Below are 52,843 nucleotides of genomic sequence, written 5' to 3'. Positions count from 1 at the left end.
ATGATCTAGATGTCAAAATTTATGTATTTTTATGATATTCCAAAAAATTTATAAAAAAATATTTATATTTGAATTGATATTTTAACCGTCAATTAGTGATTTTCCAAAAGTTTGGTCGAATTTGATATAATTGGTCGAAAATGAAATGATGTGGTTGTGGCCCTTTTTATACGTGACGTTTGTCGGTTTTAATATAGTAAATCGGTTATAAGTTGGTCGGAAATCAAATGGCGTAGATGTAGCCTCCTATGTACTAACGTTTGGCCGGTTTTTTGGTAGTTGGTTGGGAATGAAATGACGTGGCTGTACCCCTTTTGAACATGACGTTTGGATGGTTTTGATGTAGTTGGTCAGTTATGAATTGGTCGGAAATGATAATGACGTGGATGCCGGCCCCCAATTGCTTCATTACCGATCATTGTTGGTTGGTTATAATATTAATTACGATTGATTAAGGTGGTCGATTGTATCGATCGGTTATAAATTATCTTTTCCGGCCATTATTTGTTAATCAGAAATGAGTTAATTAGAGATATCCGGTGTTACCACAACCTTTAAAATCGGTGGTCGAAATATTAAAGCTTAGTAAATGTGATCAAAACAATGACATGCCTTTTTCATCAGCACAATGAGAGAATCGTTAATTATTTTTTTTTTCTCAAATATTGATATAATAATGAAGCATAACACATCATTTTTAAGCTGCCGAACTTTATTCATGATTTATGGATCAATTTTCTTCAAAACTGATATTATTATGCTTCAAAATATAAGATTATGTAAACCGGCTTGTTATTTAAAGTTTAGGAAGTGGACTAGATTAAGTCCCCCAATCCCATTTTGTTTGACTTAAATATTTGTATTAGTATTGTGTTGAACATTGGTTATGTATATTGTCTTAATAACAAGGGAATGTCTTGAAAAGTATTTCAAATGGGACAAGTCCTTGGAAAAAAATCCTACATGCAAATACTATACATAATTTTTATAATTTGGGACACTCCGGCCATGGAATTTTTTTTAGTTAAAATTATGGTCAATCTTTTTGGATAGATCTATCCAAAAACCAAGAACCTTAAAATAAGAGCACATCACTTCACATGTTCAATATAATAAATATTTTATGTTATTTTAACGGATTATTTTAGGTAGTACAGTTGGAAGCAGGGGTGAGTATAAAAATTCGAAAATTGAATTATCCGAATTTTCTATCCGATATATGATTTAAAAAATTCGATAATTAGGATATCCGATTCGAAAATTCGATAATTAGGATATTTGATAATTAGGATATTCGATAATTAGATTTCCAAAATTTTAGGTTAATATCTAATTGATTCACCATTTCTTTATTACTATCATTAAAACTTTGATAAAAGTGTGTAGTATCAATATTAACAATTTTACATTGACCATACTTGCAGATTTGACATAAGGAACAATAAGAAATAATAATTTATGTTTGACGAGTATTCTAAAAACTGGATAATAACAAATTTAATATAAGTTGTGTGATATAAGTTGGATTAAAAAATATATTTATATTGATTATGTTTACAAATTTAGAATCGATGTTTATAATAAATTAATTTACGTGTCACCATTTTTTCCAACTAATAATATAATGACAAAAGTATAGTTTCATGTATCATTAGTTTAACAACTCGGATATGTATTACTTGTCCCGTAATCGTAGTTTTAAAAAAAATAAAAGTTTAAAATGGATCCAGATAATCCGATTTCCGATCCAGTTTAATCGTATATTTGAATATCTGGATATCCGATTAAATCGGATCCGGATACAGAATGTAATTTTAGCGATCTGAAAACCAAATATCCAGTTTGAATTTTAAAACCGGACCGGATATCCAGTTTTGCTCGGCCCTAGTTGGAAATGTTTTAAGTACTACTCCCTCCGTCCAGTTAAGTTTCAGACGTTTATTATTTACACGTATATCAAGACTTATATAAAGTATAGTTTTATAATGTTTTTTTAATTTTTTTTTGAATAAAAGTTTAAACATAGAACTTTTATTCAGAATTTTTTTTAAAAAAATTATTATGAATTTATGCTTCAAAAGAATATTAAAAAGTCTGTAAAAAAATAATATATAGAATTGAATGAGACAGACGAGACCAGAGTAATTAGCCCGCATACACCCGTTTTTACCTAAACGGTGGCGAACCTAGTCAAATTTGGCTACAGCCTTCAAACTTGCATAATGCATCACTCATACTCCCACACCTTGATTATAATGATGAAGTATTTTTATGCTATATGCTAATGAATCGCGTGTTGGAAATTTTAAGCCAGATTAGTAATCATGTGAACTCATAATGGTATGAAGATCTCGTAAACTCATAATGGTATGAAGATATTTTTACGAGGACGTGCATTAATCTGTTAAGAGTTCAAGGAGAAATATAATCTTTGATGTATATGTGTATCGGATGTGATCCGAGAATCTGAGATATTTTCGTACCTCTTGTATAGCCACCACAATAATTTTCATATTATCATAACGATAATGACATTACATAAATTGCTTGACAACGATACCGAAAGCTGGATTCAATGCAACGTACTCCTCGTTTCGTCCCAATTATTATCGTTCCCGATTACTATCGTTTTTAAAAAAGTATTTGGCACGTATGTTAAGATAAATAAAAAGTATGGTTTTATATTTTTTAAAAAAAAATTTTTTTTTTCAATAAAAATAGAATGTTTAAATTTTTATTTAGAAAAAAGAAATTTTATAAAAAAAATTATAGAACTCTAATTTTTATATATCTTAAAATGCGTGACGAACACTTTTTCAGAAAACATAATAATTGGGAGGGACCGAGGAGCCCCGTCTACTTCTTCTCGGTCTTTCCTCAGCTTAGGGGTTCTCATTTTCTAGATAAAGATAGGTCAGGTCGGCTGACTGGACTAGATATATACGGAAGATTCATCATTAATGTATATTTATGAATTGCATGTGTCAAAATAATACTCCATCCACGCCTAAAAACGTTTCATATTTATGTTGTACACGCTTGTCAATACACACTTTTAATTATTAATATTTTTAATTTCGTATTAGTATTAAATATAAAAATTTCATTGTATTAAAGTATTCATAAATACGAATTCAACAAAATCACTCGTGACTATATTTGATTTTATTGATTAGATGTAAATTAATAATCAATCATTTACCATAAACAGTATTATAAGTTAAAATAGGAAATGTAAAAAGGGACGGAGGGGAGGGAGTACCGGTAGTATCTTATGGTATGGGTTGATTAATAAACTTCTTTATGACATTTTAATTCTCCCTCACCGGCCACCCCACACAAAGCATATCCATTAGACTCGTGCAACTCATTAACTAATGATGGCGAAATAATACTCCAGCTATGTCCCGATTTACCGGTCTCGGAACAAGTTCAATGGTGTTAATAAAGGGGATGCTATTCCACACAAAAAATCAATTTTAATAGGATGTTATATTTGGTATTAAAATAGTAAAATAATATATTTGTTTTTAAATATAAATTAAATATAAACGGTGTTATAATTATTACAAAAACATGAAGAACAAAATACATTAATAAAATAATAGTGAAAAATATAGTTACCTATTTTATGATTATGTAATTTGAAATAAAATTTTATTTGAATATATTTGGTGCTATTTTGCGTTGAAATATAAGATCTATTTTAGAATAAAAATCATTGTTTGATTTCAAATTATAGCAATAGCTAGATATATTTTAACATCACCACTTGACTTGCTCTTATAGTCATATTTATCAAAAAAAGTAGTAATTATAAAAATTATATGATTAAAAAATATATATAATCTAGTTTAATATATATTTTTTAGTTTTTTAATTTATGGAAAAGTGATGCTTAATTTACGATCAACATTCAGTTAATATGACCACAAAAAGTCAAACGGATGGAGTATATATTTATTCAAAAAATTGAGTATTTTCAGAAAACCATAAACATCTATGTATTTTAAAATAATTTTTGTCACATCAAGTTGAGTAAAATTGATTCTATTTCTGTAATTTGAAATTAATTAACTTTTAAAAACTCAGTTTTAAAGAGATTGTATATTTACATACAAATATACATAAATGACTAAATTTGTATTTATTTCTAAATTTGAAAACATTGATACATATCTCATCTACCCCACTATCAAGATTTATAATTGAAATGCATGTTGGCGTGTTTGAAATAAAAGTTACGAGAGAAAGATGAAACGCGAGTCAAATTTGAAAAATATTAGTTAACCGCATGTGATTGAAATTTTATTTTAGAAAAAAAACGTATAGCAATAATTATCGACATTATAAAGCCGCAAAGAGTCAAAATAACTTAACCTTTTTTTTATCAAATGTTTATCTAAGTAACCCATAAGTTCACTATTAAATTGTTTAAATGATAGTCTTTACGTCCCTCCCAAATATTTATATTTGGGTTGGACTAAAGTAGTAGAACCGATTAATATTCTATGTATAAAGTTTATATAGTGGAGAGAAGTAATAGATGTAGTTATTTTAAAAATTATAAAAAATTTATTATTTTTGAAAAAAGTTGATATGTAAACAATTAGAAGGAATATCGCAAAAAGGAAAGTGTAAATAAATGAGAGGTCCATATACGGTATGTCAAAATGGGAGGTTACAAACAATTTATAAACTGAATTTAGTACAAATGTGTATTGCGATTTCTTTTCTCTGTGAATGGATAATTAAGATGAGGTCATGTGGACTTGTGAAGGCTATAGTTTTAACGGGATTGTGAAGGCTATAGTTTTAACGGGACAAGCCAAGTATATAGTAAAGAGAAGAGAGGAGCAGCTTATGTAAAGTTATAATGGAGTTGTGGTTGACTAATGCTCAGGACAGGTACTAGGCCCAGGAGGGTTCTAAATGAATCGAGCGGAGCTGAGATTTATCTTTAACGGGTCGAGCATAATTTTTTTTAACAAATCGATCAAGCCGAATTTTCTTATTCAATAAAAAGTATGTTCGAGTTTGAGCACGAACTCGTTAACAAACCGGGCCTCTATTGAGTTTTATTGAACAAAAATGAGCTGAATCGAACTCGAGCCCTTAACGAACAATTCGCGAACGGTAACGTTTCAATTTTTTTAAAAAAATTGAAACACACTTGGACTAAATTATTATCGGTTTCGACACTACCGAAACTCAAATTTTCATCTATTATTCTTAAATAATCCAAATAAATTATAAATTAAATATTTGGGTGTAATTTTAAACATAAAATGTTATGAATATTATTAAAAATTAGAATATACTTATATTTTTTATCAAATTTTGACGAGTTGAACTAGAGCCAGACCAATTCGAGTCGATCTCGAGCCGCACATGCTCCATCTCGACTCGAGCTCGTTAATTTAACGAACACATTTTCGAGCTCGAACTTGAGCTCGAGTTACAAACGATTCGGTCATTTACAGGTCTAATGGCAAGCAATATAAGTTATTGCATAGAGTATTCATGTATTAACAATAATACAAGTATCCATCATTTGGCAATATTACTGCAGAATAAACTTCTGGACTGCACTCGTCTCTTCCTGGTGATTCTAGCGTACTCATAATTTTTGATAAGCCGTGCAGCTTTAAATCATGGTCCCAAGAGTTGACAAGCTAACAATTGATCATCACTTCTTTATTGAAAGTCAGTTTCAGGTTGATCTTATGTGGTATATCTCCCTCGTACCATTATCATTACACAGAATTCTTTGTCCCGGGGGCCGATAACTGTTTCCACGTGATTCTGAAAATATCATGGGATTGTCCAGGCACGGACATTGGGGAGATTGACAGTTTGTTCTGCATAGGATTCTGTCGGATAAGGTCCATTCGGAGTATCTTTCTTCTGTGTCATGTAATATGTTTATTTTAACTTAACTTGGAATTTCTTCTCATAATTTGCATTCACAACCTTAACTTGGATGAAAGAGGCTTGAAACCTGATAAATGTTGTTTATTATTCGGAAAAAAAATGTTCTTAAGTACATATTTAGGAGTTTACGTAATACATTTTAATGGCATAGTTGTTAATATAAGATTAAAAACTGCAACTACAAATATGTCTTTCATGTATTTTAATCCGAATAAATGAGTACGTACCTGGAATATTTCTAGTGTGCAAGCATGTAGGGGGAATTGGCTCCTTCGAATTGCTAGAATTTTAACGGAGTTCATCATTACTTATTAGTAGAAATTCAATATATTTGACCACCAACTTTATCTAGTATGTGCGTTCAAGAATACTACACGCTAGAAAAACTATTCTATGACTTGAGTTTTACGTATTAACTTAAACTAGCATAACTAGCATAATGACCCATTCGAGGCACAAGTATTTTCTAGAGTTTTTTATGCATCATACAATTATAATGACAATATCCTTATATAGGCTCTTGAGTCAAATTTTGAAGAAATGGAGATAAAATTTCTCTCCAACAAGCTCCATGTCCCATTCTATAACATTAGGAGTTTTGAATGTTTCCTCACTTTTAAGAGTGAATATCTCCTCAACTATTATTATATTATATTTTTCTTACCCGTTATTTTAATTTAATGAATGAATATAAACAGGGTAGTAAATGTACGTTTAAAACGAAACGATTATATTTAATTTGTAGAATGTCGTTAGTATGTTTACAAATAAAAAGCTACAAATTAACATATATGTTGAATACAGAGCTAACCAAAATCTTGAATTTTATTTAAATAAACTATATGTACTGCTCTATATTACTACTGAGTTAACTACTAACTTACAATTAACTTACCTAATTTAAAAAGATAAAAAATGTATAACTGAAGTCAGAATGACTTGTAATCATAATATACAATAATGTAAAATTTACATTATTGTTAATATTAAAGTTGATTTTAATGAAAAATATTAGTTTTTGAAATTCAACGTATGTATGTATGGAAAAATGTTAGTTTTTTATTTACACTATTGTTAACAAAGTAAGATTAAGTTATATGTACGTGTGTGTGTTTGCATGTAAATTATTGTATGTTACATCTCTTAGTAAATTATGATGGTTTCAATTATTTATATGCTAAATATCTTATTTATGTACATGTATAATCATTATTAACATCTAGTGAGATAATTGATTACTTAAATAACATGTATTTATAATTATTCAAAAATTAAAATTATGTAATAAATAAATTGCTATAATTTATATATGATATTCACATTATCACTGACAAACAATCCATATCTATTTTTTACGCAACCGGGTATCAATCATGGTTGTAACATAAAAATGAATTATATATTTTTAAGACTTATTATTGATATTCAAGATTTTTTTCAAGAATTCGAAAGAAAAATTATATTTATATCGTTATTTAAACCGTTTTTCAGTTTCTTTCATTATGACTCTAATATTTCTTCATATAATAATTTGATAACATTTTATACTATTCATCTAAAATTAAAAAATTTCAGTTCGATGAAGTTTTATAAATATCAGTTGAACTGGTTAATTCCTTCAAATTATTGAACAATATATTTTTTTCCTTAAATAATATAAAATACATTGAATCAAATGCTACAATATAGTATAGATATAACTTTTATTTGAATAATACAAAATATTAAAATAATTCAAAATACTTGTAACATCTCTGGATACTATGTCCTGGAACTTTGCAATGATCACAAAAATAAGTATTGGATCTGTTCATGTTATCAATGGATCCATAATTCCTCCTCTCATATGATTGAGACTTAAATCTTTCAGGAAATAGTTTCCAATTTGCAATACATGTCATTCCATCATCCATAATTGTTCCAGGTTGAAACACTTTCCCGTGATTCTCTTCCTGCACTAACATCCTGTAAGCATGAAAAATTGAGGGCAAAGGACTCATAACCAGTATATTACCCCTTATCATCTCAAAGTTGTCATTTAATTTCATCAAGAACTCAATCAATCTCCTATCTTCTTGTGACTTTATCAACTTCTGAGTAATCTGACAAGTGCATTGAGTACAATTGCAACTCTGAATAGGATCCACAACATCAAGTTGATCCCATGACATCTTAATCTTGGTGTACTATGCAGAAATGTTATCATGTCCTTGTCTAATCTCATATAGTGATTGTTGCAAACCATACAACAAAGTTCCTGAAGCCTGACCATACCTCTCAGCCAAATTCTTCCAAATTTCCCTTGTAGACTTGAAATAAAGCACACTACTATTGTGAAAAAGAATCTACAACTATTATAAGTGGCCTCTCTAAATGGTCCCCAAGTATCAAAATACTATAGTTGAAATGCTTTTCCAGTTGTAGTACTACTGTCAGGAAAAGAGACTTTTACTTGTTTTGCTGCAGGACATATCTAGCATATGCTTTCCAATTTACAAGGCTTGTCAAAGAAATCAGCAAGATGATGCAGCATAACAGGTGGCAAATGTCCCATCCTCAGATGCCAAAGCTTTACTTTATTTTCTTCAGTATTTTTATTTTTCATAGTTGTAGCTGCATTCAATGAAAACATTCTTGATCATTAAAAATGACTGAACAACTCAGGTCTTTACAAATATTTGGGATAGAAATCAGGTTGAACTTGAATTCAGGAACAAACAATACATCTTTTAGAATTAGATTATTGTGAAGATGTATTGTTCCTACTTGTTTGATAAGAACCTTATTACCATCAGGTATAGTAATATATGTTTCTTCACCTTGAACATCATTGTATGTTGAAAACAAAGAAATATAACTACACATATGATCAGTGGCACCACTGTCAATTATCCAATTAGAATCAGGTGATGATATGAGACAATACTTACCTGCTGTGCAGGCAGCTTTTGACTGATCAACTTTATCCTCATTTACAGGTTCTTTTGATATTAGCTTTAAGAGTTGTTGATATTGATTTATTGTGAGTGAAACATTGTCATTTCCTTCTTCTGCATTCTGTCCCATAGCTGCAACCCTTTTGTCCCTATCATTTCTGAAATTCTGTGGATATCCATGGAGTTTGTAACATCTCTGGATACCATGTCCTGAAACTTTGCAATGATCACAAAAATAAGTATTAGATCTGTTTCTGTTATCAGTGGATCCATAATTCCTCCTCTCATATAATTGAGACTTAAATCTTTCAGGAAATAGTTTCCAATTTGCAATACAAGTCATTCCATCATCCATAATTGTTCCAGGTTGAAACACTTTCCTGTGATTCTCTTCCTGCACTAACATCCTGTAAGCATGAGAAATTGAGGGCAAAGGACTCATAACCAGTATATTACCCCTTATCATCTCAAAGTTGTCATTTAATTTCATCAAGAACTCAATCAATCTCCTATCTTCTTGTGACTTTATCAACTTCTGAGTAATCTGACAAGTGCATTGAGTACAATTGCAACCCTGAATAGGATCCACAACATCAAGTTGATCCCATAACATCTTAATCTTGGTGTAATATGCAGAAATGCTATCCTGTCCTTGTCTAATCTCATATAGTGATTGTTGCAAACCATATAACAGATTTTCTTGAAGCCTGACCATACCTCTCATCCAAATTCTCCCAAATTTCCCTTGTAGACTTGAAATAAAGCACACTTCTAGCCAAGTTCTGATCTAAAACTCCCAGAATCCATGAAATCATCATATTATTGCATCGTTCCCATGCCTTGTAACATGGATCAGTTTCAACAGGTTTTGGTATACTTCCATCAACAAATCCACATTTGTTTTTCGCAACTGATAAGAAACGATCTCTTCCAATCATTGTATCAAGTTCCATCAAACTTAATCGAAACTAATTTCATTCCGGGATTATTAGATGGATGTAAGTAGTAATGATATGATGGATCTTGAGAAGGTTCATGATGATGTGTAACAGGTGTGTGTGTTTGTGATGTTGATTGAGACATGATTAGTAATCATAGACAATATCGAAGAAAGAAGAGATAGTGTTTTGTGATCTTAATCAGAAAATTGTGCGATTTCACATGAACAATATCAAGAATTAATTGAATCTCTAAAACTTGTAATCTCGAAGAATGATATACAGTATCACAAACTTATCAAGAAAATGATAAACTTATCAAGAAAATGAACGAAGAAACCGATAATCTCGAAGAATGAAATACAATATCACAAAATTATCAAGAAGAACAATTGAAGAAAACGAGATATGATATTACAAAAATGAAGCTTCGAAGAACACAGTCAACTGTGATAATCATCAATCAATTCAGTGAAGAATCGTAACATGGCGCTCTGATACCATCTTATAAATCTTGATCCAGCGGAAACAAAACATCAAATATGTACAGCACAATCAACAAAACAAAGATAAATGTTCTTCATCCAAAGCTTGAACAATCAGCTTGAACAATCATTCTTTATACATCATCACAGTTCACAATCTAACTAACAATTACTGAATTTAATCTACTGTATCTCTCACAAATCACATCTTGAATAATCAGTTTCAAGTAAGTAAGAAATGAGAGGAAGAAGAAGCTATTTATCTAACTAAATGAAGCAGTATGAATTCTGTTATTTTCTAACAAACATTCTAGACTGAAAAGACTATTATGCCTTTGAAATCTGTTGACTGATGTAAGTCAGCTTTGACTTGACTTGAGCTGTTGACTTGAGTGAGTGGATTGAGAATGAGTATATTCAACATCCCCCCTCAAACTTGGCTGGCTAGGAGTCATGCCCAGTTTGTCAAGCAAGCTGTTGAATTGAGTAGAATGAAAGATTTTGGTGAAGACATCAGCAAGCTGCAAGTCAGTTGGAACATAAGCAAGATGTAGTAAACCTTCAAGAACTTTATCCCTTGTGAAGTGAACATCGATCTCAATATGCTTAGTCATTTCATGATGTACAGGATTCTTAGCAATGTGGATAGAACTCTGATTGTCACAATATAGAGTAATAGGCTTTAAACCAGTAATGCCTAATTCTTCAAGTAATCTCACAAGCCAGGTAATTTCTGAAGCATCAGAAGACATAGCTCTATATTCAGCCTCAGAAGAGCTTTTAGAAACAGTGGTTTGTTTCTTAGATTTCCAGCAAATTGGAGAATTCCCAAGAAGCATGATGTAACCAGAGACTGATCTCCTAGAATCTACACAAGAACCCAATCTGAATCAGAATAGCTTGCAAAGTAAGCTGATCAGATGTTTTTAAGATGATGCTTTGTCCTGCTGTAGAACCAACATATTTTAATGTATGCATCAAGGCTTGATAATGAGGAATTCTAGGTTGTTGAAGAAATTGACTTATATGTTGGATAGTGTAGGATAAATCAGGTCTGGTATGTGTAAGGAAATTTAATTTTCCCACCATACATCTATAGAATGAAGGATCTGAAGAGTTTTTAGCACATAAACGCAGCGAAAACGTAAATTTAATCTTAAAAAAAAAACGAAACCCTCCGCAGGATCCATGCAAAAAATAATATTTAATTTGTAGTTCGGTATGTTTACCTTAAGAAGCTTTACGTTAATGGAAAGATGGAGGTCTTTAATAGCGATCCAAGAACGATGAACGGAGATCCTTAGCAGCTGCTCATCAAGTGTGAAGCACTCCACCGGTATCCACCAAGAAAGCGATGTAATGAAGGAGGATGAGATTGAGAGAATTAGGGTTTTGTAAATCTTTTTGGTTGAGGCAAAAATAGGGTCTATAATAGTATATTTATAGGCAAAATTTTCAGCTGAAAATTTTCCCATAAAATATTATTATTATTAACCATTTATTATTCTCACTAATAATTAAAACACCTTTTAATTATTAATCCTTTTTCTAAAGTCTTTAGAAATAATTCTCTCACTTGATTTAATTTCCAAAAATTAAATTCTTAATTAATAATATCAAGAACATTTTCTTAATTAATTTATAATCAATTAAATCTCATTTAATCAATTATTAAATTTGCCAATTAATTATTTATTTCATAAATAAATAATTATCAACCATTATTAATTAATTCCTCCACCATTAAATCATTCTCTTTTATGGTGTGACCCTGTAGGTTCAATATTAAGTCGGTAGTAGAAATAAATAATAATAAAACTATTTTATCATTATTTATATAAATTCTCTAATTCAATAAATATGATTAATTAATTAATCATATTTATTCTACATCGTGAGGGATACTTCTCAGCAAATCGCGACTATCCGGATAATACGAATTCACTGCTTAGAATACCAAGAACATATTCAGTGAGTAGTTACCGTACAATTAATTCCGTCTACCCTGCAATGTCATGATTAAATACAAGGCATGGAACTTGTGTCAAGCCTATCTTATTTAATCACTTGCTTTCCCATTCACTATGCTTAGTTCTATTTAATGTAAATTAGAAACTCATTTCTAATTTCATTCACTCTGGCCAGAGATTCCTGAACTAACATAAGTGGATCAGCATTGAACATTCTCTTCCTATACTGGAAGGGGTAGATCCTTTATTGTTCATACACTATCTTCGTGTACAAATTCCTATACCCAGTAGAGCCCTTATAATTGTCTCTTGAGACTAAGAACTAAACCAAAGCATAGTTCAGTGTACACAAGATGACTATGATGACCTCAAGTCTAAGGATACTTGTACAACTATCACTATGTGAACAACTGCTGACACGTGAGTAAACTCCATCAGTTGTTCAGCTGTGTGAGTCATATTCATTGAACTTATTCTATAATAAGCACCTACATACTAGTTATAGTGTCACCACACAAATGTCTATGAGAACAGACATCCTTCATAATGAAGCAAGCATAGTATGTACCGATCTTTGCGGATAATAATTATCAGTTAGTAATCCTACGACCAGGAACTATTTAAGTTTAGAGTTATCATCTTTTAGGTCTCATTATTATGATCTCATCACAATCCATAAAAAGCTTTACTCTAAACTGTGGTATATCTTATTTAAACATTTAAATAGATAGAGCCCGCAATAAAAACAAAACAAGCCTTTTATTAATATCAATGAAATCAAAACAGATTACATAAAAGTTATTCCTAAATCCTCATACATGATTGGACTTAAGACATATGTCTTTCAATCTCCCACTTGTACTAAAGCCAATCACTCTGGTATCTAATACCCATCTTGTCTTTATGACGATCAAAGTGACTCTGAGAAAGTGGCTTTGTAAGTGGGTCTGTTACGTTGTTATGTGTGTCAACTCTCTCGATGTTGACATCTCCTCTTTCAACAATCTGAATTGCACCACCATTCAGAGTAAACACGTACCCTGATATGGATTTGCTATCACTTTCTGATTGAAAACTAGAGTCAGTATAACCCTCTATTTTCAACTCAGATTCACCACCAAAAACAAGAAAAATGTCCTGAGTCATTCGCAAGTACTTAAGGATATTTTTCACTGCTTTCCAGTGGTCTTCACCTGGATTGGACTGATATCTGCTCGTTACACTAATTGAATAAGCAACATCAGGCCTTGTACACAACATCGCGTACATGATAGATCCTATTGCTGAAGCATAAGGAATCTTACTCATATGCTCTCTTTCCTAAGGTGTCTTAGGAGACATTTTTTCGGAAAGGGACACTCCATGGCTCATCGGTATGAGACCTCTTTTGGAGTTTTCCATGCTAAACCTTTTAAGCACTTTCTGGATGTATGTACCCTGGGTAAGACCTTTCATTCTTCTAGATCTATCTTTATAGATCTTCATACCGAGAATGTAGGATGCTTCTCCCAAGTCCTTCATGGTGAAGTTCTTTGATAGCCATACTTTGACTGATTGTAGTATCGGTATATCATTTCCTATAAGAAGTATGTCATCCACATACAATACAAGAAATGTTACCGCGCTCCCACTAACCTTCTTGTAGACACATGGTTCATCTATGTTTTTGATAAAACCAAACTCTTTGATTGTCTCATCAAAACGGATGTTCCATCTACGAGAAGCTTGCCATAAACCATGTATGGTTCGCAGCAGCTTACACACTAGGTGTTCATTTCCCTTGGAAAGAAAACCCTCTGGTTGTGTCATATACACTTCCTCCTCAAGTTCCTCGTTGAGGAAGGCCGTTTTCACGTCCATTTGCCAGATCTCGTAGTCGTAGTAAGCAGCAATCGCAAGCAAAATCCGAATTGATTTTAGCAGGGCTACAGGTAAAAAAAGTTTCATCAAAGTCAATCCCTTGCCTTTGTTTGAATCCTTTTGCCACGAGCCTGACCTTATAGGTCTCCACCTGGCCATCTTCTCCAATCTTTCTTTTGTATACCCACTTGCACCCAATAGGCTTAACACCTTCAGGCGCCTCAACCAGAGTCCATACTTGGTTGGTATACATAGATTTCATTTCAGATTTCATGGCACTATGCCATTTTTCTGAGTCAACACTACTCATAGCCTCATTATAGGTCATAGGGTTGTCATTATCAATGATTGACAACTCATTATCATTCTCAATGACAAGGCCATAATACCTCTCAGGTTGGCGAGACACTCTCCATGTCCTACGAATGGGTTGTTCCACAGAAGGTTGTTCAGTCTGAACAGGTGTTTCCACTTGATCCGTAGTAGTTTGTGCTTCTTGAACTTCATCAAGCTCAATTTTTCTCCCACTGTTTCCTTCAAGGATAAACTCCTTTTCCAAGAAGGTAGCATGTCTGGAGACAAACACCCGATGATCTGTGTAAAAGTAATACCCCAAGGTCTCTTTAGGATATCCCACAAAATTACATTTTACGGATCGAGATTCCAGCTTATCTGGGTCAACTTTCTTGACATAAGATGGACATCCCCAAATCTTAACGTGTTTAAGACTTGGTTTCCTTTCTTTCCATATCTCATATGGTGTTTGAGGAACAGATTTGGAAGGCACCTTATTCAGTAAATATGCTGAGGTTTCCAATGCATAACCCCATAGGAATACTGGAAGATTCGCATAGCTCATCATGGACCGAACCATGTCTAACAAAGTTAGATTTCTCCTTTTAGATACCCCATTCAACTGTGGAGTATATGGAGGAGTCCGCTGGGAGACTATACCATTTTCTTTGAGATAATCTAAAAACTCTCCATTCAAGTATTCACCACCTCGATCTGATCGAAGAGTTATAATACTGTGTTTGGTTTGTTTCTCCACTTTATGTTTATATTCTTTGAACTTTTCAAAGGCTTCAGACTTGTGTTTCATCAAATACACATATCCGAATCTAGATCTATCATCTACGAAAGTAATGAAGTACGAAAATCCACCCATGGCTTGCGTAGACATTGGTCCACATACATCTGTGTGTACCAATCCTAGCAAATCTGCAGCCCTCTCTCCATGTCCACTAAATGGAGATTTGGTCATTTTACCCAATAGACAAGACTCGCATGTAGGATATGATTCAAAATCAAAGGGGTCAAGTAACCCTTCCTTATGCAATGTCCACAGTCTATTTTCACTAATATGACATAGCCTACAGTGCCATAAATAGGTCAGATTTTCATCATCTCATTTTATTTTATTAGTTTGTTCAATCTGAAGTAAATTATGCTCTACGTCACATACATACAGACCATTATTTAAAATGCCACGTCCAAAAAGAACATTATCTCTAAGGATAGAACATTCATTATTCTTAATAATAAATGAAAAACCATCCACATCCAACATAGGAATAGAAACAATATTCCTCACAATAGAGGGAACGTAATAACAATTATTCAAAATAATAGTCTTGCCCGTAGGCATATGTAAACTAAATGATCCTACAAATATGGCCGCAACCCTTGCTCCATTGCCCATACGTAGAATCACCTCATCTTTTTCAAGAGTCCTACTTCCCTTTAGTCCTTGCAACAAATTGCAAATATGAGAACCACGGGCGGTATCTAATACCCAAGTAGAAATTTGACCTAGTGACATATTAACTTCGATCATGAACATGCCTGAATCAGAAGCGGTAGTCTCACTACCCTTCTTCTTCAATTCTGCAAGGTAAACCTTGCAGTTCCTCTTCCAGTGCCCCAACTTGTTATAGTGAAAACAAACATCTAAATTAGGACCAGTCAACTTGTGAGCATCTAGTATGCTCCGGAGTGATAGTGCAGAAGACATGACGAATATAGTAAATCTGTAAATGATAAACACATAACAACACTTAGCAAATATTCAATTTCATTTCAAAACACTATATGAATCGGGTCTTTATTCATAAGTGTCTCCCACTAGTTTATCTAATTTTTTTTTCAACCCCTTAAGTGAAAATTAAGCATTCATAATGCTAGTGGGAATAGGGATCCTACATTCTATCACACAACCTCGGCTGTGGCACGAAACGTCATGTGATGTTCAATAGACAGACAACTCTTGTCAATTACATCTTATGTTATTCCCTAATATAAGTTTAGCCTCTTGAATAATTGAGTCACGGTTGTGGCACGACAAACTCAATATTCTAAGTCAAGTCTAACCCAACATTTCGTACAATTGAATCAGTCTCCAACGGCCCACGGCTGTAGCACGTACCGACCTTTAGATTCTAATTCAATGTACACATCCCTATGTAATAGACAAGTATTTCTTATTTCTAAATCAAAGCCCTCGGTTGTAGCACGAAACGACAATGATTTAAAAATAAGAACCACATTCTACCATATTGGAAGGCTATGACTGACACAAGCCCGTTGTGTCATTGGCCAATTACTACTTGATATTATTTAATTTTAGAGGGATTATATTACGTTACAATCATAATCATATTATAAAGAGATTCTTCCTTTTAAATTAAATATTTCAAATCAATAATCGATAATCAGATGATTCTCAGAAGTGGCAATTAAGGATTTGTGTGTGACTGGTAAAGCAAAATAAGAAACCAGATTACACCAATGTGTTCCTTCTGTGTAAATACCAGAATTGCACACATAATCATTCAAGTATGAAGGAGTAATGATATTTGTGAAACTTTTTCTGATGACATTATCATTATTTTCGGAAGTATTTTCAGAATTATGATGTGATTCTGAGTTGAGTGAAATATCAGAGTATGAGGAAGAGTTCTCAGTATTGATTTCAGACTGAAACACCTGGGGTAAATCATCAAAATACTGAGGAATGTGATCAGTAGAGATAGGAAGAAAGAACTGAAATTTAGTTGAGCCATCTGAAGATTTTATGTGGAAAGGAAAATGTTGTTCATGAAACAATACATCCCTGGAAACACTTATTTCCAGAGTTTATATGTTAAGCACCTTGTATCCTTTCTGACCAGAAGGATACCCAATGAAGCATGAGGAGTAGCTCTTGGCTCAAATTTATGTGTATTATGTTTTAAAGTGGATACAAAACAAAGACAGCCAAAAACTCTGAAGTGATATATTGGAGGAGGAAGGTTATATAACATCTGATAAGGGCTGATATTTTGTAAGACAGATAGGGGCACTCTATTGATAATATGGACAGTTGTTAGAAGACATTCCCCCCAGGATTGAATAGAAAATCTAGATTGAAAAAATAAGGATCTTGTTGTTTCTAATAGATGTCTGTGTTTTCTCTCCACAACACCATTTTGTTGTGGAGTATAAACACAGCTCCTTTGATGTATAACACCCTTTTGTTGAAATAAGACCTTCATATCACCTTGACAGAACTAATATGCATTATCTGATCTCACAATATTTGGAACAGTTTTGAACTGATTCTGAATATGCTCAAAAAAATCAGCTATAATCTTCACAACCTCTGACTTATTTTTCATTAAAAAAATCCAGGTCATTCTTGTGAAGTCATCTACTATTGTGAAAAAGAATCTACAACTATTATAAGTGGCCTCTCTAAATGGTCCCCAAGTATCAAAATACTATAGTTGAAATGCTTTTCCAGTTGTAGTACTACTGTCAGGAAAAGAGACTTTTACTTGTTTTGCTGCAGGACATATCTAGCATATGCTTTCCAATTTACAAGGCTTGTCAAAGAAATCAGCAAGATGATGCAGCATAACAGGTGGCAAATGTCCCATCCTCAGATGCCAAAGCTTTACTTTATTTTCTTCAGTATTTTTATTTTTCATAGTTGTAGCTGCATTCAATGAAAACATTCTTGATCATTAAAAATGACTGAACAACTCAGGTCTTTACAAATATTTGGGATAGAAATCAGGTTGAACTTGAATTCAGGAACAAACAATACATCTTTTAGAATTAGATTATTGTGAAGATGTATTGTTCCTACTTGTTTGATAAGAACCTTATTACCATCAGGTATAGTAATATATGTTTCTTCACCTTGAACATCATTGTATGTTGAAAACAAAGAAATATAACTACACATATGATCAGTGGCACCACTGTCAATTATCCAATTAGAATCAGGTGATGATATGAGACAATACTTACCTGCTGTGCAGGCAGCTTTTGACTGATCAACTTTATCCTCATTTACAGGTTCTTTTGATATTAGCTTTAAGAGTTGTTGATATTGATTTATTGTGAGTGAAACATTGTCATTTCCTTCTTCTGCATTCTGTCCCATAGCTGCAACCCTTTTGTCCCTATCATTTCTGAAATTCTGTGGATATCCATGGAGTTTGTAACATCTCTGGATACCATGTCCTGAAACTTTGCAATGATCACAAAAATAAGTATTAGATCTGTTTCTGTTATCAGTGGATCCATAATTCCTCCTCTCATATAATTGAGACTTAAATCTTTCAGGAAATAGTTTCCAATTTGCAATACAAGTCATTCCATCATCCATAATTGTTCCAGGTTGAAACACTTTCCTGTGATTCTCTTCCTGCACTAACATCCTGTAAGCATGAGAAATTGAGGGCAAAGGACTCATAACCAGTATATTACCCCTTATCATCTCAAAGTTGTCATTTAATTTCATCAAGAACTCAATCAATCTCCTATCTTCTTGTGACTTTATCAACTTCTGAGTAATCTGACAAGTGCATTGAGTACAATTGCAACCCTGAATAGGATCCACAACATCAAGTTGATCCCATAACATCTTAATCTTGGTGTAATATGCAGAAATGCTATCCTGTCCTTGTCTAATCTCATATAGTGATTGTTGCAAACCATATAACAGATTTTCTTGAAGCCTGACCATACCTCTCATCCAAATTCTCCCAAATTTCCCTTGTAGACTTGAAATAAAGCACACTTCTAGCCAAGTTCTGATCTAAAACTCCTAGAATCCATGAAATCATACTATTGCATCGTTCCCATGCCTTATAACATGGATCAGTTTCAACAGGTTTTGGTATACTTCCATCAACAAATTCACATTTGTTTTTCGCAACTGATAAGAAACGATCTCTTCCAATCATTGTATCCAGTTCCATCAAACTTAATCGAAACTAATTTCATTCCGGGATTATCAGATGGATGTAAGTAGTAATGATATGATGGATCTTGAGAAGGTTCATGATGATGTGTAACAGGTGTGTGTGTTTGTGATATTGATTCAGACATGATTAGTAATCATAGACAATATCGAAGAAAGAAGAGATGGTGTTTTGTGATCTTAATCACAAAATTGTGCGATTTCACACGAACAATATCAAGAATCAATTGAATCTCTAAAACTTGTAATCTCGAAGAATGATATACAGTATCACAAACTTATCAAGAAAATGACAAACTTATCAAGAAAATGAACGAAGAAACCGATAATCTCGAAGAATGAAATACAATATCATAAAATTATCAAGAAGAACAATCGAAGAAAACGAGATCTGATATTACCAAAATGAAGCTTCGAAGAACACAGTCAACTGTGATAATCATCAATCAATTCAGTGAAGAATCGTAACACGGCGCTCAGATACCATCTTACAAATCTTGATCCAGCGGAAACAAAACATCAAATATGTACAGCACAATCAACAAAACAAAGATAAATGTTCTTCATCCAAAGCTTGAACAATCAGCTTGAACAATCATTCTTTATACATCATCACAGCTCATAATCTAACTAACAATTATTGAATTTAATCTACTGTATCTCTTACAAATCTCATCTTGAATAATCAGTTTCAAGTAAGTAAGAAATGAGAGGAAGAAGAAGCTATTTATCTAACTGAATGAAGCAGTATGAATTCTGTTATTTTCTAACAAACATTCTAGACTGAAAAGACTATTATGCCCCTGAAATCTGTTGACTGATGTAAGCCAACTTTAACTTGACTTGAGTTGTTGACTTGAGTGAGTGGACTAAAAGTGAGTATATTCAACATAGGTCATCACTATTGCAATGGTGAACACGTGTATTATGCCTAACGGTGTTGTGCTGTGTAATTATTTAAGGAAAATATTAAGGTTATTAAATTGGTTTCCAAAATAAAAGTTTTTTTATTAATATTTAAATTTTACAAATTTTCCTAATAAAAGACTATAATTTTTTAGAAAAATATTTTCGTTCTTCAACTTTGGAAACATTTTGCAAATGTAACTTTTGCAAAAATACAAATTTGTAACCATATTTACAAGTAACCAAAAATGTGACATACAACGCAATCTGAAATGTAATTTAAAGCAGTTGCACAATTTAAAATAAATGCAATCTACTATGCAAAATTGTAAGCAAATATTTTTAGAATAAAATAATATTTTTGTAAATCTTTTCACGAGTTGTTAAAATTGCAAATAATTTTATAAAAAGTTGTACTTTTGATAAATTTTCAAAATAATTACCAAATGCCGCCTGTCACATTTTTATTTGCTAAATAAAAATGGATTTTCCCTCCATTCACACCAATAGCATCAGTTAAATTATTTGTCATTTTGTAACAATTTTTTGTACTCCCTCTAATTTTTGTATATATCGTTTGATTTTGGCGCACATATTTCTAAGTACTTTGATTTTATAGTTAAAATAATAAATTTTAAATTTTTATATAAATTAAAGTTTTATTTATATGTTTTGCAAAAAAAAATAAAATTATTTTGTAGCTCTACAGTTAAACCATTTAAAAATGTGGGCCAAATGATCAAACTTTGTATAAAAAATGGAGGGATCACTTTTTTTACGCTTCTAACATAACTCATTTTTTAAACACCTGTCCTTTCTAAATTTTGTTCAATTCCAAACTTCAACACAAGTCTGTATATAAGAGTGTCTTGTTAACTGGTTAAGTTAATTTTCATTTTCTCACTTGTGACTAGCAATGTCACCCTTAAACACATGATGTTGGTTTACTAGTGTAATAACACCACACCAGTACGCTACAAATCGTTAGAAAAATGTGCTTACCCTTATTAAATGATGGATTTTACTCTATTTTACTGTGTTCTTGAAACCATGGAGAAAACTTAGCAATGTAGTTAAGCTTCTTAAATGATGGATTTCCTATAAATTACTGTGTTTTTGAAACTATGGGGAAAACTTTCTAAACAAAGAGAGAAGCATAGGCTCATGCATTACATATTTTATTCATATGCGAACAGATGGAAGCCTGCTATTAACATGGTTCTAATATACAAAATTATGGCAGGTTTTGTCACAGGGATATGGGCAGTCAATAGATTTGACACCAGTTCGATCAAAATACCAGTCTCCAACGGAACGGGCTATACCCTGCACAGACAAAAAACAAAACGAATCAGATACCTTAAGGTTTGCGTCAATATACCCATCTGTCCGTGTGGTTTCAAAGTGTTCACTTTTGCCCCTGAAGTACTGAAAACGTACCTTTAAACCTTGGATCGGGGAAAAACCGAAGGATTGGGGAAAAAACGGTGCAAACCGGGCGGTCCAAGATTTAAAAGATATGTTTTCAGTACTTGAGGGGCAAAAAAGAACACTTTGAAACCACATGGGCAGATTTCAAAAGGTCATCATGTATAGAAAGAAACAGATGAATCATGCTCCCAGGCACTACTTTGTCATCACATGACATGTAGATCTTCATCCAAATTTCTCTCAAGTTATGCTAAATCATAAAAGCAGAATACAGCCTAATGCAAAGTAGAGAAATCACCATGCAGATCTAGAAACAGATGGCACTTATTCTAATATGAAGAGCGTAGCAGACACTTGGTTTAGTTGGCCATACCTTTTTATTAATTTCAGGACCATTACTGGCAAACCACGTATCCTGTATCTCAGTTTGGCAATGAGTAAAACAGGAATTTATAAATAAGCCGTTTTGTTTAGACAGGGAAAATGCTTTGATATGCTGGAGCATCTGATCCCGGAAGCCTGGTTAAAAGTGCAAATAAACTAAGTCATGTATTTTGTTAAAGAAGACATATAACCAAAGATGAAATTGATAAACAATGAGATTACCTTGAAGAAACTGGACCTGTGACGTATTACAAAGTGCAATATTAGATCTGCAGTTCTTCCAATAACCATGAGGGTCAATAGATGGTGGAGCCAAACTAGCTTGGACCTAGTTCGCAGTAATCATTTCATGTTTAATGGAGCGTAGGACAAATATGAAAGTGAAACATAAATATTCTGTTTGCGAAAAGGTCTAGAGTTTCGGAGAATCAGACGAAACCAGTATATGTATGACAAGCCAAATAATCGTAAGACCACCTGAACGAAAAATGATAGTAGAGAAGTTACCTGCCAGGCATCATAGGCTGCATTGAGAAGAAACAGTGGGGTCTTTATACCAGCAATCAAATTTTGAGGAAAGAAACACTGGAGAGGGAGAGAACGAGCATCAGTTAGAAGTAATTCAATGCTCAAAAGTAGGTTCTCATATGTGCTTCAAGGTATAAGAGTAAAATTGATACCGAAGTTGGATCCAAGTGATCCGTGCAAGTTTTTGACAGCTCATCTTGAAGTCCCTAAAATCAGATGTAAAAAAACGGAAACATTAGAGTATGGCAGCAAATATTATAAGAAAACATATATCTTAGTAAATTAAAAGTTTGATCTAGAACACATACATGCAGGTTAACTACGCCGTTAAATATATTCCTCAAAGTACGGCCTCCAGATGTATCGATCCTGTTAAAACCATATAGACAAGCATTAAGATTATAACTTCTTCTTTGTTGACACCTTGTAACTGATAACAAATAATAATGAAGCATGGTATATTACGCGTCAAGAAACATCCCGGCATCACTTAAACATTTCACTTTTGTTGTATGCGGAAACATTTCCCTAAATTCATCACAATGCAGTATCGCGGCAAGACCTCCAGCAGAACATCCAGAAAGAAGGGCCTGAAATTTACTCATGATTAAGGCATTGCAAATATATATGTATTAGTGTGTTGCAACGTGCAAGGCATATATTACAGATGGTTCATCAGCAAACCTGCTTAGCTTTATTCATTCCCAGTGACATTAATTCCTCCATAGCAGCCAACCAAATTTGTTGTCCTCGGAAAAAAAGTTGTGCCTCCTGTTGAGTGAAATTTATTTTCAAAATTATAACAAAAGAATGTCATCGCTGACTTCTCTGATCCTAGTACATATATACATAGGTATAGCTCATAGGGTTAATTAATTTTGCATCAAATCTACTGAAATAATAAGTGAGCCTAACATCTATCAAAAACATACTAAACATGTAATTCAAGGCGATGACCGTTCACTTGAATCATATTCTACTGCATCATGTTTATTGAGAACATTGTGATATATTTGAAGCAGGGGATCAGTGTCCTTCACAACACTAGCATAAACAGGTGTGATCACCAACCTTATTCTCACTGTTCCCCGTAAAAGATGCACCATCACAGTAAAGAAGCTTGACTCTGTTCCAGTTATAAAAATCTGCAACAGAAAAAATCATCCAGAAAGAATGCAACAGAAGACATTTTACTATCAATGCAAGAGTTGTATATAATTACTAAAATGCAGTTGCGTCCTATTTCGAATAACGTAGTCTTTTTGATACAAACCAGGATTTTCTTCAGCCTTATTGCTCAATATTCCAATAAACGGCAACTCCTTTGCCATAAACCTGGAAGAACCGTGGCGACTTGTTTTACGAAAGACACAATCTCTTACAGTATCACACCAACCACCTCCCTACATCACAACAAAAAGCCTCACATGTAATTGCAACCAAAACTGAATTTCCTCAGAATATTTCCTTCATATTAATTCAACCTTTTTTATCAGTACATTGTCAATAGCACTGTTTTCTGACAAAGTAATGATAATTGTTAGGAGAACAAAGATTGTTACAGTAGTACAATAAACTCACCTCAAGATCGATAAGCCAGTTGTCTGCACCGGATCCAAAACCTCCATTGAAACGATATGCAGGCAATGTTCCATCTAAACACACTAAATAATCCACCAGAGAGAGCAAGTAAACATGCAGGACAGCTCTCAAAGTATCATCTAAATCCTATCTAATCACAATAATACAACTATGTAATATATTTTTCAGAATCCTGAATAAATGCAATCATGCATCAACTAAAATTTTATCAACACACATAAACAAAGGATTTGACAAAAATTGTTAAATCAATATAGTATGAAATTTTAAATAATCAAAGATCAACGAATGAATAGAATTACCAGCTCCTTTAGGGGAAGCAAAAGCTGATGAAACAAGAGTAAGAGGAACCATTAATGGCCGAGGTTGAGGCAAACCATCTCTCGAGCTGTGCTCCGACGATACAAATGCTGCAGCACCACCTATACTAAAGAGTAGAATAATTAAGCAAGCTGATAACTCAAGTGCCATGGCCAAGGTCTTTACCAGTATGCAGCTATAGGCAAATGGCTCCATTGTCTGTCAACCTCTAAATATATGTGTTAAGACTTGAGAGTACTTTTTTCAGAAATTAGCATTTATTACCAAATCCCATGCAAATTAAAAGCATATACAATATCCAATGTAAATAATAAGTAGATACTATAATTTCAAAGAAAACGTAAGAATGGATACTATTAAATACTTCACCATGTAATTAGGTGTAATGTTTATGTCATCTAGTGTAATGTGGTCAAATATATTAATTCTATATGGTATTTAAGTCTTTCTGTATTTAAGTCTTTCTCTTATTCCACCTATCTCCTCTGTTAATCACATCATCCAATTTTGTTAGTAGTTAGTTGCTTGATTACAAAAATATGCATGTAATCGGTATCCTCAGTAATGTGAGTGTTGTCGCAGAAAAGGAATAGAATCAAGAGTATATTGACCCTATATTTGTTTGAAAATTTAAAAGTCTGAAATTTGATAAATACTTTTTCTTCATAATTATATTCAATGCAACTATCAAATTGGAGATCTTGGAATATTTTAATTTTTCCTTCAAATGCGGTAGATATCTTTCCTGTGATTTATGCCATCCAGGTGTTTTGTTTTTGGAAAATGCAAGAGTTCTCGTGTATTGTTACAATTTTTTTTCTCAAATGTTTTATAAATGACATTTTTCTCGTAATAACAGGAGACGTGCATGCATCTATATACATATACGAATTAAATTTCGACATTTGTGCTACCATGTCATTCTTAGTACAAATTTTGGGTTAACTAACATTATTCATGTTTATAATAAAAATTCAATTTATAATTTTATTTTTGAATTCACATTAAATTTAATAGTACTAGCTATCCCAAATTAATTTCCAATACTTTTTCTCAAATGATCTGGTAATAACACCTAGGGTGTGTTTGGTATTGCTATTGCAGCTTTTCGCTGAAAAATAGTTAAAAAATTCTTTGGTAAAATTTAAAAGGTATTTTTCGGAAAAGTGTTTTTGGTAAAAACTGTTAGAGAAAGTATGTCCCCCAATTTTTTTAGAAAAACTGTTTTTCAGCTGTTACGGGGAAGCAGATACTGATTTCACCATCAAACCATACCAAAAATATCATTATTTTTAATTTTTTGTATCAAAACATATACGTATCAAAAAAATTACCAAACAATCATCTGATTTTTACAACAGCACTTTTTTCATTTTTCAGCAGCACTTTATCTAACAGCACAGTAATTTTTAACAGCAATTCCAAACAGAGCCTTAATATATTTTAATCTGTGTGTTCATATAATATCTTATTAATAGTAAGGTTACTAACTATACATGTTACACATAAGGTGTTCCACTTAAGAAATACTCCCTCGTCTCATCCATTTATATACAAATGGTTTGGGCACGGAGGATAAGAAACATAATTAAATAATATTAGTATTGTTAAGATAATGGGATGAGAGGGAAAAAAAAGTATAATTTAGTGAGAAAAAATATAAAGTTAGTTAAAGTGGTGGAACCATTCAATATTTAATGAATAAAGTGAGTGTAGTAGGAGAAAATAGTGGGTGTGGTTAAATTTTATATTATAAAATTTTTACTATTTTTGGTAAGTTTGAAATGTATAGAATTGAATGCGACATCCAAAAAAGAAAAGTGTATAGAAATGAATGGGACAGAGGGAGTAATCAATTTTGAGAGCAAATTCGGCGTGCTGTAACAAATTCGGCGTGCTATGAGTTAACAAATGAATGCACCTTCAAAGAAAAATACAGCAGATGGGCAGATATAATGCCTTTACAATTTATGTCTCCTCTAAAAAGTCTCTTTAGTACATGACTACTCTACAAAACCATTTGGCCTCCTTATTAAAGAAAAAAAAAAGATGGATCAAAACTGGAATTAAACTCAGCAGGTTTTTTAATGAGAATCCCGACCATCAGCCATCTAGTGGTAGCTCTCCACAATTAATAATTCTACACGGCAAGCGAGGAACATCTGACCTGCTTGTTTCCTGTGATTCAAGCTTCTCAACAACATCCATACCGTCAATGACATGCCCGAACACAACATGGAACTTATCCAACCATGGAGTCTACAAAATGAGAACTCGCTTGTCAATACACAGAGCGACAATGGTTACTGTACGAAGGATAAGATATATTTATAACAACTTTCTTCGACATTTCAAAACAACATGCTAGTAAATAGTTCTCCGTAAGAATCATGGATTAAGTATAATTAAGGAGAGAATAAAATACATGTATTTAAAAGATACATGTACTAAGCTCTTGGGAATATAATATGGAAGAGAATGAAACTATGCACAAAATAGTTTAAGTTTCGGACTGTCCACGAATATGCAACATTGTGATTTCCAATAATGTTCATTTTTGCCTTCCTGACACTGAAGGCGTGATATTATTATGATTTAGATCTGTGATCATAATGTCTTGAGTTAAGACTAAGACATGGCAACTGGTTTGAAACAGAACCTCACAGACGCTTATGGTTACCACTAAACGTATTTGACCAAATAAGACAACATGGTGCAGATGCGCGTCTTAATAATATATAATCCATGTGGTTGTTAGTCTATCTAAAAAATGAGGTTAGAGCACCTTAGCTGTGCAGATGAAAAATTGGCTCCCATTAGTATCAGGACCTGCATTCGCCATGCTCAATACCCCGGGGCCAACATGTGTCACTGCAAATAATTCAAAATATATATTTATCAGTGAGAGATTGCCGACAAAAAATAAAAAAAAATCAACAAAGTTTGTGACCAGTAATACTATTGTCCACAAGCCTGTGGTCTAAAATCTAAAACGACTTACAGGCAAAGCTCTCATCTTTAAAAGAAGGACCATAGATACTGATTCCTCCAGTACCCTGTAGGTAAAAAATTCATAAGACACTAGAACATGTCATTATTTGCAAAAACATCTGAATAACACCTATTCTCCAACAAGTGTGTGACAGATTTCGGAAATCGGACTTATTCGGTTGAGGTACCGATTTGCGATTTATCGGACGATTTTTCAAAAATCGGATGATTTATCGGCGATTTATCAGAATTCGGTCAAATCGGACGAATATTTTTGACTGATTTTTGAGCGATTTATCGGCGATTTTTGAAAAATCGGCCGATTTCTATAACAAAGCCAACAACATAATTATATATATATATATATAATATATATATATATATATAGAGAGAGAGAGAGAGAGAGAGAGAGACGTACATTTCCTGCTGTAAAATCACCTCCCTGGATCATGAAACCTTTAATGATACGGTGGAAGGAGCATCCTTTGTAACCAAAACCTTTCTCCCCTGAAAAGGAACTAAATTATATCAAGAATGCTACTTGCATTAAGGACTAAATTAAAAGCCAATATACATCATCAAATTGTTAATAATGGAACTATGTATTAATCAGCATGGAAGAGCTTGCCTGTGCACAAAGCACGGAAATTTTCAACAGTCTTAGGAACAACATCTCCAAAGAGGCCAATTGTAATGTTACCAACAGATTCACCCCCTATATCCACCTCAAAGAAGCACTTGGCTGTCACTTTGGCTTGCAATTCTAGGTCCTAAACAATGGAGGAATAAACAATTCATTAAATATTAAGCAATTTTTTTGCGATGGGAGTCGTAGACAAAATATGATACAAGTCGTATGCAAACATGAAGAATATTGTACTACAATTTAAGTGGTCCTGAGGAACTATTAGTTCCCAGCGCTAATTCTCATCCCTTCCCAGCTTTAATCCCCAGTCCCCATGCATTCGTAAGGAATCTACTACAGTACCATGTACAAATAATAATTAAGAACACCACTGAAGTTGTTTTACTAAACTTCCTACAACTTTAACATCTTTGCAACTATTATTTCCATCTATAGTAAAGGTAATCAGACTGTTTTGTTTTTGTATATGGATTTATGATCATCTGACAACCACTGGAATTCTAACAAAAACAATGAATTAATATGGATGAGAAATTATGTTACAAATTACAGGCGATATAATAAATCTGATCCAGCTAAAACGTAAAAAATTATTCAATGATCAAGTTACTTACATTTGTAGCTGTATTTGTGCATTTCAATCTTCTGTATCCAACTGAAGTTTGTTTACAAACTTGTGCCATGGGTAAACATGATGCATAATATTTTCTTGACGTCAAAGGTTTTCCCGATAGACTAAAAGCTGAATTTGCATAACTATAAGATCCGGACTTGACAGAGCAAGAATTCATAGGTCCCGCTAAAGACCCCTCTTGCTTAAAACTACCCTGTTGAAGTAACATCTGAATCAGAAGTTCTCTCACAATAATAATTACTAATAATTAAATGTAGACAGAGTACAATATATAGTATGCACAATTAGAAGTTTGTGTCGTGATATAATTGAAAATATAAAACACACAAAGTGTGCCCCTCGCACACTTGGAAACATGGTAACAGAGGCCACTTAAAATAAAATAAACGGTTAAAAAATATAAACCCCGGCATTCTGGCCTTGAAGATACTAGATACTCTTCAGGACCATCTCCAATCCATCACACTAAAGTAGTGTAACTTTTACACTATTTTAGTGTCAGTATTACACCAAACACAAAACCAACTCCAACCCATTTACATTATATTTTACACCAAATGTCTAAGAAAGACATGATAATCTCACCTTTTAAAAATTAAGTATTTTATTTGGATATAATAGGGATATAAATGGAGCATGGAGGAAAAAAATTAGTTTTTCTTCACAAAGACAGGGGCATTGTAGGAATTCTGAAAGACGCCAAATTGGTGTAGAACTTACACCAAATGTACTTTTGACACCAAATTTGGTGTAATTTTTACACGATTATAGTGCTGGGTTGGAGGTGGTTTTACACTAAAACTTACACTATTATAGTGTTATATTGTTGGATTAGAGTTGCTCTAGTTCACACACTTGGTAACATGGTAACAGAAGACATGAGTTTGTGAATTTCCAGTCCGGGTGGACACAAATGTGCATGTGTGTCTGGCTTAATGACCTTTTCGCGCGATGTCGTGATAAAACCTTAGTTTATAAAAGTGTACCTTTTTACCGAATATCAAAATTGTATATTTTTTACCTTACTATGTGATATAATTGATTAAAATTATATCTCCGTTTATTAGGGGTAAAAAGGTACGATTATAAAGTTCAAGACTTTATCGGTTCATCCATTCATACCGAAAAGGTCATTAAGCCTTAAATTTTTAGTAATTGACCCTAACAAAAAAAAAAAAAATTGATCAAAACTATCTTTCCTTGCCTAATTAAGTTAAAAAGTATATATGCAAGAAAGAAGTTCAAATTCACATAACTAGAAGTGTTATCAACTTTTTTACACATACAGGCCTATTTGGCAAATCTAATAGCTTATTATAAGAAGAGATGCGCCCACCACCTACAGATTTGATACCTTCGCAACGGCTTATTGACGTGCTTATTAACTGACGTGTGTTTGTCGGCCCAACTTATAAGTTGAATTTACAACTTACATACTTTTTCTTAAAAAAATGACAAAAATAGCCGATTTTTGAAAAAATTTAACAAAAATAGCCGTTATGAAAAAAGTGACCAATTTTGGCCGATTGAATACTCCAGTGTCAGTTGGGTATCCCAATTTGTATAGGATACTCCACTGGTAGTTGGGTATTTCATATATGGGATACTCCATTGCCAGTTGGGTATCTTGTATAAAGTGGATCCTCCACTGAGAGTTGGGTATCCCATCGGCTAAAATTGGCCAACTTTTCAGAAACTGGTTATTTTTGTTAATTTTGTGTAAAAATAGGCTAAATTTGTCCTTCACCCCTTTTTCTTAACTTACTTTTGATTTTTGATTTTTTATTAATTTTAGTTCTAAAATATGTTTTTTCAAATGTTAATCTAACTTAAAACATAAGAATTAAGATAATTATATTTGAAATTTAATTATTTTAGTTCATTTAAATAAAAAAATTCTAATTTACAAGTTAAATTTATCCAAACTTTTGTATAACTTATAAGCATTTATCAACTTATCATTTTTCGATCATTTATTCGATTTAAGTTATAACTTATATTTATTTTAAGATTTCTCAAACATGCACTTAATTAGGCCAAAATCCACCACATGCTATTTAATTACACATACATATACACATGAATTGAAATTAGTTTTAGTGATAAGGGTTGACCTGAAATGAAGCGCAAGAGGCAGAGAAGAGTAGGTGAGCTGAGGCCATGCTCGGTTTGTGTTTCGCCGTTGAAGTTCCGGTCACCGGAAAGTAGTTGCCGGCGATGGTCTTGTATATATAATGAATGATGCTTCTGCTGATGATGAGTTTTGAGTTTGGTAGTGCAAATGAAATAATAAGATAAAGAAACTAAGAGGGTGTTAGTGTAATAGTGTTAATGCGGTCTGGTTAAAATGCGCTGGGGTGCTAACGTTACTGATCCTCGTTTGTTCCGAAGCTATGTTTTGTCTTAACCTTAACCCCTTTTATCTATAGATCCGCCCTTGTCGCGTCCTGTCCTTTTGTGTATTGGGGAACCAACTGCACAATTTATATCGTCTAGTAATCTTTCATTTACCACTCAATATCAATGTACTTTTTTTATATATAAACTAACTTTATAACAAGTATAATACACAAGCATAATCTAAATTACACGAATATATTATTTTAATTGTATTTGTCGACGGAATATTTATACTGTCTTGTCTTCCGTGAATAATAGATGATTTATTTGTTTATTTATATAATAAGTAATTTTGGGTATGATGACATCAGTGCAGAATATGTTCTCCGACATTTGACATTAAGCTCAAACAATGTTTGTAATGTATTCATTATTGTTTATTAGGTAATTTATATGGATTATTGTTACGGAAATGTATGTGATTGTTTGAACTACTGCAGAATATAATAATTTATTCACATATACTTTTAATTTATAACTGTTATTTGAATTTAAATCTTCTTGAATTTTTATTTTTGACTTTAATAAATCTCCCCATCCCTTATTCAGTATTAACAAATACACAACTCTGGACATGTTAAGCGCCTCATAGTTGCATTTGATACAGAAATCTTACCGTAATTATTCTTTTTAATCCATATCATTTGTTCACGTTGTGGCATGTATGGACGCATTCAAACACCAATATAAATCAGCATTATCACATGTTTTATGAATACTGTAAGCTAAACCATATATATATATACGCACACCCATACACATTCATACTTAATACATATCTTTTTCAGTTAATATTTTAATATTTGATGGATCTAAATATTAGTATTAATGTGACATACGATATATGTCATCAAATCTTGTGATAAATTATTATTGAAAGGGTGTGACGAAAATCATTGAAATTTATGACATACAATTATATTTTTGTAATTATAAACTTTATAATCACTTAAATGTATTGCCACTTATTTATAAAATAAGAAAAAATAGCCAATATTCTCAATTTTTTGGTATATTTTGACCCAATATACATGTTGTTGGTTTGTTGGGCATAAATACTCATGTAAAGCTCTAACCACAATAGCGTATTTAATTTATGTTAATATATGCAGAAGTATGCACTCATACCTCCGCTCAACCTCGTACCTTTACTTTTTGCGTCGTAGCCGCATTTAACGACCTATTTCCGGGTGGTTCATTCTATCTTCTCTTTCTTTTCCATATTTAGACTTAAACTTATTAACTCTTTTTTACGAGTCATTGGATGAACCGAGTCAATTTAGACCTCAATTAGCACAATTAATTTTCCATTATGTTCAGTTGATGTTATTCTTTTTAACATTCTCTTGTACTCGTAGCTTTATTGGATGATTTAAGTACTCGAATAATAAATTTACACAAATTTATTGAAATGGATATAAGCTTCATTGTCATATCTTATATATGTGTACCCCATCTTAAAGTAGCATTCTACATTTCATGTGTGTACTCTATTACCTCTAATGTTTCGAAATTATATACATATTAATGTATGTATGCACAAATTAATTAGACTATAATTAATATTTTTTTAATAAATGAATGAGAGTGAAATAAATGTTATATAAATATTAAAGTATATTAATGTAGGGGTATAATCGTCATATTAATTAAATTGATCATCAAACCCCGTGTTGTTGTACTATATATACTAGCATAATAACCCGTGCGAGGTACGGGTCATTTTCTAAATTTTTTTATTCAATAATCCAATTATAATGTTCTTAGAGCAACTCCAACACTATCCTTATATAAGATCTTAAGTCAAATTTTGAAGAAATGGAGATAAAATTGTTATTCCCAGTGGACTAACAATGAGATTTACAGAAGGGGGGTTGAATGTAAATCTCAAAACTTTTTCAAGTTTTGAGTAGTTTCTAAGGCTAAGTGTTTTAGTGAGCAAATGTGTGTGAATGGCTTGAAGCTAATACAGACAGATATATATTCAAACACAAATGTAAAGAACACAAGGAACTTAAAAACTTTTCTGGTGGATTTGTTGTTCCACCAGAGATGTGTTATTTCAGAAAATCTGTGATTCAAAGAATTAAATCACAGTTGTTTCCTAGTACAAACTAGATGATTTTCTCTCTGGATTTTTCTAAACAGCTCTGGAAAATTCACACCTAATTACTAGCTGCTACTTGGTTTATATATCACCAAGTTTACAAGTGAAGACAAAACTGTAAAATACGATTAAAAAGGCTCTTCACATGTTTCTTCTTCATTTCTCTATCCAATGCAATTTAGGCTTAGCTGTTAATCTTTGAATACTTCTTTGTTTGCACCAGAATGGAAATGCTGCATTTTCTTGATTCCTCCTAGAGGCTTCCACATTCCAGTTTGTCTCTGTCAACCCATGTGCCTCTGTTAGCTTATGAATTGTCACTATCAACTGCTAATGAACTAAGCATCCGTTGAAGCCTTCATCCGTTGATGCCTTATCCGTTGAGGCTTTATCCGTTGAAGCTTTATCCGTTGATGCATTAGCAGTTGAAGTCTTTATCCGTTGAAGCACTTATCCGTTGATGGATATTATCCGTTGAAGCTTTAGAGACATCCGTTGAAGCTTTGTTTCTTATCCGTTGAAGGTCTTCAATATCAGTTGATACTTCTTCACTTATACAAAATTACAAGGCATGAAATATTTACAACTAGCCCTCCTATTTGCATATCCACTAGTAGTCAACATGACTGATAATTTCCTACAACATCTAAGAATTACAACTTGAATCCAGATAATGAAATATGCTGCAATACTAAACTTATTGCTAAGTAAAGCTACTCCTTCAACGGATAGCCAAGATGGTCTTATCCGTTGAGGCTACAAACACTAGATTTCTACTTAAGTGTTTTGTATAACTTATCATCAAACTAATACACATATTCCTAACAATCTCCCCCTATTTATGTCTACTATAACTGTAGGCATAAATTTGGGTTTAGCTTGATGATAACAAAACACTTGACAAATATATTAACTGTAATAAAGCAGAAATTCAAAAGTGCTGCAAAAATGTGTATGCTGAGATGGAATTGAAGAATTACATTGTTTCCAAGGGTGCTCCTTTAGCCTGAGCAGATTAATTTTTTTTCCTTTGATCCCTTGTTTTCTTTCCTAGCCTCCTGTCATTCTCCTCTATTTGAAGTTGAAGTTGTCTGTAGAACTCAGCTTCATCTTCTTCATTGATGTCCAACTTAGATTGCATATCCTTGAGAGTTTCATTACTGGCAATCTTGAGCTGATCTTCAAGTCTGAAAAATCTTCTGACTCCTTTGTTGTCTCTGAACTCCATCAACCAACGAGGTGATTTGTGAACTGTAATTCCTCTTTCTTGAATGAGTAATGTTCTAGGCAAGGCATTGGGCTCCCACCAAGTTTTCCTTATGTTGGCAATCTTGTTGAGAATCTCAGTCTTGGCAGTCCTGGTAAAGCCAGAATCCCTTTGTACGGCTGAGTAGACTCTAACCAAGGTAGAGTAGCCTTCATTCAGAATCCTGTAGAGAGGCCAAGTTCTTTCCCCACTTCCTTTGTATTTGAACACTAGTCTTTCTGGTAGCTGTCTGTAGGCAGCTATTCCCCTTACTTCCTCCAGCTCATCCAGATAGAGTTCAATGTCTAAAAATTCTTTTATGTCACAAATGTGAACATAATCATCCTTAGAGGCTTGTGGCTTAGGCTTAAGCTTCTGAGTGAATTTAATTGAGGTTTTAGAAGGTGTTGATTTGATTCTTTTTTTCTGCTTCTTTGATGGTGGAGAAGAGGTTAAGAAGGTGGGCAATTTGATGGTGTCCCAATCAATTGGTTCCTCCTTAGGAATGATTGTTTCACCATGAATGTTTATGAAGGGGTCAGGCACAATGGGTTCAGGAATATAAGGTAGTGGTTTGGATTTTGATTGGGTTTCTTCAATCTCATCTACCATCTTTCTCTTAGCATTGGCCTTCTTTCTGTTCCCTTTCTGTCATTCCTCTCTTTCCTTACTTCTTTCTTCCATATCATTATCAACCATGTCCCCCATACCTTCATCTTCACTTTTGTCTTCAATTTCTTTCTTTTCTTCAGCTTGACTTGACTTTAGCTGTTTTTCAAGCTTTGCTTGTGCTCTTTTATCAGCCTTTAGCTTTTTAGCTTCTTCCTTCAACCTTCTGGTTTCTTCCCTCTTGGCTATTGGGAATTTGGGATGTCCTTGCATCACACAAATGCTCTTTCCCTCTCTAAAGATAATAGCCATGTTCCTCCTTACAACCACATCCATGGTCTCTTTGTGTTTTATGATACTTCCACCCAAAACCTTGTCTTCATCAGGCTTTGGAAGAGGAAAATCCACTTCTTTCATCTGAGCAAGGCTTAGAGGATTCTTTGTAGAGTTCTTGTTGGATCTGTTGTTGGGCTTGAGAACCATAGGTTTCAGATTCTTGGAAGAAGTCTCTCCAACCTTATTCCTCCTTACTGGCTTGAGCTCCATAATTATTGGTTCCACCTTTCTGCTATGCTTCACAGATTGTGATTTAGAAGTTGTAGAACCAAAAATCTGTTGCATCTTTTCATCAATTTTCCTCCTTTGCTCTTTGACTTGCAATTCAGCTGCTGCTATCTGGATTAGATCAATTCCATCAAGCTTTCCTTTGATTTGAATAGTTGGAGAAGTGGTGATGGCAGGAACTAGCACTTGAGATATTTGAATTGTTGTTGATGGCTCTCCTTTCCCTTCCCCTTTATTCTCCCCTTTTTTGTTATCATCAAGGGTAGAGGTCAAGCCTTGTGCTTTTGCCAGCTGCATTAGTAGATTTGTCTGAGTTTGTTGATTCTGAAGAATGGTGACCATAGAGTCTTCAATGATCTGTACTATATCTTCCAACCTGGCCAGCCTCTTGTCAGCATCAGATGCTTTCCTCAGTCTCCCCAACAAATCTTGCATAGTACCATAAGGCATGACTGAATCCAACTTCTCAGCATTGTAGGATTTCAGATCAGCAATGTCCTGCTTGAGTTCATCCACACTTAGATTCTGTTTGAAATGCTGCAACTGCAAGAGATGCAGAGAGTCCAGATGAGCTTGAAGAATTGCCTTGGTACCAGCATCTGTAGTCTCCTAAAGGGCCTTCTGAATAGTCATTACTTGCCTGACCAAAGTTATACCAAACTCTCCTGGTATAGATGCCTTTCCCCATGCCCAATCAGGTAGATCTGGAACAGAACTTGGGCCTGCTTCTCCCCCTAAGTTCATGCTCTCATCCAAAGAATCAGAGACATCATCATTAGAATTTACTCCAAATTCTTCAGATGGCTTACCAGCTTGAGAAGGCAGCCTGTTAACAGCAGCTTTGTCTCTGAGAAGAGATTATGAAGTGTGTACAATGTTTAAAGTCTGTTCTGCCTCCACATTGCCCTGAGCAGCCAATAATTGATAGGCTGGAACAGGGTGAGTAAAAGTGTCAGCATCCAAGGAAATGTTATCAATTACAGCTTTGTAATGTTGCTGAAATTGTCTTTCCTTTTCTGCATCATCCACTATCATTGACTCACTAGCAATGGCTGGATCCACCCTTATAGCTTCTGTACCTGCCTTTTCTCTCATTTTCTCTATTTTCTTGCATCAGGGGCTCCCCATGGCTCACACACACCTTCACACCCTCACCCTCACCTTCTAAGGTGGCACTCCCCTCACTCACTTTTGCCATGCTGGAATAAATAGCTTGCATATGGTGACTCTCAACCTCTCCTTTTGCCTGGGAGCAACCCAGCCTCTCACTCAAGTTATCACTCCCTTCCCTCAAACCTAAAAGTGATTGTACAGTAACCATGTCCTCTACAGTTGGAATTGTTTCTGTTATATGTGTAGAGACCATCAACGGATAAGGAGTATCCGTTGAAGTGGAAATTGATGGTATCAACGGATAACTGCTGTTAAGCTTATCCGTCGAAGAACAACCACTTGTCAACGGATGAGAGATATCCGTTGAAGAAGGAAAAGATGTAGATATTGAAAGTGACATAATTGTTGAATCTGTGTGAATTGATTTTAAGTGAGGTGACACAAATTCTTCAACTATATCTGAAAAAATTGGCTGATGATCCAACAAATCATCTAAAAGATGATGATCATCAGGTTTTGAGTGGGGCTCCTCCCTGAGTTTTAATGAGGGAGAATCAGGAAGTGATGTGAATATCATATCCACATTCAGAGAGGGTGATGGAGAGTTTGATGATTGATGTGTTTCTATTATGAGAGAATGGGGCTGTGACTCCACATTTGCTGGAGTCACATCAAGCTGAATTTGAGAAGGCAAAGATACAGGTGGATGTATCTGTGCTGTGTGTGCCCCTTGTGTGGAAACTAGTGTCTTGGCCTTCTTCTTCCTTGAAAAGGCTTTGATTGGTGAATGTGTGGCTTCAGTGTCCCTCCCTCTTTTATTCTGTGTCCCTGGTTGGGGACTATTTTCAATAGTTGCACCCTTTTAGGAGGATGCAACTAGGGATGTGTTTGACTCCTTTTGAACCACCACAGTCTTTTGAGAGACTGTGGCTTGGCTGGCTAGGGTACCACTCACCTCTCCCACCTTATCCTGGGGGGTTTCTTGATGTTCACCCCTCCCCTCACCACTCACACCCTGTTCACTCCCTTCAGGGTTTATGGTAGTTGTTACAACTGTTGTCTTTTGAGAGACAACAAAGGTGGTTTTCTTTGGCTTGTGTTTTGAAATTTTAGTTTTGGTGGCTTTGGTAGGAACCTGTTTGGACAAAGACACAGATTTCATTGCCACACTGGAAGGCAAAGAAACAATGGGGTTGGAAACAGTAGGAGTTATAGAAGTGTTTACCTCACTTACCTGTGGTGCATTCGTGATTGACAAATATACCAATGGCACCTGGCTATTGAGGTTCATTCTCAAAAGGTCTGCAAGGACCCTTTTATCTTGTGCCCAGCATTTGAGTTTATTGTTCTCATTTGATATAACCAATCCTTCAGCAACATGGTTAGCCAATAACATAAAGAATCTAGCATAGTAGATGTTATGTGGTCTATTAGCTTTGTTACCTAATCTGGAACCTAATTCTAGCATGACACAGTTGCTAAAATTAAAGTACCTATCAGACACTAGCATATAGAACATATTAACAAGAGATGAAGTTATGGCATCAAAATTGCTAATTTTCCCAGAGAAAACATTGATAAAGGCATCTCCAAGAAAACTCCATTCTTTCCTAAGGCCCTTCCTTCTAATACTACCTAGACTAGCAGAATCAAAAGCATAGCCTATGGAATCTAACATAGCAGATACATCTTTATCAGTGTGTGGTGTCATGACATTATTCTCAGGCAACTTAAAGCAAGACTGTATATCATAACAGTTAATGCAATAATCCTTACCTTTGAGAGAGAAGGCAATAGTCATATCTGTGGAGTTGAACTCTACAGTTGTCCAAATCTCCTCAATCACCTCACAGTAGATGGTTGGGGCTTCCAGCATTGCATAGCTTAGTTTGCAGTTTTTGATGAAGTCCATCATCTTGTGATAATCAGAATGGGCTTCATTCTTTTCAACCAAGGCTACGAAATTATTCTTTTCATAAACAAATCCAGATTGAGACATAATTTTGACTACTGGTGCCATTGTTATGAGTAGAGGTTGCATAGAAAAACTTGAGAATTTTGGGAGAGAAGGATAATAAAAATTGCAAGAAAGCGTAAAGTGAAAATAAGAATTCAATGGGCTTTTATACTTTCTTGAATTAAAACGTAAATAAAATGATTAAATGATACTTTTAAATAAATTACAGCCGTTTAAGAATAAAGAAAACAGTAGAAATTCTGAAAACTGCCTTTAATACAAATACATACAATAGTGTATATCTGTATCAACGGTTAAGTAAAAGAATCAACGGCTGTGACTCACTTAAAGTAACTGATGTGACACTTCAACGGATAAGGTAAATAGTTATCCGTTGATGATCAACACTATTTTATCCGTTGAGGGATAAAATTACCAGAAATGTATTTGTCTTTCAACGGATAATGAACATCCGTTGATAGAACAATTTTGGCAAATTATATAGAGGACATAAATTTATGAATAATTAAGCATACCTAGCTCACTTACTAATCTTGTGAATGTTGATTCATCAAGTGGCTTGGTAAATATGTCTGCAATCTGCTTTTCACTTGGAACAAAATAAAGTTCCACTGTACCTTTCATCACATGTTCCCTAATGAAGTGGTACTTGATGTCAATGTGCTTGGTTCTTGAGTGCTGCACTGGATTTTCAGTAATGGCAATGGCACTTGTGTTGTCACAGAATATAGGAATTTTGTCAACAGTTAGTCCATAGTCAAATAGTTGATTCTTCATCCATAGTATATGTGCATAGCAACTACCAACAACAATGTACTCGGCTTCAGCTGTTGATGTAGAAACAGAATTTTGCTTCTTGCTGAACCATGACACAAGCTTGTTCCCTAGAAATTGACAGGTGCTAGTTGTGCTTTTCCTGTCTATTTTGCAGCCTGCATAATCTGCATCTGAGTGGCCAATTAGATTAAAACCAGACTCTCTAGGGTACCAAATTCCTAGATTTGGAGTCCCTTTGAAATATCTGAAGATTCTTTTAATAGCCACTAAGTGAGATTCTTTAGGGTCAGCTTAAAATCTAGCACAGAGACATGTAGAAAACATTATATCAGGTCTACTAGCAGTTAAATATAAAAGTGAGCCAACCATGCTTCTATAACTTGAAATGTCCACAGACTTTTCAGCCTTCTTTAATTCAAGCTTGGTGGCAGTGGCCATGGGAGTTTTTGCAGATGAACAGTCCATTAAGTCAAACTTCTTTAAAAGATCATAAATATATTTAGTTTGACTAATGAAAATTCCACCACTAACTTGTTTAACTTGTAAACCAAGAAAATAACTTAGCTCTCCCATCATGCTCATTTCATATTTACTTTGCATTAACTTAGCAAACTTTTTACAAAGCTTATCATCTGTAGATCCAAATATAATATCATCTACATAAATTTGAACAAGTATTGTAGAGCCATTAACATTTCTAAAGAAAAGAGTTTTGTCAACAGTACCTCTTGTGAAGTGATTATCTAGAAGAAATTTTGACAAAGTCTCATACCAGGCTCTAGGTGCTTGCTTTAGTCCATAGAGTGCTTTCAACAGATAATACACATAGTCTGGAAAGTTTGGATCTTCAAATCCTGGAGGTTGGCTTACATAAACTTCTTCCTCCAATTCCCCATTTAGAAATGCACTCTTGACATCCATTTGATAGACTTTGAAATTGGCATGGGCTGCATAAGCTAGAAAGATTCTGATGGCCTCAAGTCTGGCAACTGGAGCAAATGTTTTATCAAAATCTATTCCCTCTTGTTGAGAATATACTTTAGCAACCAATCTGCCTTTATTCCTTATGACAATGCCATTTTCATCCATCTTGTTTCTGAATACCCATTTTGTGTCAATAGAACTCTTGTTCTTTGGCTTGGGTACCAGTTCCATACTTTGTTCCTCTCAAATTGGTTTAGCTCTTCTTGCATTGCTAAAATCCAATCTGGATCCAATAGAGCTTCTTCCACTCTCTTAGGTTCCTCCTGTGATAGAAAGCTACTATACAGACATTCATCTTGAGTAGCCCTTCTAGTTTGCACTTTAGATGTAGCATCACCAATGATCAGTTCAAAAGGGTGATTCTTGGTCCATTTCCTTTGAGGTGGTAGATTAGCTCTAGATGAGGTTGCCTCAGTATTGTCATGATGTGTGATAGAATGTTGATTGGTTGAAACTCCCCCTGAGTTGTTGATCCTTTGAAAGGAATTGGGAGCTCTATCAACTGATGAAGTGAATTGATTATCCGTTGACAGACTGTGATCAACGAATGCTGTAAGGCATATGTCATAGCCTATTTGTATATTCGAGGATTAAACTCAACTCAAATAAGAATGTAATAAGTAAATAGTGGATCTACCGTCAAAGAGATCTCGCAAAGTAATATCTGTCAAAGGATTCAGAAATAAGGTTCATCTACAGACTTGAGGAATTAATTCACTGGAAGAAGCTCAAGAAATTGATCAAGCCTCAGTGATACAAATCAAGATTGTGGATTTAATCAAGTGACAGAGATCTCGTCAGGGTATCAGAGAATTGCAAGGATTTAATCTGAAGAAAATCAAGTTGTCAAAGTCAAGATATGAAGAAACGTCACGGAAGTTAGTCACTCATGAACCAGACAATATATCGAGTGTCAACATTGAAGTGGTGGAATTGATTCATAATTTTCAGTGATTTTCAGAAGATATTCAGAAGAATGGTTGCTGCTCAAGGTTAGTATTAATTCTCTATTAATTAATTAAGTCATATAATTTAATTAAGAAAATAAATTATATCTTCAAAGATTAATTTATTGATTAATTAAATTAATTGATTAATTAATTCAGAATTAATATTAAGGATTTTCAGAATTTAAATTGGATTAAAATTCATTTAAATTCAGCAAGACAAATCTGATTGTACTAATATGACAATCGGTATGACAATCAATAGTCATACCGAAAGTCATGCTAGTACAAATAATTGTCTTGCCGAAAGTTACACTGGAAGAGGATTGTCTTGCTAGTTCAATCAGATTGTCTTGCTAGTTCAATCAGATTGTCTTGCTAGTACAAACAATAGTCATACCGAAAGTCTCTCCAGTTCAACAGATTGTCTTGCTAGTACAATTGGATTGTCTCACCGATTGTCACTCCAGTTCATTCAAGTCTGTTGATTAGTTTAAAAAGAAGAGAAGCAGCAGAAGTCAATTAATCATCCAAGAACACAACTCAAGAAAAAAGCAGCCGCCTCTGAAACATTATATCTTCTCTGCTAAATTCAAGATCAAATTTCTAGTTTGCAAAGTTAAATCCAATCAACTAGAAATCATTCTCTTGTTCTTGTGTAACAATCTAGCGGATCAAAATCCCTAGAACTTAATCTCAAATCGCGTTTAGCATTTGATTCTAATTATTGCAAAAATAGAAAAAGTTCATGTCGAATTTATTATAAATTTGTGATAATTAATTTGAGATTAATTTCTTGTAATCGATACAGTTGTTGTAACACCTTTCAAGTTTAATAATATTCTTATGTAACTTGAATTTTATTTCATATTTTTATTCCGCATTTAATTCGATTATTTGGTATTATTTGTATTCAACCCCCCCCCCTTCTACAAACACATTGGGACCTAATAATTGGTATCAGAGCCTTCTGATTAACGAACAATTCAAGATCCTAGACTTTTGTGATTTTTCAACTTCTTGAATTTTTATTTATTCAAAAATTCATAATGACTTCACAAAAAGTTGGAACCGTTAAAATTCCACTATTTGATAAAGAAAATTATATCATGTGGAAGAAGAAGATGTTATTATTTTTACAAGTTGCAAATCCCAAATATCTGAACTTGTTAAAGAAGGGTCTAAAAACTCCGATGGTTATTGAACCAGAGGTGATAGTAGATGATGTTGTGATTACCAAAGCTAGAACCTATCCAAAAGAGCCTGAAGATTTTACTCCTGCTGAGAAGGAAGAAGCCTCCTTGGATGCCAGCCTTCAATTAATATTAATTGATTCCCTTGATCCCTTGATGAACAGACATGTGATGAACTGTAAAAATTCTAAACACATGTGGGAAACTATTGAGGTGATTAATGAAGGCATAGAGGAAGTTAGGGAGAACAAGTTGGAGATCCTAACCTCTGAGTATGAACATTTTAAATCAAATCCAGGAGAAGGAATTACTGAAGTGTTTGAGAGGTACAATGCGTTGATCAACAACCTGAACATAAATGGAAAATTTTATTCAATCAGGGAGGTCAACAAAAAGTTCCTTTTAACACTGCCAACTCATCTTGAACATAGAATCACTGCCATTAGAGAAGCTAGATATCTGAGTGAGATTTCTTTGGATTGACTCTATGGTGTGTTAAAAACCTATGAGTTGGAGCAGATTCAGCAAAAGGAAGTCTACGGGAAAGATAGAATGGTTAGCACATCTACTGCTCTTGTAGCTGAAGGTCAACAACAACAACAATCTCAACAGTTGGAGAGAATGGTACAGTTTTCCAAGGCTGAGGAAAATGTGTTAGTAGCAGAATATGATCCTCCTACTATAAATCAATCAAGTGATGATTTTTATTCCTTGGAAGAGCTGGAGCAATTGGAAGATGAGTCAATGGCCCAAATTGTCAAAAGATTCTCCAATGTCAGATTCAAGAGGAATCCCAAGCTTAAGTACAAGTCCAACGACAACAAATTCCAGAAAGGTGGATCTTCATCCTCTAACACCAGCAGTGGTGGATACAAAACAGGGATGGTTGATCGGAGCACCATCAGATGCTATAACTGCAATGACTTGGGACACTTTGCCACATAATGTAGGAAGCCAAAGCAAGTAAGGAAGAACTCTTATGATTCAAATCAGAAGAGTAACTCTGAAAGGGCTTATCTGGCAAAGGGAAGAAGCTGGGATGATACTGATAGTGAAGATGAAGAAGAAGGGAATCTTGCTCTTATGGCTATTGATGGAAAAGCTTCATCATCAAGAAAAGAGGTAAAATATACTGATGCTGAATTGGTTTATCATCTAGGAGGTAACTTAGATAATGCACGTCGTGATAATGAACTGTTAAGTTTACATATCAAAGACCTTGAGAAAGTGGTCAATGAATTAAGACTTGTGCATATTAATCAAGACAAATTAAAAGAACAAGTATCTTTTCTAGAGAATAGAGTTGACTGTTATAGAAAACTCGAAACTATTCTCAAAGACAAGATCACCGGTCTTGAGACTAAGGTTAGAGCCTACTTCAATTCTTGTTCGAAGGCTAAAGAGTTCTACAGTAAGCAATATGTTAATCAAACATCTGGAATAGGTTATGATTACAAAATTGCTATTGGAGAATTAGGCATAAACTCCCCTCCTCGTGTCTGTGCTAAAGGGAGGGAAGTACCACATGTGCTTAAGGGTGTTGATGAACCCCTCTATAAACCATCAATTGCTGAACCATTTGATGCGACCTCTTCTGTTATTCAAGAAGAAATGTGTGCTGAAGATCTTACTAATGAGAAGGTTGTTTCCAAGTCGAGTGTGTCGAAAGTTCCAGTCAAAGTTGTGAAAGCAACTGAGACTAACTCAGACACACATGAGTTGGAAAACAAAAATGCCATGACTACCATGCATAAATTGCCTTCTGTTAATCACTCTCATAAAGCATGTGGTGTTTCTAATTGTATGTCTTGTGCTTTTAATATGATGTACGCTTATTTTAATGGTAAGCATGTTTCTAATGTTAAGACTACTCCTCGTCAGCATGTGAATAACAAGAAGCATGATAGGTCTAAGACTGCTAGTCCTTCTAAGGCTAGAAAGGAGACATTTGTGCCTAAGCCTAAACAGAAATTTGTTAAGGCTATTTATAAGGTCAAATGTTCAGTCAGTGAGAAAGTTGAGACCATTAAAATTAAAAATGTTATTTTGCCTGACAAAGGACAATTCTACAAGTATGCCGGGCCCAACCAAGTTTGGGTTCCGAAGAAGGTCTAATCCATTTGTAGTGCAGGGCATTAAACAGGTGTAACCGGTAGTGTGGATTCTTGACAGTGGATCATCAAGACATATGACCGGAGATAGAGCCCTGCTATCAAATGTGGCTGAGAAAGCTGGCCCCATGGTTACCTTTGGAGATAACAGCAAAGGTTTATATGAGGGATATGGCTGTTTGCAAGCTGGATATGTTATCAGTGAAATTTTGTATATTTTGCTAGGTTATTATCAGGAAGCAGTATCTAACATATAGCACCAGTGACGAGACTTGAGAATATTATGATATATCAGGCACCTGATGCACATTACACTTGGAATTGGACTCTAGTAAGATATGTACAAGTGTACTCCTGGTTGGTGAGTCAAAAGAGGAAGTCAATGCACCTCAGTTCATGGAATTTGCAGTTGTAGATCTATTGGACTATGCAATCTCTTCTTCACAATCTCACTTCAGGGTGGTATGAACTAGTGTACTGCTCAAGCAATCGTCATATTAATAACTCTCTAATCACTAGGCACAAACATATTGTTTTATATGTGCAGTGAGTTTTAGGAGAAAAACAAACTTCTTTCTACATTAGTGATTTCTTATTTCATGTAAAATCCTTTGAAATCACTATTGTACATCATCTCTCTCAAAAGATTAAATGTATAATTTTCATTCATTATAGATCTTAAGTACATTTTATCTCTCTATTTGCCATATGTTATGTGATACAGGTTCAGTCTCCAATGACTCTCTTTCATTGACAGTCATGAGGTTGAAAACCCACAACATCTATCCCAGACTGTAAAGACAAACACAGAAACAGAACCAACCAACACTCTCTTATAACTAAATGTAGTATGGATGAGCGTGAGGGAGATAATGCCTTAGTGCACCACATAAGGAAGGTTCTGAAGTCAACCCAGTAGCTCTGTCTCCTACATAGATGAGTAGTATTTCAACCGAGACAACTGCTAGCCCCCATACATCTTCTCAAAAAGATGTAATGGCTGAAAAGGCACAAAAACAGTTACTAGATTCATTCTCTCAACAGGGTGTGTCTATTGAATTTTGTTTGTCGGCCAAGGCATCCGATGTAGTGTCACCACTTCAAATATAAACAATTCTTGATGCACAAGGAAAGGTTACACACACAAAGGATGAGTTGACGGAAACAAGAGTTTCAACCATTTTAAGGTCAGATTCGATTGTTTAAGGTTCGTTAATGGACCAATTGCCTTTACAGGTGTTAGGAGAGGATACTGATCCAAAAGCCATATGTCAGTGGTCAGTGTCTACCTCCTCAGGCTTAAATCCCCTGGATGCATCTGCGGATAGTGGATCTGACATAGGTGCAGATCGGTAACTTGTTGACAATGATTCAGATTTTACCTGAGTCACAAGGAAATGTCTTCACAGACATTAGAATGGAACTTTGATCTTTATGCTAAATTCGTTGGATCATTGTTTACCTTCCCAGAATTCAAATCTGGAACCCTAAAAGGGAAACTAGCAACTTGTAGATTATGACTCAGATTCATCTGACGAGTTTAACAAGGATGGGGATTTACGAACTCCCATTGCACCACCTATGACCTCCTTAAGGATGGCTAAGGTGATTTTCCTTGCAGGTACAGCTGAATGTTGGAGCTATGAGAGGAGTGATACACTTGTGAGAATGAGTGTAAACACGAGTGGAGAGAAGAGTGAAACACATGTGAGGTACACTAAACAAATCACACACTCACAGTGAGGAAGAAATAGAAACTACTTGTTATTTCTTTTCCAACCAAGTGGAATATGAGAATTCCTTCAGACGACGGCATACATTCCTTCTTTAAGGGGGAGATAAAAGCTTAAGAAATAGTTTGGAGGATTCCTCAACTAAGGGGGAGAAATAACAGGGAGGAAGAAAAAGATCCTACATATGTACACCACACAACACCATTGTTGTTTGTAACTACGGATCCTATTGTACGGGAGAGGTGGTAAACACAAGGTGATTTTCTAGTAAGGGAAGAAGTTGTTTTCAAAAGGGGAGTACCATTGGTTTTTATCTGCGGATCCTATTGTACGGGAGAGGTGGTAAACGAAGGTGATCTTCTTTAATCAGTTGATTCTCATAGGGGGAGAAGCAAGAGAGATATGTGCTTCTCAACAGGAAATGTGGTTGTACAAAAGAAGATGGAACTACTTGAAGATATGTTCAGTCTAGAGGAACATCTACTTGGAATCTGGAAAATGTTAAATCTAGTCCAGAACTTTTCTGCTATTTACTTTGCATTTCTGTTTATATCTTTTTCTTATTTGTTAGTTGAGTTATCCTCTAGGTATTTGTGTGTTATTGTCTAACAAACAAATAGGGGGAGATTGTAAGGCATATGTCATAGCCTATTTGTATATTCGAGGATTCAACTCAACTCAAATAAGAATGTAATAAGTAAATAGTGTATCTACCGTCAAAGAGATCTCGCAAAGTAATATCTGTCAAATAATTCAGAGACAAGGTTCATCTACAGACTTGAGGAATTAATTCACTGGAAGAAGCTCAAGAAATTGATCAAGCCTCAGTGATACAAATCAAGATTGTGGATTTAATCAAGTGACAGAGATCTCGTCAGGGTATCAGAGATTTGCAAGGATTTAATCTGAAGAAAATCAAGTTGTCAAAGTCAAGATATGAAGAAACGTCACGGAAGTTAGTCACTCATGAACCAGACAGTACATCGAGTGTCAACATTGAAGTGGTGGAATTGATTCATAATTTTCAGTGATTTTCAGAAGATATTCAGAAGAATGGTTGCTGCTCAAGGTTAGTATTAATTCTCCATTAATTAATTAAGTCATATAATTTAATTAAGAAAATAAATTATATCTGCAAAGATTAATTTATTGATTAATTAAATTAATTGATTAATTAATTCAGAATTAATATTAAGGATTTTCAGAATTTAAATTGGATTAAAATTCATTTAAATTCAGCAAGACAAATCTGATTGTACTAATATGACAATCAATAGTCATACCGAAAGTCATGCTAGTACAAATAATTGTCTTGCCGAAAGTTACACTGGAAGAGGATTGTCTTGCTAGTTCAATCAGATTGTCTTGCTAGTTCAATCAGATTGTCTTGCTAGTACAAACAATAGTCATACCGAAAGTCTCTCCAGTTCAACAGATTGTCTTGCTAGTACAATTGGATTGTCTCACCGATTGTCACTCCAGTTCATTCAAGTCTGTTGATTAGTTTAAAAAGAAGAGAAGCAGCAGAAGTCAATTAATCATCCAAGAACACAACTCAAGAAAAAAGCAGCCGCCTCTGAAACATTATATCTTCTCTGCTAAATTCAAGATCAAATTTCTAGTTTGCAAAGTTAAATCCAATCAACTAGAAATCATTCTCGTGTTCTTGTGTAACAATCTAGCGGATCAAAATCCCTAGAACTTAATCTCAAATCGCGTTTAGCATTTGATTCTAATTACTGTAAAAATAGAAAAAGTTCATGTCAAATTTATTCTAAATTTGTGATAATTAATTTGAGATTAATTCCTTGTAATCGATACAGTTGTTGTAATACCTTTCAAGTTTAATAATATTCTTATTTAACTTGAATTTTGTTTCATATTTTTATTCCGCATTTAATTCGATTATTTGGTATTGTTTGTATTCAACCCCCCTTCTACAAACACATTGGGACCTAACAGATGCTTCATTATGAACTTCAATGGATGATGCACTTTGTCTTTCAACAGATGCTGCATTGCTTCTTTCAATGGAAGCTGAATTATGACTTTCAACGGATGCAGCATTCTGTGCATTATCCAAAGGTAGATTTTGAATTCTTCTTGAAATGCCTTCTTCATCATTCTCATCTTCATTATCATCACAATATATCTCAATATTGTCAAATTTGAGTCCTTCGTGATGTCCCTCATCTGTTAGTCCATCAATCTTTTTATCATCAAACACAACATGCACATATTCGATGACAATATTTGTTCTTAGATTGTGGACCCTATATGATTTTCCAGCAGAATAACCAACAAATATTCCTTCATCAACCTTTGCATCAAACTTCCCTTTGTGATCAGATTGATTCCTTAAGATGTAACATTTGCAACCAAAGACATGCAGAAAGTTTAAAGTTGGTTTTCTTCTCTTGAATAATTGATAGGGAGTCATGCATTTTGCCTGATTGATTAGAGAAATATTCTGAGTGTAATATGCACAGTTAACAGCCTCAGCCCAAAAGTAAGTTGGGAGTTTTGACTCTTCAAGCATTGTCCTTGCAGCTTCAATTAGTGATCCGTTCTTCCTTTCCACCACACCATTTTGTTGTGGAGTCCTTGGAGCTGAGAACTCATGCATGATCCCATTTTCTTCACAGAACAACTTCATGGTTGAATTCTTGAACTCAGTTCCATTGTCACTCCTAATATTCCTTACTTTGAAATCAGTATGATTGTTGACTTGCTTGATATGATTGATAATGATTTCACTAGCTTCATCCTTTGATCCAAGAAAATAAACCCATGAAAACTTTGAGAAATCATCTACAATCACTAGGCAATATTTTTTCTTTGAAATTGACAATACATTGACTGGTCCAAAAAGATCCATGTGTAGCAGTTGTAATGGTTCATCAATTGCAGATTCAAGCTTCTTACTGAATGATACTTTCTTTTGCTTTCCATTCTGACAAGCATCACACAGTCCATCCCTTGTGAATTCTACTAGAGGTATTCCTCTAACTAAGTCCTTTTTGACTAGATCATTCATTGTCTTGAAATTCAAATGGGACAGCTTCTTGTGCCATAACCAACTTTCAACTGAACTTGCTTTGCTGAGAAGACAAGTAATAGATTCTGCATCTGTAGAGTTGAAGTCAGCTAAATACACGTTCCCTTTTCTAACTCCAGTTAGAACCACTTTATTGTCCTTCTTACTTGTGACAATACATGCTTCAGAATTGAAGGAAATAGTATTCCCTCTGTCACATAGTTGACTGATGCTCAATAAGTTGTGTTTGAGACCATCAACCAATGCAACTTCATCAATGATGACATTTTATTTTGAAATCAAGCCATATCCCATAGTGAATCCTTTGCTGTCATCTCCAAAGGTTATGCTAGGGCCAGCTCTCTCCTTAAACTCTGTGAGCAGGGTGAAATCTCCTGTCATGTGTCTTGAACAGTCACTGTCCAAGTACCATAGATTCCTTCTTTTTCCCTTCACACAACAAAATCAATCAAGTTGATTTTGGTACCCAAGTTTCCTTGGGTCCAGCCTTGTTAGTCTTTTTCCTAGACTTTATTCCTCCTGCATCTTTTGACTTAGGTAACTTTGGGTCAACCTTGATCTCAGATGTGGTTGGTTGAAGTGTAGGGTTAGTCACAGAATCATTTAGCACATTTGATTGAATTTGATAAGGCATAGATTGTGCAAACATGTTATTCCACATTGGCATATTGTATGGCATTTGAGGCATACTAAATGCAGTAAAATAAGGATTATTAATATATGGCATGTTTGCAAAATGTGCATGGGGATTCTGATGAGACATAACAGGCATAGCATGCAGAGGTGATATAGACATGTTAGGCATGGAGGGATTTGAAGGCATGGGAGCATTTTTAACAGATTTGCAATTATCAGATAGGTGATTAACACTTTTACAATGCACACAGCTTTTTCTAGGAGCATACCTATCATGTATGTAATTGTTATGTTTATTAATCCCTACCTTCCCATTTCTTTTAGATTTTCTTTTAGCTTCCTTCTTATCCTCAACCAACTTAAGCCTATTTTTCAGCTGATCTAAAGTCATGTGTCCTATATTCACCTTACTGGCATCTTTGGATGTGCTAGCTCCTTCTTTGACAAAGTTCTTGAGAGTTGAACCATCCTTCTTATTGAGATTTTTATTTTTTAAATTACTTGCCTGTTTTAATTGATGAGCCTTCAACGGATGCTCTTTTTCTTCCTTCAACGGATAACTTTCATCATCCGTTTATTCCACATCGGTTGACAATCCATCAATTAATTCTAACTCCTTTTTGTTTTTCTTCCAGGCATCCTCACAGAATGATTCAATTCCCTGAACCTTGGCAATCTGAACACTAACATCCCTAGATGTTTTCCAGGCCTTGATTACCTCTTGCTCACTTTCTAACTGTTTAGAAAGAATTTCTACTTTCTTAACAGCTTCTCCTAGTTCACTCTCAACAGTCAAGCATCTAAGTTTAATCTTTTCAAGCTCAATTACCTGATCTTCTAACACAGCATTCCTATCACTTAAAAACACATTATTCTCTTTGATCCTAGTGTTTTCTTTAGCTAGTGATTTAAGGGAAACTCGCAAATGATATAATTCATTGGACATATCATTTATGGCTTCATTGCATTCATTTTTAGAAAGCTGAGAGAGATCAGTAGTAATTACCTGGTTGCTTGATGAACTAGTTTCATTTTCATCAGAATTAGCCATCAGGGCTAGGTTGATATATTCCATATCATCATCTTCATTGACTCCATCTGCTGCCCAATTATCTTGGGTGAGAAAAGCTCTTTCCTTTTGTTTGAGCAAATCAAAATACTTCTTTTTGTAGTCAACTTGCTCAAATTTCTTCTTATCAGAGGTTGGCTTCCTACACTCACTTGCAAAGTGTCCACTAATGCCACAGTTATAACATTTGAACTTGGATTTGTCCACCATGTTTTTATTTGGCTTAGTGAATTTTGTATTTTTCCTGAACTTCATCTTTGCAAACCTCCTGGACAGAAAGGCCAGATGTTCATCAACATCATCAGAGTCATCCTGACTGGAATTGTTTTCATCCTCAGCTACTTGCTCTTTACCCTTGCTTGAATCTGATTTGCTTGTGCCAATTTTGAGACTTGGCATTGTCTTCACCTCATTCCTGGCTCCAACCTTCTCACTGTCAGCTACAAGTGCAACTGATCCTCCTTTTCTCTTTCCCTTTTCCAACAGCTCATCTTGCTCCATCTCAAGTTCATATGTCTTCAAAATTCCATATAATCTTTCAAGTGTGAAGTCCTTATAATCTTGAGAATTTCTTAGAGAAACAGTCATAGGCTTCCATTCCTTTGGTAGAGACCTTAGAAATTTTAAATTGGAGTCCTTGACTTGGTACATTCTGCCATACAGCTTCAATCCATTCAACAGTTTCTGAAATCTGTTGAAGGTATCATTCAATGATTCTCCTTCTTCAAAATGAAAATATTCATATTGTTGAATGAGAAGCTACATTTTGTTTTCTCTAACTTGCTCAGTGCCTTCACAGATAAGCTGCACAGTATCCCAAATTTCCTTAGCAGTTTGGCTGTTAATGACATTGTCAAACATATCTTGATCTAGGCCATTAAACAGAATGTTCATGGCTTTCTTGTCCTTGTGAACCTCTTCAATATCTTCAACAGTCCATTCTGCTTTTGGCTTGGGAATAGACTATCCAACAGCAACTGTTGCAGTAGCAGCTATGGCCACCTTGTGAGGGATGTGAGGACCATTTTCAATGCAGTTGATGTAGCTTTCATCTTGAGAGAGAAGATGTAAATGCATCTTCACTTTCCAGTGATGATAGTTATCTCTTTCCAAGATTGGAATCTTTACACCAATATCCTTCTTACTCATGATGTTAGCAGAATAGATCTTTAAACTCTTTGTATGTTAAGAGCTTGCTCTGATACCAATTGTTATTCCCAGTGGACTAACAATGAGATTTACAGAAGGGGGTTGAATATAAATCTCAAAACTTTTTCAAGTTTTGAGTAGTTTCTAAGGCTAAGTGTTTTAGTGAGCAAATGTGTGTGAATGGCTTGAAGCTAATACAGACAGATATATATTCAAACACAAATGTAAAGAACACAAAGAACTTAAAAACTTTTCTGGTGGATTTGTTGTTCCACCAGAGATGTGCTATTTCAGAAAATCTGTGATTCAAAGAATTAAATCACAGCTGCTTCCTAGTACAAACTAGATGATT

The 52,843-nt window shown here is 34.2% G+C and overlaps 2 protein-coding genes across 3 annotated transcripts; both read right to left on the bottom strand.

Annotated features, from left to right (window-relative positions):
• Window positions 1-21,436: 21,436 nt before the first annotated feature.
• LOC141685623 (pectin acetylesterase 3-like) lies at window positions 21,437-24,804 on the bottom strand. The gene is made up of 12 exons (XM_074490718.1): window positions 24,528-24,804; window positions 24,205-24,287; window positions 23,897-24,026; window positions 23,695-23,768; window positions 23,308-23,394; window positions 23,089-23,213; window positions 22,932-22,992; window positions 22,776-22,829; window positions 22,603-22,680; window positions 22,318-22,423; window positions 22,085-22,230; window positions 21,437-21,606 (listed from the first exon to the last, which is right to left on the bottom strand). Exons 1-12 carry the CDS (start codon window positions 24,739-24,741, stop codon window positions 21,502-21,504), a joined length of 1,263 nt encoding a protein of 420 aa, XP_074346819.1. The 5' UTR covers window positions 24,742-24,804; the 3' UTR covers window positions 21,437-21,501.
• Window positions 24,805-26,377: 1,573 nt separating this feature from the next.
• On the bottom strand, window positions 26,378-31,225 carry LOC141684667 (peptidyl-prolyl cis-trans isomerase, chloroplastic). Of its 2 annotated transcripts, none has more exons than XM_074489745.1 (7): window positions 30,932-31,225; window positions 28,798-29,010; window positions 28,166-28,307; window positions 27,956-28,044; window positions 27,548-27,602; window positions 27,332-27,417; window positions 26,378-26,805 (listed from the first exon to the last, which is right to left on the bottom strand). In XM_074489745.1, exons 1-7 carry the CDS (start codon window positions 30,977-30,979, stop codon window positions 26,650-26,652), a joined length of 789 nt encoding a protein of 262 aa, XP_074345846.1. In that variant the 5' UTR covers window positions 30,980-31,225; the 3' UTR covers window positions 26,378-26,649. The 2 variants fall into 2 exon arrangements, with proteins under 2 accessions (XP_074345846.1, XP_074345847.1); XM_074489746.1 differs by having other exon boundaries at window positions 28,798-29,005.
• Between the last annotated feature and the right edge of the window lie 21,618 nt (window positions 31,226-52,843).

This window comes from Apium graveolens, chromosome 9, assembly GCF_009905375.1.
Source record: "Apium graveolens cultivar Ventura chromosome 9, ASM990537v1, whole genome shotgun sequence".
In the NCBI taxonomy this organism is placed as follows: Eukaryota; Viridiplantae; Streptophyta; class Magnoliopsida; order Apiales; family Apiaceae; genus Apium; species Apium graveolens.
The sequence above is the reverse complement of the archived record's forward strand: the minus strand, read 5'-3'. Positions and strand labels throughout refer to the sequence as shown.

What these genes read in the sequence shown, in the direction of transcription:
- LOC141685623 (XM_074490718.1), bottom strand. Translation starts at nt 24,741, where the DNA reads ATGGAGCCATTTGCCTATAGCTGCATACTGGTAAAGACCTTGGCCATG. An exon ending in TAAGGCTGAAGAAAATCCTG is followed by an intron (nt 23,769 to 23,896) that starts GTTTGTATCAAA and finishes TTTCTGTTGCAG; the next exon opens with ATTTTTATAACTGGAACAGA. An exon ending in GTCCTGAAATTAATAAAAAG is followed by an intron (nt 21,607 to 22,084) that starts GTATGGCCAACT and finishes TTGTCTGTGCAG; the next exon opens with GGTATAGCCCGTTCCGTTGG.
- LOC141684667 (XM_074489745.1), bottom strand. Translation starts at nt 30,979, where the DNA reads ATGGCCTCAGCTCACCTACTCTTCTCTGCCTCTTGCGCTTCATTTCAG. An exon ending in GCACAAATACAGCTACAAAT is followed by an intron (nt 28,308 to 28,797) that starts GTAAGTAACTTG and finishes TCCATTGTTTAG; the next exon opens with GACCTAGAATTGCAAGCCAA. An exon ending in TTTCCGTGCTTTGTGCACAG is followed by an intron (nt 28,045 to 28,165) that starts GCAAGCTCTTCC and finishes GTTCCTTTTCAG; the next exon opens with GGGAGAAAGGTTTTGGTTAC.